This window comes from Elgaria multicarinata, chromosome 8 (assembly GCF_023053635.1).
Source record: "Elgaria multicarinata webbii isolate HBS135686 ecotype San Diego chromosome 8, rElgMul1.1.pri, whole genome shotgun sequence".
Classification (NCBI taxonomy): domain Eukaryota; kingdom Metazoa; phylum Chordata; class Lepidosauria; order Squamata; family Anguidae; genus Elgaria; species Elgaria multicarinata.
Window position 1 is genome coordinate 7,232,209 of NC_086178.1, and position 58,606 is coordinate 7,290,814.

Sequence of the window (58,606 nt, forward strand, 5' to 3'; positions counted from 1 at the left end):
GGCAGGATAGGCTATTTCCTGGGCAGTTTACAAAAAATATCCCCAGGGAGAGCTGCACATGGAAATCATGGGGAGGGGGGGGGAAATCAGGATTTTAGCGTAGCGTGTCTCCTATCCCCTCTTTCTCCCCTAGTCACCACAAACTTAGCAGCAGCAAAGAAAGGAATCCTATAGAATCATAGAATTATAGAGTTGGAAGGGGCCTATAAGGCTAGGGTGACCATATGAAAAGGAGGACAGGGCTCCTGTATCTTTAACAGTTGCATAGAAAAGGAAATTTCAGCAGGTGTCATTTGTATATATGGGGCATCACAACAGTTAAAGGTGCAGGAGCTATGCTAGAGTGACCAGATTTAAAAGAGGGCAGGGCTCCTGCAGCTTTAACTGGTATGATGAAGAAGGAATTTCACCAGGTTCCCCCTATATACAAATGACACCTATTCCCTTTTCAATACAACTGTTAAAGTTACAGGAGCCCAGTCCTCCTTTTCATAGGGTCACCCTATATAAGGCCATCAAGTCCAACCCCCTGCTCAATACAGGAATCCACCTTAAAGCATCCCTGAGTTCATGCTGTTAATAAATTCGGTGGTGTTTAATGTGCTATATATATATATATATATATATATATATATATATATATATATTATATTGTAGATGGGAATAGTCTGGCTGAGACTGTTGTACAACAACCTTGCTGTGCAGCCCAGTGGTATTAGACCCCATTACAGTATGAGAGTCAGCTGAGGTTGAGAGTGAAGGGGGTCCCAGCGTTAGGGTTTTCACAAGGGCTTGGAGCCCTGGTATTTGTTTGATCAGTTGTTGTGTTCACTAGGACAGGATCAGAGGAAAAAAGGAAATCTCTACAGACGTTTTTATAAGTGTGTAAGAAATGTTTTAATTGTTTTATAGAGCAGGGGTCCCCAACCCCCGGGCCACGGACCGGTGCCGGTCTGTGGCCTGTTAGGAACCGGGCTGCGTTCTCACCAGCAGGCCCGGCGCTATAGAGCCAACGTAAGAGGGGCGCTGCGCTGGTAGGGAGATCCAGGTTCTAGTCCCCACTAGGCCATTGAAACCCACTGGGTGACTTTGGGACAGTCACAGACTCTCAGCCTAACCCACCTCTCAGAGTTGTTGTTGTGAGGATAAAGTGGAGAGGAGGAGGATTATGTATGCCACCCTGGGTTACTTGCAGGAAAAAAAGGTGGGATATGTTAGAAACACGATTTTGAAATGAAATTGCTTGGACAAAGTGGTGAAAGTTTAAACACTCTGTTTTATTGAGCAAACTTGCAAGTTTGGGTGTCTAGGCAGGTAGGCACACCCACCAGTTAGTGCATAGTCTTTTTATCCCTTAGCCCGGCCGAAGCAGTCCCTCCCCAGTCTCTCCATTGGTCAGAGACTAAAGGGGTTACAGCCTATCCCGGTACGCCTTGTAACTCCTCCCTTGTTTACTTGCTTTTTCATTTCATTTGATATTCCACCCACTATTATTTACTTATGTCCAAATTTAGATTTTATTCTTTCTGGGCACACCTTTCTTTATTCCTCTTCATCACGTCCCCCCCATAAGGTCATGAGTTCAAACAACAGATTTGTTTCTCTTCCCCTATCATAACCTCAAAAACATAAATTCTGACAGTTCACATAGTTATTTAACCTCAAAGTCATAAATTCTGAGGGGGCTCCAGTAAGTCTAACACACAATTCCGTTACTCATGTTATCTCTGTTATAATAATATGACCTTCCCTCTGCTAGGTCTTCTCCCCTTGCCCTTTGCCATCTTCACCATCCCAGCTGAAAATACCAACATTCCTTTTAGCTGACCCATTTCAGAAACTCTCACAAAATGTTTTAATAATGCATTATCTACTATATTTCCCTTATAACATCTATATAATCCATTGGTTATATCTCTTTACAATATACTCATAACTGAAAAAGCAACATATGCTATATCTAACAGATATAAGTGCAATAATAATGCCTTCAGCATTCTGGCTGGTTCTAGGTCACAGCTCCACCGAAATTGGAGCCACCAGCCTCCATGGGTTGTGGTGGGCTGTTCTTCTTGTGTGGATGCTCTGTCAGGACAGGGGTGAGGGGAAAGGAACGAAGGCAAGGGGGTGGCAGCTTCCCTTTTCAAAGGTAATAATAATAGAAATAAAGTTCACAATAAATGTAATGTGCTTGAATCATCCCAAAACCATCCCCTCAACGGGCACGCCCCCCGCCCCGGTCCATTAGGGTGACCATATTTTGGAAAACAAAAAGGAGGACAACATGGTCACCCCCAAGGGGGCGTGTCCAGCACCAAGGGGGCGTGTCCACCCGAACATAGCCTTGGTCACATGTCTGATTTTACAGCACACATTTAAGACAAATCTCTTCTTCATAACATCTTAATGTTAAAATCACTGAAATAAAGAACAAGTGAGAGATTCAATGTATCTGAAATTAACTTCACTCACTCCTACTTTTGTAGGTTTTGCTGTACTTTGAAGCTTTTGCTATACTCTTTGTGTTATTTTATTTATTTATTTATTTATTTATTTATTTATTTATTTTATTACATTTATATACCGCCCCACAGCCGAAGCTCTCTGGGTGGTTTACAACAATTAAAAATAGTAAACATTAAAAGTATACAAAAATTAAAAAAAACATAAAAACAGTATAAAAACAACAGTATAAAAAGTGTTACATTCTCCCCTTCCCTCAAATATTTTTTCTGACTGTATCTTCACTCATTGCAAGCTGCTGTTGTTGTTAACAGGGTTTGCTACTGACCCCAGATCTGTTTCAAATTTGGTATGGCTAAAGCTCTACCTAAAAGCTATCATGGTGCCAACTTTCAGCTCTTTATCTTTAAAAATGACAGTTTAAAAAATAATAATTTTAAAACCTCATTTTTAAAAAAATTCCTAAAAAATCAATGGATGAATGGATCTCTTTCAAATTTGGTGTGGCTAAAGCTCTACCTAAAAGCTATCATGGTGCCAACTTTCAGCTCTTTATCTTTAAAAATGACAGTTTTAAAAATAATAATTTTAAAACCTCATTTTTAAAAAAATTCCTAAAAAATCAATGGATGAACAGATCTCTTTCAAATTTGGTGTGGCTAAAGCTCTGCCTAAATCCTATCATGGTACAAAGTTTCATCACTTTATCTTTAAAAATGATGATTTTAAAAATAATAATTTTAAAACCTCAATTTTTAAAAAATTCCTAAAAAATCAATGGATGAACGGATCTGTTTCAAATTTGGTGTGGCTAAAGCTCTACCTAAGTCCTTTCATGGTGCAAAGTTTCATCTCTTTATCTTTAAAAATGACGATTTAAAAAATAATAATTTTAAAACCTTAATTTTTAAAAAATCCCTAAAAAATCAGTGGATGAACAGATCTGTTTCAAATTTGGTATGACTAAAGCCCTTCCTAAGAGCTACCATTGTGCCAAGTTTCATGTCTTTATCTTAAAAAATGACGGAGTTATAAGCATTTTTGTTAATTCCCATTAGAGCTGCTCTTTGCAAAAAATCCGGATTTCCCTCCCCCTCCCGGATTTGCCGGTTTGCATATCCGGATCATATGGTCACCCTACCGGGTCCATGGAAAAATTGTCTTCCACGAAACCGGTCCCTGGTGCCAGAAAGGTTGGGGACCGCTGTTATAGAGTTTAAATGCATGCATACGCCTTGCTTACAATGTTCCCTTTTAACTCCTTTATAAGGTTGTGAGCTTTATCACACCACGGTTATACTGTGCAATCACTGCGAATTGCGTGCAAAGGACTCAGACATTTTCCAGTTTATAATCTGCTTTGATTGTGAAGTACTCCTGTGCATCCTGCCTTAATTCTGCAATAAAGCCAAAAGATTCGCCGTATTTAGCCCCTATGTTTTGAGCGTATCTTCCGAGCCGCCGCTGGGGCGCAGGAGCAGGATTTTAAAGAAATGCTTACATCTGCGTGAGCTTTAAAGATAAAGACACCAAAATTGGCACAGTAATAGATATTAGGGAGAGCTTTAAGCATACCAAATTTGAATTGAATTGGGTCATCCGTTGATTTTTTAATGATTTTTTACATTTCCCCCCTTAAACTCACTTTCTGGTATGTAAAGGATCGCTGTAGCCTGGTAGCAAAAACAACAACAATCGCGAAAGCTAAACGCTACAGGGATAATCCAAGGAAAGCAGGTAAAGCTAAGAGGTGTTGTACAACAACCTTGCTGTGCTGCCCAGTGGTATTATACCCTTATTACAGTTTGAGAGTCAGCTGAGACTGAGAGTGAAGGGGGTCGCAGCGTTAGGGTTTTCACAAGAGCTTGGAGCCCTGGTATTTCTTTCATCAGTTGTTGTGTTCACTAGGACAGGATCAGAGGAAAAAAGGAAATCTCTACAGACATTTTTATAAGTGTGTAAGAAATATTTTAATCGTTTTATAGAGTTTAAATGTATGCATACGCCTTGATTGCAGTGTGCCCTAGTAACTCCTTTATCCAAGGTTGTGTATGAGTATTGTAACTGATTTACACTTTTTAAAGGTATGCACAGGCCATGCTTCCAATGTGCTCTTCTATTATTATTATTATTATTATTATTATTATTATTATTATTATTACTATTATTATTATTATTATTTATAATTTTTTTAAAAAAATTATTTAACATCAACTCATTACCCTACAATAATAACGATAAAAACAAAGAAAAAACCTACTTAATACAATAATCTAATAATAATAACAACGACAACAACAATAATAACGATAATAAAAATGATAATAATAAAAAGTGCAACCCACCCCCTGGGACCATTATTCTCCACTCCAAAATGGTAACACATCTTGTGACGGTTTACCCCCTTTCCCTTTTCCTAATACAAATTTAACAAATGGTTTCCAAATCTCCTCAAAATCATTCCGCTTTAATATTCCTTTCTTAACTTTCATACACCCCGTCAGCCTATCATTAATAGCAATATCCCAGACTTCTTTATACCATTCGTCTATTTTATATTCTCTTTGTTCTTTCCAATTCCTAGCAATTATCAGTCTAGCTGCTGTTAGCAAATGAATGATTAATTCTTTACTATTTTGCGTACATTGGACCCCTTCATATATTGATAATAATGCTGTCTTTGGGCCTATTTCTACCTTCCATTCCATTATTTCATTTATTTCTTTAACTACCATTTGCCAAAACTTCTGAATATTTTTATAATCCCACTACATATGAAAATACGTACCTATTTCCGGACACCCTCTCCAACAATTTACTGAATATTTCTTATCTATCTGGTGTAATCTTACCGGTGTTAAATACCACCTCCATACTAATTTGTAGTAATTTTCTTTTATTCTTGTCGACATACTCTTTAATATACGTTGACTCCATATCTTCTCCCACTCTTGACCACTTAACTGTCCTGCCATATCTTGGTCCCATATCATTTTAATATGTTCTTGTTGTTTTTCCATGCTCATTAGTATCTTATACACTGCACTCATTATACCCCTACCAACTAACTTTCCATTTTTATTTTCTCTTTGTAAAATCAACCTTTCCGTTTCTGTACACTCGCTACACTCTATATTTTCCTCTTCCCACTTTTTTGTCCATTGTTCTAATAGTCTCCATCCAAGCATTTCGCCTCTCTCTTACTAACTCTTTTATTTTGTCTTTATCCATTTCCTTCATCGAATCTTTTAATTTATTTATTCCCTTTTCCCTTAAATCTTTCTCCAATTCTTTCTTCAAATTCTCTGGGAAATTCCCCATCACCACTGGCGTTAGGGGTGATATCTTTGGCATTAATTTTTCTTTATATTTGGCCCAAATCTCTATTATATTTTTCATCGGGGGGTTCTCTATTCCCCCCATTTCTTTTTTTAAAAAACTATAAAAAAAATGTTCTCCAACCTATACTTCTTGTCTTGCGTCTCCCATGCTAACCATTCCAAATCCTTATTTCCTATCATCCCCTCTATCACATATCTTAATTAATTTGCAATGTAATACCACTTTATATTAGGGAGACCCAATCCTCCCACTTTTGGAGATTCATACTATATCTTCTTATTGATCCTTGCTTTCTTATCCCCATTACCATAATTATTAACTACCGTTTGCCAATATTTCACTTCTGCCTCCGACACTTTAATTGGTAACAGTCTAAACAAAAAATTAATCTTTGGTATGATCTTCATTTTTATAATTGCTATTCTTCCAAACCATGATAATCTTATTTTCCTAAGATCTTCCATCTTTTTCTTGATCTCCTGTTTCAGCCCTTCAAAAATTTTCTCTCCCAAATCCTTTAAATCCTCAGTTATATGTACTCCCAGATATTTAATAAACCTCTTCACTTTAATCTTTACATTTCTACCTATCCCCTCCTGTATCTGTTCCTTATTATAGTTAAATAACATCATTTCTGATTTAGGCCAATTAATCTGTAGCCCTGTCATTCCTCCAAACTCCTTCAGATGTTGTTTAACTCTTTCCATTCTCTCCAAAGGCTCCTCTATAGTTAATAAAGTATCATCCGCAAACAAATTTATTTTGGTTTTCTCTCTACTTCCTATCCCTTTGATACTTTCATCTTTTCTAATTATTATTGCCAATGTTTCTATTACTAATGCAAATAAAATCGGGGAAAGGGGACATCCTTGCCGTGTACCTCGGGTTAGGAAAATTCGTTCTGTCAACCCATCATTTACCTGTACCCATGCACTATTTTTTTGATATAACTTGTTTATCATACCTTTAAATCTCTCACCAAATCCCAACCTTTCTATTATCATTTTTAGCCCTGGCCATTCCACGCAATCAAAGGCTTTAAAAATATCTAAGGCTGTCAATCCCGCTTTAAATTTATTTCTCCCAATTATATCTATTGTATTAAGTACCCTTCCAATTAAATTAGACATCTGTCTTCCTGCTACAAACCCGCACTGGTCCCTTTCGATATAATTAGCTATAAACTTATTCATCCTTTTAGCCATAATTGCTGTCAATATTTTTGCGTCTTGATTCAATAACGAGATGGGCCTATACGACCCGGCATCTGTCTGGTCTTTCTCTGATTTTGGAATTAACACTATCAATTATTGTTCCCACGATGGTGGGATCGCTTCCCCTTCTTGTACCCTATTATATAACACTAACTTAGGTATCAACATTCTTTTAAATAATTTATAATATTCTGGTCCCAATCCATCTAATCCTGGTGACTTCCCCCCTTTTAGCCCATCAATAACCTCCTCTATTTCCTTGTCCGTCACTATTCGATCCATCTCCTTTCTATCTTCATCCTGCAGCTTTATTTTCCAGTGTTCCTTTATATATTCCTCAATTTTTTCCCGATATTTTTTCCGATGTATACAATTCCTGATAAAATATTTGAAAAATTTCTAACTTTTCTTTCATCAAATTACAATTCTTCCCCGCTTTATTGTAAATACTCCAATTAAGTTCCTACTCTTCTTTGATTGCACGGATCTGTGCAATGTGCTCTTCTAATTGCCAAAAATACATTTTATTTATGTGTTGTCTCACTGCTGTGTTCTCTCTCTCTCTCTCTCTCTTTCTCTCTCTCTCTTTCTCCAGCCCTTTGAAGAAGGCCTAGCAATAAAGAAAGAGGCCAAAATTTACAGCATCCTAACACCATCCTCTTCCTTTGTGTTGTGATCCTCAGCCAAAACTCCTCCATGCAAAAAACCCCTGAGGTTGCAGGAGTATGACCTGCAAGTACTTTAAGTACAGGTTGCCACACTCAATTACCCCAGAATGTGCAGGACACGGAAAAATGGGCTCAAGTTACAGGAAGCCAGATTCTGGCTGGACATTATTTATTTATTTTATTACATTTTTATACTGCCCAATAGCCGAAGCTCTCTGGGCGGTTCACAAAAATTAAAACCATAATAAAACAACCAACAGGTTAAAAGCACAAATTCAAAATACAGTATAAAAAGCACAACCAGGATAAAACCACGCAGCAAAATTGATATAAGATTAAAATACAGAGTTAGAACAGTAAAATTTAAATTTAAGTTAAAATTAAGTGTTAAAATACTGAGAGAATAAAAAGGTCTTCAGCTGGCGACGAAAGGAGTACAGTGTAGGCGCCAGGCAGACCTCTCTGGGGAGCTCATTCCACAACCGGGGTGCCACAGCGGAGAAGGCCCTTCTCCTAGTAGCCACCTGCTTCACTTCCTTTGGCAGGGGGGCGCTTGAGGTGGTCTTTTCCGAGAAGCGCCTCTCCAGAAGGTCTTAAAACCCATGGACATTTTTATGGGAGAAGGTAGTTTGGTCCCAAGACATATAGGGGAAGGATCCACACATGTATTAATACCGTTTAAGAAGAGTGCTTTTAACGGTGAATTGAAATGTTTCAAAAGCACCAAAACGCTAATGAACAGACATACCCTGCTTGGTGTGCCCCGCCACGCCGGCTGCAAAACAGAGGTGTTTGCTCTCTTTTCCCTCCCTCCCTCCCTCCCTCAGCAAGTCTTCAGTGGGTGCTTCCCATTTAAAGGGGCTGTGTGCAGGGGGCACTGGGCCTGAGTTTGTGGAACCAAGGGGGCGGTTACCTGAAAAGGTTTGGGAACCACTGATTTAGCATGTCGTGTGAACCATACCTAACTATGATGTCTATATAACCACGGTTGAAACACGCTCAATAACCATTTGCTGCAAAAGGGTTAGCGCAGCCTAACCATTAGGGGTGTGCACGGACCCCCCACTCCACTTCACTTTAAGATCCGCCATTTTCGGATCGGCCCGCTCCGCCCCACCCCCACTCCGCCTGTGCCCACTCCGCTCCGCTCGGAGCTCCGGATCCGGATCAGAGCTCCGGTCCCCCCCATAGGGGGGGGTTACCGGGCCCTGCCGCCATCGCCGCCCATGCGGCGATGGCAGCAGAGCCCGGTAAGGAGGAGGGGGGCCTTACCTGCCTCCGTCCGTGGTCCGTCGCCGTCTTCAATTGAGCCCGCGGTTCCACCAGGAAGTCTGGGCTGCAAGTGCGGCCCAGACTTCCTGCTGGAACCACGGGCTCAATTGGAGATGCTGACGGACCGCGGACGGAGGCAGGTAAGGGAGAGGAGGGCGGGGGGGTTACCGGGCCCTGCCGCCATCGCCGCCCATGCAGTGATGGCGGCAGAGCCCGGTAAGGGACCAAGGGGGAGGGGGGCCTTACCTGCCTCCGTCCGCGGTCCGTCACCAGAGGGCGGGGGGCGTTACCGAGCCCTGCTGCCGTCACCGCATGGGCGACAGCGACAGCGGCAGGGCCCGGTAAACCCCACTTACCTTTCCGGCGGAGCTCCGGATCAAGGTGAAGGATCCGCCTTCACCTCGATCCTCTTCGCCACGCTCCGCCGGCCCCCCAATCCTCTTCGCCTCCGCCTTAAGGGCAGGCGAAGCCCCCCGCTCTGCTACTGCTTCTCCGGTCCGATTAGAAGCGGAGCACATCCCTACTAACCATGGCTTAGCATGTTGTCTGAACAAGGCCCTATTCTAAGATCAATGGTTTAATGTGAACAAGATTCCAGGACAGAAGGCAATCAATTCTGAACAAGTATTAGATGTACTCAATCATCCTTTATTTACGAAAGCACTAGCAGGAGAATCTGTAAATGCTTAGAAAACATTGTAAGCAGGAATAATATCAATCAATCGCCCTATGTGATGAATTGACAGGATAACCAGGAGTTTGGGTTATTTAATTGATATGCGCCTTTATCAAACAATTGCTGATAGCTTCCCTTCTTGCAGGATGTGGCTGTGTGATATACACCAGCCTTCTCCAATCTTGTGTGCTCCAGACGGGTTGGACTACAATTCCCATCATTGGCCATGAAGGGAGTTGTAGTCCAGCAGAGCTGGAGGACACCAGGCTGGGGAAGGCTTACCTAAACTGTAACTGTTATTTTCAATTAATACACAGAAAGAAAGCCACTTTGTAGCCTTCCTATTCATGGAACTGTGGGTATTATTATTATTATTATTATTATTATCATCAACATCATCATTTCTAACCTGCCCCATAGCCGAACCTCTCTGGGCGGTGGTGGGGCGGATAGGCACAGTTGGGTTTCGGGAATTCTCAGCACCTTCAACAAATTACACTTCACGTTATTCTTTTGGGGAAACTGTGACAGTTTGGGCTCCATCACACCTATTTTTTTCCTCTGGTTTGTCTCTGCGTTTTTTTTACCTCCATTTCATAAGTGCGTCAAGGGCTCCATCACACATGGTCCCTTTCAAGTGGGTTTTCGCTTGTTTGCTCTTCCACTCCACCTCGCCCCTTCTCCTTCCTCCTGTCATGCCCCTACTTGAGGAGAAGAGGAGAAGCTAGAGGCTCCAGAAGCCTGGGGTGCCCCAGAAGCTGAAGCCCCAGACCCAAGACCACCATCAGACCCACAGGAGCCTGAGCCCTCAGGGGAGGTAGTTGCAGGACATCTCCTCCGGTTCATTGGTTGTGCTACTCTGATAGGTGTGGGCTCTTCTCCCCACCCACCCCTGCTCTGGATTTGTTATCTAGCGATTACTTTTAAGGTTTCATTTGGGCTTCGTTTCTGCAGGCAACAGGGGTGGAGGAGCACTAAAAAGTCCATTCAACTGACTAACAAGTCCCTACGATGACCGTGCTGGAGGAGGAGAACCACCACGCCCTCCCCTTTCATCATCAAGACTCAACACACCCCCAACAAAGGAAAAAGTGAGAGGGGGAAATAATCCAGACTTTCCCAGCACCAAAACAAAATGTATTGTTCAGAGGAGGGCAACCAGGATGATCAGGGGTCTGGAAACAAAGCCCTATGAAGAGAGACTGAAAGAAATGGGCCTGTTTAGCCTGGAGAAGAGAAGATGGAGGGGAGACATGATAGCACTCTTCAAATACTGGAAAGGTTGTTACACAGAGGAGGGCCAGGATCTCTTCTCGATCCTCCCAGAGTGCAGGACACGGAATAACGGGCTCAAGTTAAAGGAAGCCAGATTCCAGCTGGACATCAGGAAAAACGTCCTGACTGTTAGAGCAGTACGACAATGGAATCAGTTGCCTGGTGTGGTTGTGGGCTCTCCCACACTAGAGGCCTTCAAGAGGCACCTGGACCACCATCTGTCAGGGATGCTTTAGGGTGGATTCCTGCACTGAGCAGGGGGTTGGACTCGATGGCCTTGTAGGCCCCTTCCAACTCTGCTATTCTATGATTCTATGATTCTATGCAACAAGGGGGTGAAGCAGCGAGATGAGTGCAGGACAGGGACGACGCCATGTGAGTCCCGCTCTGCAAATCCACATACCAGGCACGGCGAGTCCGCAATAAATCGCTGGTGTGATGGAGCTCAAAGTATGGTATAAGGATATGAGTCTGTAGTGTGAGTGTGCCGAAAAACAACACAGTGCTAAGTTAAGTAAACAAACAAACAACAACGGAAGAGATGGCCCTGCCTGGGAGGGACATTCATTCCAGATTCTGAAGCTGCTGGGCGTAATGTGTTCTAGCGAGGAATAGCACAGATCTTGAACGGGTGGGGTTGCAGAACGAACCCCAGAATGGGCTCACAACTGATTTCCTTCACCCCTTCTGGCATCTGGAATCTGAATGCACGCAGGAGGCTGGTGAAGAGGAGGAAGAGGATGTTTCTGGCCAACTTCTCCCCTAAACATACCCGGACTCCTGCAAGATGAAGGTGAGGACTAGGATTATGCGACAGCACACATGGGGAAAAGCCAGAGGCAACTCGAGAAAAACTAGTTTGGGAGAGGGACGGCTCTTATTTATTTAAAACATTTGTATCCCTCCCTATATCACTAGAATCTCAGGGCAGTGTATTAGGGGCAGCAAAGATTTTACAATAAATGTTAAATATTAATATTGTGTCCCGATACTGATGGGGGACCCAAGTTAACCCCCCTTCCCTCCATTCCTTTGTGCATCACCTTCGGTGCCAGCCCCGGGGCCTGGCAAACTCTTCCCCAGCTCAGTTGGCCTATATGTTTTTAAAGACGTCTTTGTCAGGCACTTGAAAGGGAAAGGAAAGGAACCTCTCGTGCAAGCACTGAGTCATTACTGACTCTTGGAGGGACGCCAGCTTTCGCTGACATTTTCTTAGCAGGCCTTATAGCGGGGTGGTTTGCCGTTGCCTTCCCCGGCCGTGATTCCCTTTCCCCCAGCTAACTGGGTACTCATTTTACCGACCTCAGGAGGATGGAAGGCTGAGCCGACCCAAGCCGGCTGCCTGAAACCAGCTTCCGCTGGGATCGAACTCAGGCCGTGGGGAGAGTTTCAGCTGCAGAAACTGCTGCTTTACCACTCTGCGCCACACGAGGGTCAGATCCAAGTCACACCACTGCTTTAAAGCAGTATTGAAGTGTACTGATAACTGTTGGGATGCAATCCATGTTCCATATACCATTTTGGTAGTGTAATCTCCTGCTTTTTATGCCACATTTGTAATGGTAAATTATGGAACTCACTACCACAAGATGCAGTGATGGCCACCCATTTGGATGGCTTTAAAAGGGGGTTGGATAAATTCCCGGAGGCGAAGGCTATCCATGGCTACTAGCCCTGATGGCTCTGTCCTATCTCCAGTATTCAAGGCAGTAAGCCTGTGTGCACCAGTTGCTGGGGAACATGGGTGAGAGGGTGCTGTTGCACCATGTCCTGCTTTGTTGGTCCTTGAATGACAGCTGGTTGGCCACTATGTGAACAGAGTGCTGAACTAAATGGACCCTCGGTCTGATCCAGCAAGGTACTTCTTGTGTTCTTATTTATTTATTTATTTATTTATTGCACTTATATACCGCTCCCTTAGCCAGGGCTCTCTGGGCAGTTTACAGAAATTCTAAAATTGAGATAAAAACAAGTATACAAAATTTAAAATTCTAAAACACAGAACATACACACATAAAGCATTAAAAACTGTTAAAAAAACTAAACATGTGGGTGATTAAGATGCGCCGCCATATGCCTGGGCAAAGAGGAAAGTCTTAACCTGGTGCCGGAAAGATAGCAGCGTTGGTGCGAGGCGAGCCTCGTCAGGGAGATCATTCTTATGGTTTCACACAAGGTGTAGATCTGGCCCTAAATTGCTAGCAACTTGTGGCCCTAGCCAGCACAGCCAATGGGAGGGAAGGATGCTGAGAATTGTAGGCCAAGACATCTGGAGGGCCACAAGTTGCCCTGAGGACTAGAAGCATACTTTCTTTTTTTTTTAAAAAAAAAAAAGAACGTTTCTCAGAGAGCTGTATTCTATACTCAATACTGCATTCAGTGCTTTTTCTGTACTCCTGTAGAATCTGAGGCATGGACCTAGTCCTGAATAGGAAAGAAGTATTAAGCACTGTGTTACCTGCTGAGAAGGCCAAAAAGGCTTGTCTGTTGATGAAATTACCATCCTTGTCGAGGAAGTGCCCTGGGTTGAACTTGCGTGGCGTCTCCCACTCCTCAGGGTCATAATGGACAGAGAAGAGGTTTGGGAAAACGATGGTGCCCTACAAAGAAATGATATTATGTGAAGACTGCCAGACTGGGATCTTTATTACATCATCATCATCATTATTATTTCTACATCAACCAATCTCCGAAGCTCTCTGGGCGATTTGCAACAATTCATAACACAATAAAATACAGCATAAAAATTTAAATATCCAAAATGTAAAACAATTTAGACAGCTAAAAACAGTTTCAATAAAATACGAGAGCTGTTTAGATGACTGGCATAAACGCCTGGGAGTAAAGGGCACTTAGGAAAAGGAAAGGAACCTCTTGTGCAAGCCCTGAGTCATTACTGACTCTTGGAGGGATGCCAGCTTTCGTTGACGTTTTGTTGGCAGGCCTTATAGCGGGGTGGTTTGCCGTTGCCTTCCCCGGCCGTTATTACCTTTTCCCCAACTAACTGTGTACTCATTTTACCGACCTCGGGAGGATGGAAGGCTGAGTCGACCCAAGCCGGCTGCCTGAAACCAGCTTCCGCTGGGATCGAACTCAGGCCTTGGGGAGAGTTTCAGCTGCAGAAACTGCTGCTTTACTGCTCTGTGCCACACGAGGCTCATAAAGGCGCACTTAACCTGGTGCCAAAAGGATGACAATTTTGGCAGCAGGCAGGCCTGAGAGGTGAGTTCATTCCACTGCCAGGAGGCCACTGAGAAGGCCCTCTTCCTTTTTGCCACCTTTTGTGCCTCCCTTGAAGGTGGCAGACGGTGGAGGTGGGGAGGTATTGATTGTAGTGTCCGGATAGGTTTAGGTCCAGAGTAGGGTGACCATATTTTGGAAACCAAAAAGGAGGACAAAATGGCCGCCCTCAGGAGGCGTGGCCACCCCAACATGCCCACCCCCAAGGCGGAGCCAACTCAACATGTCCGGCCCCCAAGGGGGTGTGGCCTCGGTCACATTTATTTATTTATTACATTTTTATATGCATTATTATTATCATGTGCATTAATTAGTTCAATGCTCTCCCACAGACACCCACCCACCTGCCATTCCTCTCCTTTTAAAAATTAATTAGATTAGTGCAATGCTCTCCCAGACACCCACCCACCTGCCCTTCCCCTCCTTTTAAAAATTAATTAGATTAGTGCAATGTTCTCCCAGACACCCTCCCACCTGCCCTTCCCCGCCTTTAAAAAAATAATTAGATTAGTGCAATGCTCTCCCACAGACCCGCACCCACCTGCCCTTCCCCTCCTTTTAAAAATTAATTAGATTAGTGCAATGCTCTCCCACAGACCCACACCCACCTGCCCTTCCCCTCCTTTTAAAAATTAGATTAGTGCAATGCTCTCCCACAGACCCACACCCACCTGCCCTTCCCCTCCTTAAAAAATTAATTAGATTAGTGCAATGCTCTCCCACAGACCCACACCCACCTGCCCTTCCCCTCCTTAAAAAAATTAATTAGATTAGTGCAATGCTCTCCCACAGACCCGCACCCACCTGCCCTTCCCCTCCTTTTAAAAATTAATTAGATTAGTGCAGTGCTCTCCCACAGACCCGCACCCACCTGCCCTTCCCCTCCTTTTAAAAATTAATTAGATTAGTGCAATGCTCTCCCACAGACCCACACCCACACCCACACCCACCTGCCCTTCCTCTCCTTTAAAAAAATAATTAGATTAGTGCAGTGCTCTCCCACAGACCCACACCCACCTGCCCTTTCCCTCCTTTAAAAAATTAATTAGTTTAGTGCAATGTTCTCCCACAGACCCACACCCACCTGCCCTTCCTCTCCTTTAAAAAATAATTAGATTAGTGCAATGCTCTCCCACAGACCCAGACCCACACCCACCTGCCCTTCCTCTACTTTAAAAAATTAATTAGATTAGTGCAATGCTCTCCCACAGACCCACACCCACCTGCCCTTCCTCTCCTTTTAAAAAATAATTAGATTAGTGCAATGTTCTCCCACAGACCCACACCCACCTGCCCTTCCTCTCCTTTAAAAAAATAATTAGATTAGTGCAATGTTCTCCCACAGACTCACACCCAGCTGCCCTTCCTCTCCTTTAAAAAAATAATTAGATTAGTGCAATGTTCTCCCACAGACCCACACCCAGCTGCCCTTCCTCTCCTTTTAAAATGCTCTCCCAGACACCCACTCACCTGCCCTTCCCCGGCGTCTCCATGGAGGAGACGCTCCAATCGATTGAAGGCCCCAGCGCCGCGTGTTTCCCAAACGCGGATACACCCGGCTTTAAGACCCGCCCATCTCGGGTCTCTCCGATGACGTCATCGGAGAGACCCGAGGTGGGCGGGTCTTAAAGCTGCGTGTTTCCACGTTTGGGGAATACGCGGTGCTGGGGCCTTCTATCGATTGGAGCGTCCCGCTCCAATCGATAGAAGGCCCCAGCGCCGCGTGTTTCCCAAACGCGGAAACACGTGGCTTTAAGACCCGCCCACCTCGGGTCTCTCCAGGTGGGCGGGTCTTAAAGCCGGGTGTTTCCGCGTTTGGGAAACACGCGGCACTGGGGCCTTCTATCGATTGGAGCGTCTCCTCCATGGAGACGCCGGCGTCTCTATGGAGGGGACGCTCCAATCGATAGAAGGCCCCAGCGCAGCGTGTTAAGGCTCCCCCGGCTTCTGTTGGGGCCTCTCCTTGGTCGCCATGGTGATGACGACCAAGGAGAGGCCCCGATAGAAACTGGGGGAGCCTTTTTTCCCGGGCAAAAGGGGGGGGGAGGTCATTTCCGGCTGGACGGTGTTCCCCCCCCAATTTCCTGTCATGTCCGGCCAAATCCGGACGATTGGTCACCGTAGTCCAGAGAGATAAGCAAGTGATGCCAGCGTCCTCCTTGGCTTATCCTACAGCTGTAATAGGATGACTGATAGATGGTTTGGCATGCAGCAGAACCTACAGGCTTCGCATGCACCTTGCTTGTAGAACTTCCTGGTGCAAATGGGGTCTAACAAGAAGGATCGGTAAATAGAGATCACAGGGCCATATTGAGACCCTGAGAGTAATTGTTCTGTTTCCTGCTTAAAAGGTAGTTGAGATGGGGCATAGGAATCTGCCTTATATCATGGCTTAGTGTGTTGTCTGAACGGGCCCACTGACTGGAAGAGGCGCTTCAGGCAGGAGTTTTTCCATCCCTACCTGGAGATGTCAGGGATTGAACCTGGGGCCTTCTACATGCAGAGCAGGTGAGGTGCTCTGCCATCGAGCGACGGCCCTGCATGTGGACGGACCGATAGAAAGGAGTGCTGCCAGGCAAATTTAGGGCCCCAGGCCTATGGGACGCAAATCTGCACAAAATGTGCCTAGGCTAACATATACCCTATTTCTTCGATTCCAAGACGCACCTTTTTTCCCCATATAAACATCTCTAAAAATGGAGTGCATCTTAGAATCGCGGGTGTGTCTTAGGTATTTTTTTTTCTGTTGGTGGTACTGAAATTAGTGTGTGTCTTACAATCGATGGCGTCTTACAATCGAAGAAATACAGTATCTATGGATGCAAATTTAGAAATAATGACTAGCAACGATTTAAATTTCACAGACAGGAAAGCCACCCAATTAATTTCTCATCGAAGCCACCTCAAATAAAACACATTGTTCAATTAATTGCACCCCACCCCAGGTCATCCGAAATCAACAGTTCCTCTTCAATTATAATCAATTTGCCATCTGTTGCAATCCCTCCATGTATCCCTCCCCCCCAACCCAATTCTCTCACTTTGCCTTCTGGATGGAAATAGCCCCACCCCATGCAAATAACCTTAGGAGAAAAGCTTCCGTTGGCATCAGCTGACATATATTCTCTGTTGTATAGAGTTGGACAATTTTGTACCACATTTATATAATAAAGTAAAAAAGAAAGAAAGAAAGAAAGAAAGAAAGAAAGAAAGAGCCACCAACTTGCAGTCATGTTGGACTTTTAACCCACCCACCCCCGAAACTGTGCTTTTCCGCGGTATCGTTTTAACAGGATTTTTTGGGTTGCACGTTGTCTGTCAGTGGTGGCCTTGATCCGGGCTAAGTCAATGGGCGTTGCTGGGGGTAGATCCAAGCCCAGGGTAAGCGTGGGAACATAGGGCGGGGGGCAGACTTGATGGGCCAAATGACCGCCGGCGCTGCGATTTTCCTGCCTGGATAGCCTTGCGCTTCCTCCTGCCTTGAAAATTTGTCATTCCTGCCCTGCAGCAGCAATGCTGCGGGGTTTTGAGGGAATCAGCTACAAAGCGCCATCGTATAGACACCGCCCCAGTTGCCGGTCATGGCCCAAGGTGACAAAGAGCAGCCCCCCCACCAGAAGTAGATCTCTGCACCCAACTTTCATCACTTGCATGATAATGAACCTGGCTGGAAGCTCTCGTGAAATGCACCTTGGTAATAGGCAAGCCTTGTAAGGTCGTATCCCGGGAGCACATATGTATAACTCCCAGTGAGTTTATGCTGCTGCATCTCATGGTTTCGTGGAGCACCGCACTGGTGAAAGGCAGGATTTTCCGGTCCTCGTAGCGGATGATATGGGATGAGCCCAGGACGGTGTCCAGCTCCTCTTGCACTCGCTCTGCCAGAGAAAAGAACCAGAACTTGGACACTCAAGAGATTCTTTAATGCAAAGCTTGTGTGCTACCTCTTTACTGTTGACATCAGGATTAGTGAAGTTGCTGCAATCTATAAATACCTGGTTCAAAATGACATATTTTTCTAGCTAATACACTTTAGGCCCGCTTTTTCCACGGGAAAAAGGAGCCGGGACCCGCGCACGGGGCACAGAGCTCCTCAAGAGCTCTGCACCCATCGGGGGTGGGGTGAGCGGGGAATTTTTTGACAACAACAACAACACGAACTTTTGCCCATGAGCACTTGTGCGCATCTTTTGTTTCTTTTTAAAAAACAAAATGGCGGGCGCGACATCCTCTCCTTCCGAGGCCGCCGCACGCCGCGTGTAGACAGAGGGGGAATCTCGCGATAAAAACATGGCGAGATCTTCACCCCTCCGTCACGCAATAACAGGTAGGCTTTAGCTAAGGCCACATTGTGTGGGTTAGAATTCTGTGAGGTGGAGAGAAGTAGAAGATTTTAAAACAATGTAGTGGAACCTTGTAATAAAGAAGTGACTGAAACCAATACGCTTCGAACCTTGTAACCATACGCATTTGAACTGAGGAAACCATTAAGCTTATACACTCATTTACTTGAGTTGATAAATTATAATTATAGTTACTAAACAACTGGTGTGGTCTGCGGAGGAGTGTGAGGAGAAAACAACAAATGGTGGCAGCGGAATGGGAAACTGAGGGCTAGGTTGCCGAGCTGTGGAGCTGTGGAGCCTGAAGAAGAGGCAAGACAGGAGCAGCAGCAGTAGACCTAAACCCTCAAATACGTCATTAGCACAGGAGGGATTGAAGTGGTCCTGGGTGCGAGTGGCGTGGATAGTAGGGTGACCAACTGTCAGGATTTCCCCGGATTTGTCCTGGTTTTTGTTCTTTCCATGGTGTCGGGGGATTTTCTATAATTTTGAATAATGTCCTGGAATGACACACCTTCCTCTTTAAGGCTGCCATTAGCATGGCAGGAGGGAATGACATGCTTTCTTGAGGCACATCATTCACCCACCCCGAGCTCCAATTGAGGTCTTAAAGGGGAAAGTGGGTCATTCGTGGACATTATAGAAAAGGCCCCAATTGGAGTGGATGGTGGTGGTGCAGAATGAAATCCTTTCCCTTCCTCCACTCCAATCGGGTTCTTTAAGGTGGCGGGGGAATAACGTACTTTCTGCAGGACTCAGAAAGCTGCTTCCCCCCCCCACACACTAGGTGTCCTCTTTTTTGGTTTCCCAAATATGGTTACCCTAGTGGATAGTCCTGTCAGGTAGCTTGTGGGTGTCTCAGGTGAAGTTGAGATGACACAGGTGGCAGGGCGTCACTGCGCCTGTTTTCTGGGTCTTGTGGAATATCCCATTCTGGCAGTGCGGCCTCCCCCATCTGAGATTGTGCCACGACTTTCACAGTCCATAATCCGCCCACCCCTACTGGGGAGAATGGTGAGTCAGGGAGCTTAGTGAGAACCTGCAGCAGTTCTAGGGATTCGCTTGAGGCCCTTCGAAACTTCCACTGGGCCTCAGTGGCTGCCTGATCCTACGCTGTGCTGGTGTAGGCTATACTTTGACTTACGATGCCCGGATTTATTGCAGCAATTTTATAACATTAATTAGGGTGACCATATGAAAAGGAAGACAGGGCTCCTGAATCTTTAACAGTTGCATAGAAAGGGGAATTTCAGCAGGGCAGGATCTACACTGCTGCTTATAACGATTTATAATGGTTATGACAACTGTTCAGGCCCAGGACAGTTTTCATACCGTTTTAAAAGTGTTATATCCTGCTTGGTGTAGATTGGCCCCAGGTGTCATTTGTATATAGGGGAAACCTGGTGAAATTCCCTCTTCATCACCACAGTTAAAGCTGCAGGAGCTATACCAGAGGGACCAGTTTTAAAAGAGGGCAGGGCACCTGCAGCTTTAACTGTTGTAATGAAGAGGAATTTCACCAGGTTCTCCATATATACAAATGACCCCTGCTGAAATTCCCTTTTCAATATAACTGTTAAAGTTACAGGAGCCCAGTCCTCCTTTCCATATGGTCACCCTACATTAATGGAAAGCTATTAACCCAGGAGGGTAGAGAAAGAAACCCCCAAATCGCATGAGGGTGCAGCCTTCAAACCTTGTATCTCCGGATACACCACCATGTAGAGGAGTGCCCAGCACAAGGCAATGGTGGGCGTGTCTGAGCCTGCGATGAAAAGTTCTGCGATCGCTTCGACCATGTTGGCTTCTGTAAATCCTGAGATGGAGCCCTCTTTGCTCTGCAGTGAGAAAGTAGAGTGAGAAACTGTCTGGCTTTTACATGTGGTGCTTCATTTTCATAAGGAAGAAACATATGAAAAGTGTCACTGCAGAATACACAGGGATATATTGTATACCTCGCCCATCCACAACTGGAGCACTGCTTCAAAGGGCCTTAGGCAAGCCACTAGGCCTACCTTATAAAGTTGTTGTAAGACAGGCCTGCATAACGTGTGATAGTACCAGACCTCTGTGGACTCCAGATTTGTTTTTTTGCCTTGGATGGTTTAAATTCGGGGGCCAGTCAAGGACTTGGCAGACCATAGGACATCAGGAAAAACTTCCTGACTTTTAGAGTAGTATGGTAATGGACATCAGGAAAAACTTCCTGACAGAGCAGTACGACAATGGAACCCATGACCTCGGGAGGTCACGGTCTCTCCCACACTAGAGGTATCCAAGAGGCAGCTGAACAGCCTTCTGTCAGTTATGTTTTAAGGTGGATTCCTGCAATGAGCGGGGGGGTAGACTCGATGGCCTTGTAGGACCCTTCCAACCCTACTATTCTATGATTCTAGGACATAGCTGGTACACTGCATTCTGCTTGGTGAGTCACAAGTTGTTCAGGCCTGGCCTTGATCGTGCTTTTGACTCTCCGCCAACACAATCCCTTGATATGTTCCTCTAGAAGTTGGAGTTGGAATGACATTGATGATAACCCCAATAGTCCCCTTAAAACATCCATGACCCAAAGCGTTGTTGCCTGTGACCAATTCTTGGTTAGCAAAACACACTACTAATTCAAGGCAGTACCATTTCCTTAGTGCTTTGTTTCTTCAACTCAGCAAGGTAGGAATCAATGAAGTCCCGAGGCGCTTCGGGCGACCCGCTCCTTTTATGGCACTCGACTTCCTCCTTCACAAGGCTTCTTATGTCGTGGATGTGAATGAATGCCTCCAGCGATTTGTTCATAACAGGTTGCAGGAATTTCATCAGCCTAGGAAAGGCTTCATAGACCTGCATAGAAGCACAAAGACCCAAGGATATTAAAATTTATGGAGGGTTTTTTTTGGAGAGGGGGGAGCCAAATGTTCATGGATTTGGCTCCCCCCATGCTTGAAAGCATGGAGTGCCCTTGGCTGAACCCAAAGATCCCAGACTGTTATCCCATCCTAACACATGGGTGTTCTCAAATGTGATCTCCTTGTTACGCATGCAAACCTACACATGTTCTCACTAGCACAAGATGTAGTGATAGCCACCAATTTGGATGGCTTTAAAAGGGGGTTGGATAAATTCCTGGAGGCAAAGGCTATCCATGGCTACTAGCCCTGATGGTTGGGTGCTATCTCCAGTATTCGAGGCAGTAAGCCTGTGTGCACCAGTTGCTGGGGAACATGGCTGGACATCAGGAAAAACTTCCTGACTGTTAGAGCAGTGCGACAGTGGAATCAGCTACCTAGGGAGGTTGTGGGCTCTCCCACACTAGAGGCATTCAAGAGGCAGCTGGACAACCATCTGTCAGGGATGCTTTAGGGTGGATTCCTGCATTGAGCAGGGGGTTGGACTCGATGGCCTTGTAGGCCCCTTCCAACTCTGCTATTCTATGATTCTATGATTCTATGGGTGGGAAGGTGCTGTTGCACCATGTCCTGCTTATTCATCCCTGGCCGATGGCTGGTTGGCCCCTGTGTGAACAGAGTGCTGGACTAGATGGACCCTTGGTCTGATCCAGCATCAGGGCTCTTCTTATGTTCTTATTAGCATGATACTCATTATTTATTTATTTATTTATTTATTTATTTATTTTATCACATTTATATCCCGCCCCACAGCCGAAGCTCTCTGGGCGGTTTACAACAATTAAAAATGGTAAACATTAAAAGTATCCAAAATTTAAAAACCAACAATTCTGGGGTCCATTAAAAACAAACTTAACGTTGTTAAATGCTGTTAAAATGCCTGGGAGAAGAGAAAAGTCTTGACCAGGCGCCGAAAAGATAACAATGTTGGCGCCAGGCGAGCCTCATCGGGGAGATCATTCCACAGTCGGGGGGCCACCACCGAAAAGGCCCTCTCCCTTGTTGCCAGCTCCCTCTCACAATTGAGCTGTACTGGTGTAGTAACACATATGGGGTGCAGGGCTTCAACATTGCTGATTCACAGTCCTATAGTCACACAATTGTGCAACGTTGTATTAGCGCAATTGTCATAATTTGTATGCGATTTTAACGTTTTAATCCGGATTTTATGGTTTTAGTTGTAAACTGACCAGGGAGCTTAGGCTGTTGGGCAGTATAAATATGTAATTAATAAATAAAATAATTGAGATGTATTTATTTATTACAGCTATATCCCGCCGTTTTTCCTGCGAGGAACACAAGGCGGCATAGGTTATCCTCTGCCTCTCCATTTTTATCTTCACAATAACAACCCTGTGAGGTAGGCTGGGCTGAGAGTCTGTGACTGCCCAAAGTCACCCAGTGGACTTTCATGGCTGAGTGGGGACTAGAACCTGGATCTCCTGACTCCCAGTCCAACAATTTAGCTACAAACAAATAAATACTTACTTGTAGCCAAAGGCTGCCAGTAAAGGCTTCTGTGGCCTTGGAGCCCTTGATCAGACGGTGGAAAGCATCATCATCCTCAGAATAACGACGCCCCAAAAGCATAGGAGAAATCACATTGTTAACAGATAGCAGAATGGGACTGTAGGGATCAACAGGCTTTCCTATGAAGTAAACATAGCTCTTTATTACTTATTTCAAACATTTATATTCTTTCCATTATAAAGGTTCTCAGGATGGCAAACAAAGCAAACACGCAATTTAAAACACAAGATATTTTTTAAAAACTTTTAAAAAACAACGAAGCAGAGCTAGGGTGGCCAGGTGTCCTACTTTGTATAGGTTAGTCCTCTATTTGAAAGTCTGTCAGAAGACAGTCCTCTATTTTAAGGGATGGCCACTCCAATTTTGTATACTTTTTTAAGCTGCGCCCCTTCCTAGAGCCGGAAGACCTAAAGACGTGAGCTGGTAACTTCGAGGCTCGACTTCTGCAATGCGCTCTACCTTTGTGCCTAGTCCGGAAAATTCATCTAGTTCAAAATGTGGCAGCCAGGCTGGTCACCGCTACACTTAGGGGTGACCACATTACACCAGTCTTAAAATTTCTTCATTGGCTGCCAATTAGTTTCCGGGTGAAGTATAAAGTGTTGGTTATCACCTTTAAAGGCCTACATGGTTTGGGTCCAGGCTACCTGCGGGGTCGCCTTCCGTACAATTCGCCGTGCACACTCAGGTCCTCTGGGAAGAATCTATTTCAGTCAGCAAAAACTAGATTGACAAGTGTTACCCAGAGGAAGTTTTCCAGTTTATAATCTGCTTTGACATGATGTGGGAAGTAAAGCCACAAGATTACATGAAGTTTATCCCTAACTTGATCAAGGGAGACCTGGCTGAAATTTATAACAGTTTTCCTGTGGGGGAAGCTTTAGATTTTGCCTCATTTAAAACAGCAGTTTATAAAAGATTTCGCTATGGGCCTGAATATTTCTGGAAGACATTTAGGAGCCTTAATGCTGGGTGACCATATGACCGGATTTGCCCGGATTTGTCCAGGTTTTTGATGGCAAATACGGGTGGGGGAGGGGAAATCCGGATTTTTTTTCCAAAGAGCAGCTCTTATGGGAATTAACAAAAATGCATATAACTCTGTCATTTTTTAAGATAGACATGAAACGTGGCACAATGGTAGCTCTTAGGAAGGGCTTTAGTCATACCGAATTTGAAACAGATCCATTCATCCATTGATTTTTTAGGAATTTTTTTAAAATTAAGGTTTTAAAATTATTATTTTTAAAATCGTCATTTTTAAAGATAAAGAGATGAAACTTTGCAACATGAAAGGATTTAGGTAGAGCTTTAGCCACACCAAATTTGAAACAGATCCGTTCATCCATTGATTTTTTAAGAATTTTTTAAACATTGAGGTTTTAAAATTATTATTTTTAAAATCGTCATTTTTAAAGATAAAGAGATGAAACTTTGCAACATGAAAGGATTTAGGTAGAGCTTTAGCCACACCAAATTTGAAACAGATCCGTTCATCCATTGATTTTTAAAGAATTTTTTAAACATTGAGGTTTTAAAATTATTATTTTTAAAATCGTCATTTTTAAAGTTAAAGAGATGAAACTTTGTACCATGATAGGATTTAGGTAGCGCTTTAGCCACACCAAATTTGAAACAGACCTGTTCATCCATTGATTTTTTAGGATTTTTTTAAAAAATGAGGTTTTAAAATTATTATTTTTTAAGCTGTCATTTTTAAAGATTAAGAGCTGAAAGTTGGCACCATGATAGCTTTTAGGTAGCACTTTAGCCATACCAAATTTGAAACAGATCTGGGGCCAGTAGCAAACCCTGTTAACAACAACACCAGCTTGCAATGAGTGAAGATACAGTCAGAAAAGATATTTGAGGGAAGGGGAGAATGTAACACACAGAGTATAGCAAAATTATTATTATTATTATTATTATTATTTATTTATATAGCACCATCAATGTACATGGTGCTGTACAGAGTAAAACAGTAAATAGCAAGACCCTGCCGCATAGGCTTACAATCTAATAAAATCATAGTAAAACAATAAGGAGGGGAAGAGAATGCAAACAGGTACAGGGTAGGGTAAGCAGGCACTGGGTAGGGAAAAACTAACAGTAGAAAGTAACAGTAGAAGTCTGCACAACATCAAGTTTTAAAAGCTTTAGGAAAAAGAAAAGTTTAGGAAAAGTTTAGGAAAAAGAAAAGCTTCAAAGTACAGCAAAACCTACAAAAGTAGGAGTGAATGAAGTTAATTTCAGATACATTGAATCTCTCACTTGTTCTTTATTTCAGTGATTTTAACATTAAGATGTTATGTAGAACAAATTCGTCTTAAATGTGTGCTGTAAAATCAGACATGTGACCAAGGCTATGTTCGGGTGGGCACGCCCCCTTGGTACTGGACACGCCCCCTTGGGAGGCGACCATGTTGTCCTCCTTTTTGGTTTCCAAAATATGGTCACCCTAGTGTCATCCAAATCTTTTGTGGAGTTGCGACACAAGTTAGATCATTTTGAGAAATGGATCACCTGCGCTGAGGTGAAAACCAAACAAGATTTAGTTGATCTGATGATTAAACATCAATTAATTTTTTCAAATCCCTCAGGATGCCATGACACAGTCTCTGAACAACAGACCCGGCTGCGGACACTCCCTGCTCAAGCCAAGCACCACCGCTTGAGGCAAGGGATAAAAACCACCTTCCTCCAAACTATGTGGAGAAAGGGGTTAAATGGAGAAGGATGTCAATATATAAAATAATACACTGAGTTATATGTGCTGAGGTGAATTATTGTCAGAGTGGGTGCTAAATGTGTAAACCTCCGATGATAAATGCCAAACAGACACGTGGGATTTTTGTGGTAGTTAAAAACAAAATAATTTAAATTTATTTTTAAAAGTTCACAAGCTTTGTTTCAAATAAAACATTTAAAAACCTTTTTGAAACCTTTCATCCAATCCTTTCACTCATTCACATACACGCTTTCCTTTCTCTCACACAATCACTCTTGAGCTTTCTTTATTATCTGTATTACATCAACTATGTGCACACAACACTCCAAGGACACCACTCTCTACCCTGAACCTCAAATTTCCCAGAACTTAAGTACTCGAAACAGAGAGAGCACTAAAGACTCTAAGACAGTGGTTCTCAACCTTCTTAATGCCGCGACCCTTTAAAACAGTTCCTCATGTTGTGGTGACCCCCAACCATAAAATTATTTTTGTTCTTCTCTACACGATCCATTGTCATGGGATGGTTTGCTAATGAAAATAATACATAACAATAGCTTTTATAATACAAAAGATGATACATGACATAGTTCAGTCAATACAGTTTCCTAAGACCATCGGAAATATGTGTTTTCCGATGGTCTTAGGCGACCCCTGTGAAAGGGTCATTCGACCCCCAAAGGGGACCCGACCCACAGGTTGAGAACCGCTGCTCTAAGAGGACCTCAAAAGTCCCCCTCAATCCCCTCCGTCCTTCCCTTATATATCCCTCCTTCCCCTCCCTAGACATTCTAACACCGCCCACTCAGGCCCACGTTCTAAACTCACCATAGACTTACAAACTGTAGACATACATTTGGGAACTGACTTGTGGAGTGTAACGCCACAGTGACCACATTACACCAGTCTTAAAATTTCTTCATTGGCTGACAATTAGTTTCCGGGCGAAGTATAAACTGTTAGTTATCACCTTTAAAGGCCTACATGGTTTGGGTCCAGGCTACCTGGAGCAGAAGAGGGCTCCATGCAATACAGTAATTGAACTCTTTCCTTGTAGATTAATAAAGTTGTTCCTGTAAAGCACCAGTAAGGCTTGCATCTTCACATAGAAAACAACGCAAAGGCCACCAGCCCTGGTGGCTTTAAAGACAGACCTATCAACAGCTGTTAGCCAGGATGGCTGAGAGGAGTCTCCCACTCCAGTAACTCCAAGAACCAAGTCCTCAGGAAATGCAGAACGCCTTCAGCGTCACATGGCCACTGTTGGGAGCATCCACTTTAAAATCGCTTCACTGATTGCCAATTCGTTTCCGGGCGAAGTATAAAGTGTTGGTTACTACCTTTAAAGCCCTACATGGTTTGGGTCCGGGCTACCTGCGGGATCGCCTTCTCCCGTACAATCCGCCGCACACACTCAGGTTCTCTGGGAAGAATCTACTTCAGTCAGCAAAAACTAGATTGACAAGTGTTACCTAGAGGAAGTTTTCCAGTCTAGAATCTGCTTTGACTGTGAAGTACTCCCAGGCATCCTGCTTTAATCGTGCTTCAAAGGCAAAAGACCCGACCTACTTTGGTACTACTTTTGGAGCAAATCATTTGTTGTTTTCCGAGTGGCCACCGGGGGCGCAGTAGCAGGATTTGATATGTTTAAAGAAAATTAAACGAATGCTTACATCTGTGTAAATTTTAAAGATAAAGATTTCAAAATTGGCACAGGAATAGATATTAAGGAGAGCTTTAAGCATACCAAATTTGAATCGAATTGGATCATCTGTAGATTTTTTAATGATTTTTTTTTTACATTTCTCCCCTTAAACTCATTTCCTGGTATGCAAAGAATCTTAGGAGCACTGCCGCCTGGGGTGTGAGTTAGCGGACGACGAGGACGACAGCTAAATGCTATAGGGGATAATTCGAGGGAAACAGGTACATGGGTTGAAGCTATTAGGATCAAGAGCTGCCAATTTGGAAGATATCGCTCAGAGGTCATTCTGAGTCATCCCTTCTTCCCATCACTGTTTTCTTTGGCTTTGCTTGCAAACACATTATTGTTAAACCACAGATAAGCTTCCAACTATAATGGGAAGTGTTTGTTATTCCCTCTGCTGCTATAGATATGAAGATGGATAACAAAACCATCCAAAGTAGGCGAAAGCACAACGGAGCCTCAGTTGACGTCTCAGTACTTCTAACTTGTCAGGTTGTGTCGAATGGCCAATTGTCAATGCGATGCAAAGGGGAAAAAATTAGATGCCACAAAAGGTAGAGGTGCAGGGCTGCAATTACCTCCCTGAGCAAAGTTTACTGAGGTTGAACTCTTTTAACAAGTGCAGAAGCCTGTGTCGCTGACCGCAGTGACCTGCAGATTTCTGCTCCGCGTTTGACATAAAGCAAACATTACTGCATGAAAACACACAACCCTCCCCCCCCACACTTTGTGGGTGATATCGGTTTTGCATCGTAGGGATAAGGACCTAATAAGGAAGGGCAACAACTTCGTTGTTTTTCACTGCCAGCTATTTCTTTAAGACTTGTTATGTATCTAGTAATGTTAACAAGAGTTCGGACTAGCCGGAAGACAAGGCATGGCTCAGCTCCAGAGCAGAAGAGGGCTCCATGCAATACAGTAATTGAACTCTTTCCTTGTAGATTAATAAAGTTGTTCCTGTAAAGCACCAGTAAGGCTTGCATCTTCACATAGAAAACAACGCAAAGGCCACCAGCCCTGGTGGCTTTAAAGACAGACCTATCAACAGCTGTTAGCCAGGATGGCTGAGAGGAGTCTCCCACTCCAGTAACTCCAAGAACCAAGTCCTCAGGAAATGCAGAACGCCTTCAGCGTCACATGGCCACTGTTGGGAGCATCCACTTTAAAATCGCTTCACTGATTGCCAATTCGTTTCCGGGCGAAGTATAAAGTGTTGGTTACTACCTTTAAAGGCCTACATGGTTTGGGTCTGGGCTACCTGCGGGATCGCCTTCTCCCATACAATCCGCCCCGCACACTCAGGTCCTCTGGGAAGGGTTTACTCCAGCCAACCAAAACAAGGCTGACAACTGTTACCCAGAGGACCTTTTCTTCTGCTGCCCCCAGAATCTGCCGGAGGAGATTCATCAGCTTAATGCTCTTTCTGAGTTTAAGACAGCTGTAAAGACAAGTCTCTTCCGGCAGGCCTACCCAGATGAATTTTAAACCTAAGAATGTTAAGATGCTGTGATTGTTATTTTAATATTGTATTGGTTTTATATGCTCTTTAAACTAATTTTATGTATTATATTGTAATTAGTGTTGTTCCTGCCTCAATCCAGAGGGAGTGGCGGGCAATAAATATATTATTTATTTATTTATTTATTTATTTAGAGTATTTTTATCCCGCACCTCAGCCAAAAGGCTTACAATGTATCAATAAAGAAGACAGTCCCTACCCTCAGGCTTACATTCTAAAAAAAGACATGACACACAAGGAAAAGTGGATGGGGAGGGAAGAGGGAGAAAATAAAAAGAAATTAAGGAGACTGTTTAGGCTGGTGGGAAGGCCCTGCTCCGTCCTCTCATCTCCCAATGGAGGGGCAAACCAACAGCTCCTTCTTCCCCACAAGGTGGTCCCTGCCTGCTCCAGTCTCCCTCGCATCTTCTTCCCCACAGGGAATTATTATTATTATTATTATTATTATTATTATTATTATTATTATTATTGACGTGGATTTAATCCAGCTGGCCAGGCCTTGCCAACTGCCCGTGACACACATGTACCTTTCTCTTGCATGAAGGCCTGGACCAGACTGCCGGCCTCTTGCCGAATACGGTCCTCCAGAATGCTCTTGCCCAGGCCCAAGTTCCGAAACATCATCAGAGTCAACCGCCTCTGCTGCTTCCATTCATAGCCACTGGAAAAAAGGATACCTGGAATGGGAGAAATAATAAGAGGCTGCGATGGGGCTTCTCAAGCAACTGTTTTAAGGACGATCCACACAATGCGGGGAGAGTGGTGGTGGTGGTCGCAGGGGACTTTCCAGAACTATCCATTTCTTTAATTCCAGGTAGAAGGAAAGGAAAGGAACCTCTCGTGCAAGCACTTGAGTCATTGCTGTCTCCTAGAGGGACGCCTGCTTTTGCTGATGTTTTCTTGGCAGACTCTGTAGCAGGGTGGTTTGCCATTGCCTTCCCCAGTCACAACTACCTTTCCCCCAGCTAACTGGGTGCTCATTTTACCAACCTCAGAAGGATGGAAGGCTGAGTCGACCTGAGCCGGCTGCCCGAGAACTAGCTTCTGCTGGGATGGAACAGGCCATGGGGAGAGTTTCGGCTGCAGTAGTTGCCGCTTACCACTCTGCACCACACAAGGCTCTTTATTTCCAGGTAGCCTGTCATGAATCATTCCTTCCCATCATGGCGGGCAACGTTTTTGGCCTGGAGAGCCACATGAAGTGCTGGGGGTTGCAAAAACACACACACACACACACACACACACACACACACACACACACTTCCCTCCACCTCTCAGTGCACAGGAATGGGGAGATTAAACCTTCACAACCTACCCACCAAAATCGTCCGTATAGTATTTCCTCATGGCTAACAGCCACCTCTGCATTGGGATCATTGGGACAAGGTTAAATCCTCTGCTCTCCCCAGCGTTGTGGATGCGTCCTCCATCCCTTAGCTAATGGCTGATCAGCTGGGCAGTGGGGGGAAATGGCTGGAGCACCCCGGGGCTCTGCGGGCCACACACAGAGCAGCCCAAGGCTCATTCGGACTGCAGGTTGACCATACGTATTTCTTGTCACAGGGCTTCACGTGGGCATTTTTGTCGTTAGCTTGAGGAAGGTAATTGCCGTAGGACAACTTTGTCCTTTAGAGTGAAAAATATTTCACTTCCAGCTACCAGATATTGCAGTTTGAAGCTGTATCCATGTGGCAGCTTGCAAATCCCCCCAGGAGTCACACAGCCGACATGGAATAATGGGATTGATTATGAGTCAACTGGTCTGGCCGTTTTAATGACTGTACCTCTGTTGTGGAAAACTCTTCCCAGGGAAGAGTTACCTAGGGAGGTTGTGGGCTCTCCCACACTAGAGGCCTTCAAGAGGCAGCTGGACCACCATCTGTCAGGGATGGATTCCTGCATTGAGCAGGGGTTTGGACTCGATGGCCTTGTAGGCCCCTTCCAACTCTGCTATTCTATGATTCTATGATTCTATGAAGAATCACTAGGCTACCACTCTGGTTAATTTCGAACATGCTATATTGCAGGAAAGGGGAACCTTCAGCCGGCAAGCTAAATTTGGCCCTCCAGGCTGGCCCATCCGGTCCCCAAGGTCACAGGTGAAGCTCATCCAAAAGCTCCTCTCCTCCCTGTAGGCCAGCGAGAAGAATCCTGCTGTTACCTCTGATAGGGATGTTGAAGAAATCTGAAATGGATTCAGAAAAACTCGGGGTCGTCCCATGAAGCTGGTTGGTGGGAGATTCAGGACCGATAAAAGGAAGGACTTCTTCACACAGCACACTGTCAGATTATGGAAATCATTACCACAAGGGGTAATGATGGCCACCAATTTGGATGGCTTTAAATGGGGGGTTGGATGAATTCCTGGAGGAGAAGGCTATCCATGGCTACTATAGCTATGTGCATCCTCCAGTATCAGAGGCAGTAAGTCTATGTACAGCAGTTGCTGGGGAACATGGGTGGGAGGGTGCTGCTGTACCCTGTCCTGCTTGTGGGTCCCTGGTCGGCAGCTGGTTGGCCACTGTGTGAACAAAGTGCTGGACTAGATGGACCCTTGGTCTAATCCAGCATGGCTCTTCTTAAGTTGTTATGACTTTGGACTTCTCTGAATTCAACCTGCATGGATTCCACTGACTTTTGGACCATTTTTTTTCCACTTTCCAAAACTGTACGCCAAATAGTCATACAAAAATATGAAAGTGACTAGAAATTACGGTGATCATTCTTTTCTTTTTTAAAAAAACATTTTATTCATTTCTGATTCCTCTTCAGCCTCCATTGTGTACCACTCTTCTTTTGTGTGCTCTGCTCCTTGATTGTACGCTGAGCTAAGAAAAATTACACAAAACATTACATGCCAGGGCAGACTTTCTTGCCTACTTTTCCGATTGGGTGAGAAACAAGAATCAGATTCCGTCGATGAGCAGACGCTGGGACGAAAGACGCCAGAGAATCTGCGAAACTCACATGGAATCAGCCATGAGAGATAGCAGCGGGGATTCAGGGCCGATGCCAGACTATTTTGCGCCCTAGGCAAAGTGAGCTACTTTCACCACCACCACCCCCAAAAAAATGCCAACTTTGATTTTTAAGAACAGATGTTTCCTGGAAAAAAAATAAGAAGCACAAAACTTGAAACTGCTAAATTTATTTTAAAGTGCAAGAAATACGTCATGCCAGTTATAGCAAACAAATGGGAAAGGACCGTCTATGGGTCTAAAATGCATTATTTAATAGGAATATCACCTCCAAATCATCCCCCCCAAATCACACGCACGCACACACACACACACTCAGCATCACTCACTCCAAACAAACACACACATGAACACACACATTCACTCAAAGGCCCCATGCACCCCATTCACCCATACATTCTCTCTCTCTCTCTCTCTCTCTTCCGGGCGCGTTCCGGAAGTTTGAACGTGGACCCGCCCCACCCCCACCCCAGCGTCCCTGGCTTCGCTGCAGCTGGGCAGGCGCGGGGCGCCATCTCGCCCGCCCAGGCCCAGCTGAATCCTTGAGCCGGGCCGGCTCACAGCCAATGCGCGTGAGTGCTGCGCTGTGCCCAGCACCCCTCTTAGCTTGGCGCTCTAGGCAGCCGCCTGAGTGGCCTCTATGGTAGCACCGGCCCTGCGGGGATTCCCCCTGGACAATTGAGAGGACGTGTGACACACTAGGTGCGTTATGCTCCTTCCGTCTTCCCCAATGGAGAAAGGTGCAGGGCAAATGAAGCCACCTTGACCAAGGTGCTGGCCGTACAAGGGTTTCTCCCAGCAAGAGACGCAGCCAGGGATTGATGGCCGTACCTCATTCCAAGACTTAAATTCTGCCATTGTATTTTCCCCAACTACATTGATTTTAAAAAAGGGGGGGGAAGGTTCCCTCTCACACATCAATAATGAAAAATACCATGTGCTTTTTCCAGTATATCATCCATGAACTGTGGGATAGGCCGGTCTGCAAAGTCTTCAGAGTGGTCGATCAGGACCTCTTTCACGGCCTTGAACCCATTCAGCACAATCACAGGGGTGTGTCCTAGCCAGAGGGTGTAGATGTCCCCATACGTCGTGGCCATCTGGAAAACAAGCATGTCTATCATCAGGTGCCTTCACAAAACTCTGGCGTGTGTGTGAACTTCACTTTAATCATAGAAAAGCCAGATCTGGGCACTGTCCTGCACACGCCGTGCATCCCAGATTAGACTACTACAACCCACTCTAGGTGTGACTGCCTTTGGAAAGGTTCAGAAAATACAGCTGATACAAAACACAGCGCTTCGGGGTGAGTCTGAGGCTTGCTTTCCAATCCATATGAAAACGACCGATATTGATCCACCTGTATAGGTTACTGTGCCACGACACAGGCTCTTTACCACAGGCCTGTCCGCGGACACTCCCTGCTCAAGCGAAGCGCCACCGCTTTATGAGCCTGAGGCGAGGGACAAACGCCACCTTTCCACAAACTATGTGGAGAAAGAAGGGGTGAAACAGGAACGATTTCAGGAATAAAATAACGCGCTGTGAATTATATGTGCTGATGGTGAATTAATCTCATAACGGGTTGTTATATGTATACAACTGCAGATGATAAATGCCAAGGAGACACGTGGGATTTTTTTGTGGTAGTAAAACAAACTGAATAAAAATTATTTCAATGTTCACAAACGTTGTTTCATAATAAAACTTTTCAGACCTTTGTCAAAACCTGTCATCCAATCCTTTCTCTCTTCTCATACACGCTTTCCTTTCTCTCACACCTTCACTCTTGAACTTTCTTTATTATCAGGATTGTTTAATATACCTCAACTGACTATCTGCACGCTACACTCAAAAGACAACCCTCTTTACCCCGATCCTCTAATTCTCCCCTCGAACCAAAGTACTTTAAAAAAAAAACTTATCACCCCAATCATTCCCTTATATATCCTCCTCACCCCTCCTAAGATATTCAATCTCCCCCCACTCAGGTCCACATTCTAAACACAATAGACTTACAAATCCTAGACATACATTAGGGAACTTACTTGTTGGGTTTAACGCCACAGTTACCAATTCATTTCCAAGTAGAATTCAAAGAATTGATATCCCACCCACCCAAATGGTTGGGAATGAAGAGAGTTGAAGGACCTCCTTCTCCCACATCTGCCTGCCCAGCCACTACAAAGCATCATGAGATGCTTTGTCTAGCATCCCTTTGGGGTCAGAGGTCAGATGGGTTGGGCAGGGTGGAAAGAGCCATTTCAGAATGGGAGGCTTAATATCATAGAATCATAGAATAGCAGAGTTGGAAGGGGCCTACAAGGCCATCGAGTCCAACCCCCTGCTCAATGCAGGAATCCACCCTGAAGCATCCCTGACAGATGGTTGTCCAGCTGCCTCTTGAAGGCCTCTAGCGTGGGAGAGCCTGTCTTTATTAGCAGTCTCAGTACGTGCCAACACCTTTGTGCTGTGCAAGGCCTTTCGTTGAGCCTTCTCTTCCCATACATATGCTTCTATGATTTTAATTTCTGGATTCTAGCTCAGTTTATTGTTTAGTCTGTATTGTTTTACAGATAGCATATTGTTTTAACTCATTTAAGGTGCAATCCCTATTCGTATTTAAAAAGAAGAAAGTCCAAACTCCCAGCATTCTCCAGCCAGCCATTCCAGAGGGAGAGATGGGTAACAAATTATTATTATTATTATTATTATTATTATTATTATTATTATTCTGGCTGGGAGGTATAGTACTTCCCCCCATCCCGTCTAAACATGCATAGGGTTATGCCTTTAATGGATTTTGTGAGCCCCTTCATGGGTTTAAAGCTGGGTTATAATACATAGAAAACTTCTATCGCAGGGGTGGACAACGTGCCCCTCCAGATGTTTTAGCCTACAACTCCCATGATCCTTCACTATTGGCTATTTTGGCTACAGCTGATAGGAGTTGGAGGTCAAAGCATCTGGAGGCCCACAAGTTGCTTACCCCTGATCTAATGGGAGTGAATAGGCTGATAATACACATCTCACCAACAGTACCATTCCAACAGAGAATTTCCAAAATCCATCCATGAAAAGAACCATCTCCCCATTCGTGACATAGCCCTAGGACAGAAGCTCCAGGAGATGGAGAGTCTTTGGGAGCCCTCTATCCCTTGGAGACCTCCCTCTGTCTGTCATTTAAGGACATAAGAACAGCCATACTAGATCAAACCAAGGGTCCACTAAGTCTAGCATTCTGTTCACTCAGTGGCTGACCCGCTGCTCACAGAAAGCCCACAAGTGAGGACATAACAAAACCCTCTCACCCATGTTCCCCAGCAAAGGGTGGACATATGCATACTTCCTCTGATACTAGAGGTAGCATATAGCCATCAGGATTTGCCTTCTCCTCCAAGAGTTTGTCTAATCCCCTTTTAAAGCCATCCAAATTGGTGGCCATTGCTACATCTTTTTGTAGCGAATTCCATCATTTAACTGCATTGTGTGAAGAAGTCCTTCCTTTTATCTGTCCTGAATCTCCCACCAATCAGCTTTCTGGGATGACCCTATTGGGTTCTACTACTATGAAAGCTAATAGCAGGACCAGATGCATGTCAGATAAGGTTCTTGTGCTTTTAATAGGGTGTATGGGAGCAGATCTACACAGAGTCCTCTGGGCGCCCTGAGCTCTCCAACCCGGGTGGCTCTTTCGCCGGCAGCAGGAGGCCGGCGGGGAGGTGGGCGACGGCATCGTCATCAAGGACTCATCAGCGAAGCCGCCGAGCCCTGGAACTCTTCGCCCCGTCCCCGCGAGGGGCGATGCGGGGCTGCTGCCTCCTCCTCCTCCTCCTCCTCCTCCTCCGTCTCTTCTGTCCAGGTACATAGGCAGGATCTACACAAAGACTTTCTGGACGCCCTGGAGGCGCACGCAAGCACCTTCAGGGCGCCCCGAGGACTCTGTGTAGATCCGGCCTAGGAGATGGAACGGCAAAAAGATGAACCTAAAATCCCTCTTAACTAGCTGTGTTTACAAAAACACCTGCTTGTCCCGACTGTTAAAAGCACAGCAGACTTGTCTTCCATGGCACCTTTCTAATCTGCTCAGCCCTGCACGGAAACTGGGCAAACCTCCATTAATCAGTCATCTGTGAGAATCGAGATGTGGAAATGGACTTCTGGTTGGGGCAAAGGCAAAGAATCTGTTCAACAGGCTGTTAACCTGGGTATTGACACTGATCCTATTTTGTAAAATGCCCTAGAGTTCATTGAACTTTCTCCAATTGCAAAACAGAAGAAAAACAAATGAGTACTATTGATCATCTCTTAACGACTGTACAGTTCATGTTCAACACATATTTTTAAAATCCACACAGGCCTAGTTCATACTGAGGCCATCGAAGCATGTTAAGAGTATACTAATTCATACTGAGGTTAGAAAACTACTCAGCAAGATGGTTAAGCTAGCATAGGGTGACCATATGGAAAGGAGGACAGGGCTTTTTAGACAGTAATCTAAAAAAACAGGAATTTCAGCAGGTGTCATTTGTATGCATGCAGCACCTGGTGAGATTCCCACTTCATCACAACACTTAAAGCTGCAGGAGCCCTGCCCACATTTGTATCTGGTCACTCTAGTATAGCTCCTGCAGCTTTAAATGTTGTGATGAAGTGGGAATTTCACCAGGTGCTGCATGCATACAAACAACACCTGCTGAAATTCCCATTTCTATACAACTGTTAAATAGGGTGACCATATGACTGGATTTGCCCGGATTTGCCCAGGTTTTTGATGACAAATCCGGGAGGGGGAGGGGAAATCTGGATTTTCTCCAAAGAGCAGCTCTAATGGGAATTAACAAAAATGCTTATAACTCTATCATTTTTTAAGATAAAGACATGAAACTTGGCATGATGGTAGCTCTTAGAAATCTTGATAGGCTGGAGTGCTGGACTGAAAACAACAGGATGAAATTTAATAGGGATAAATGCCAAGTTCTACATTTAGGAAATAGAAACCAAAGGCACAGTTACAAGATGGGGGATACTTGGCTCAGCAATACTACAAACGAGAAAGATCTTGGAATTGTAGATTGCAAGCTGAATAGGAGCCAACAGTGCGATATGGCTGCAAGAAAGACCAATGCTATTTTGGGCTGCATTAATAGAAGTATAGCTTCCAAATCATGTGAGGTCCTGGTTCCTCTCTATTCGGCCCTGGTTAGGCCTCATCTAGAGTATTGCGTCCAGTTCTGGGCTCCACAATTCAAGAAGGACGCAGACAAGCTGGAGCGTTTTCAGAGGAGGGCAACCAGGAGGATCAGGGGTCTGGAAACAAAGCCCTATGAAGAGAGACTGAAAGAACTGGGCATGTTTAGCCTGGAGAAGAGAAGATTGAGGGGAGACATGAGAGCACTCTTCAGATACTTAAAAAGTTGTCACACAGAGGAGGGTCAGGATCTCTTCTCGATCCTCCCAGAGTGCAGGACACAGAATAACGGGCTCAAGTTAAAGGAAGCCAGATTCCAGCTGGACATCAGGAAAAACTTCCTTCCTCTCTCTCCTCTCTTCTCTCACACTATTGCCCCGCTCGTACTCTTCGCTCCTCTGATGCCATGTTTCTCGCCTGCCCAAGGGTCTCTACTTCCCTTGCTCGGCTTCGCCCATTTTCTTCTGCTGCCCCTTATGCCTGGAATGCTCTTCCAGAACCTGTGCCTGTTTAGCCTACCCAGTGCTTGTTTGCATTCTCTTCCCCTCCTTATTGCTTTACTATGATTTTATTAGATTGTAAGCCTATGCGGCAGGGTCTTGCGATTTTCTGTTTTACTCTGTACAGCACCATGTACATTGATGGTGCTATATAAATAAATAAATAATAATAATAATAATAATACAAGTTCAACCGCAGCTTTTAAAGCTCAGCTAAAAACTTTTCTTTTTCCTAAAGCTTTTAAAACTTGATTTTGTTCTGACTTTATACTGTTAGTTTTACCCTACCCAGTGCCTGTTTACCCTACCCTGTGCCTGTTTGCATTCTCTTCCCCTCCTTATTGTTTTATTATGATTTTATTAGAATGTAAGCCTAAGCGGCAGGGTCTTGCTATTTACTGTTTTACTCTGTACAGCACCATGTACATTGATGGTGCTATATAAATAATAATAATAATAATAATAATAATAATAATAATAATAATAACAACTGTTAGAGCAGTGCGACAATGGAATCAGTTACCTAGGGGGGTTGAAGGCTCTCCCACACTAGAGGCCTTCAAGAGGAAGCTAGACAACCATCTGTCAGGGATGCTTTAGGGTGGATTCCTGCATTGAGCAGGGGGTTGGACTAGATGGCCTTGTAGGCCCCTTCCAACTCTGCTATTCTATGAACTGCGAAAAACATTTTTTCCCCCCGGCAGCTTTGTGCAACTTTGTAAGTCTGTTGCAGCGCAACTACGCTGCTACAGTTCATTGAATTTATGCGATATTCAACATAACTCCCTAGACTTTACTGTCGCCATGGTGGCCATTACTGGCCTTGTTGACCCCGCTGCCCTGCCTGGCATTCTTGCACCTGCCATGCACTGGAATCTGCCCCTAACTACACCCACTCCCTTAATCTGAACTGAAGCCACCACTGATAGACAACAAACAACCCTGATGACATCGGAGCAATGTAAAAAGTTCCAGTAAAGTAAATCCGTGTATAATATGGATCTCATTTCAAAATACGGTATTTTTTCGATTCTAAGACGCACTTTTTTCCCCATATAAACATCTCTAAAAACGGGCTGCGTCTTACAATCATAGAATAGTGGAGTTGGAAGAGGCCTACAAGGCCATCAAGTCCAACCCCCTGTTCAATGCAGGAATCCACCCTAAAGCATAACATCTGCCTCTTGAATGCCTCTAGTGTGGGAGAGCCCACAACCTCCCTAGGTAACTGATTCCATTGTTGTACTGCTCTAACAATCAGGGCGTTTTTCCTGATGTCCAGCTGGAATCTGGCTTCCTGTAACTTGAGCCCATTATTCCGTGTCTTGCACTCTGGGGGGATCGAGAAGAGATCCTGGCCCTCCTCTGTGTGGCAACCTTTCAAGTCCTTGAAGAGTGCGGTTCAATCAGTCCCTCTGGCAGTTGGCTTCATGGAACCACCTGCAGAAGAAGTTGGGATAGTATAGTTGTGAGCCTGGGAGGATCGAGAAGAGATCCCGGCCCTCTTCTGTGTGACAACCTTTTAAGAATAATCGTGGGTGCGTTAATTATTTCTTAGAATCAAAGCTCTCTTTTTTTCTGTTGGTGGTACTGAAATTAGTGTGCGTTTTACAATCGATGGCATCTTACAATCGAAGAAATACGGTAAGTGTTCTTCGGCTTTTCCGACAGTCCAATCCAGAACAGACAAGCCATGCTGGGTATTAGCAAGGTCTTCTCCTTCCCCCTGCAGCCATGCAAGCATTTCTACTAGGGGTGTGCACGGACCCCCCGCTCCGCTTCACTTGCAGATCCGCCATTTTCCGGAGCGGGTCGCTCCGCTCCGCCCCCGCTCCGCCCACTTCCGCTCCGCTCCGCTCGGAGCTCCGGATCCGGATCCGGAGCTCCGTTTCCCCCCCCCATAGGGTTGCATTGAAAGCTAAAAAATTATACAACTTTTTTTCCGTTGAAGTTAGAAACCTCACGTTTGGCACCATGACACCTCATGGGCGTATACACACACACACGCCAAGTTTCAAGGCAATCCCATCATCCCCTGATTTTTGGCGAATTTTTGAAATCGGGCACCCCATTCACACCCCTTGGGATAGCTCCGTCAATTTGCATGTTAGAAACCTCAAACTCGGCACCAGGGCAGCTTATCCATGTGTCCACATGGACGCCCAGACTCAAGGCAGTCCCATCATCCCCTGATTTTTGGCGTGGCTCTACCCTCTAACGCACCACCCATAACCCTAATTCACACCCCTTTAGATAGCTCCGTCAATTTGCACGTTAGAAACCTCAAACTCAGCACCATGATAGCTTATCCACGTGTCCACATGGACACCAAGTTTCAAGGCAATCCCATCATCCCCTGATTTTTGGGGAATTTTTGAAAATCGGGCACCCCATTCACACCCCTTGGGATAGCTCCGTCAATTTGCATGTTAGAAACCTCAAACTCGGCACCAGGACAGCTTATCCATGTGTCCACAGGGACACCCACACTCAAGGCAATCCCATCATCCCCTGATTTTTGGCATGGCTTAACTCACCCCAAATTGTCCCATTCTACAACTACGTCAATTTGCATGTTAGAAACCTCAAAGTCAGCACCAGAATAGCTTATCCACTTGTCCACATGGATGCCAAGTTTCAAGGTAATCCCATCATCCCCTGATTTTTGGCGAATTTTTGAAAATCGGGCACCCCATTCACACCCCTTGGGATAGCTCCGTCAATTTGCATGTTAGAAACCTCAAACTCACCACCATGATAGCTTATCCATGTGTCTACAGGGACGCCCACACTCAAGGCAATCCCATCATCCCCTGATTTTTGGCGCGGCTTAAACTTTTTAACTCACCCCAAATCAAGTCCCATTCTACAACTACGTCAATTTGCACGTTAGAAACCTATCCTTTGGTCCCATGACAGCTTACCCATGTGTCCCCATGGACACCAAGTTTCAAGGCAATCCCATCATCCCCTGATGTTAGGGGAAGTTTTGAAATTCGGACACTCCAGTATGTCAGGGATTTAAAGTTGCAATTGCAGACAGCTCAATGGGACCAGTTCCAAGGCAATCCCAACATGCCACGAGATAACCCTAAATCTTCTTGCACATTTGAAAAAGGGATTATTGAACTTGATAAAGTCTAAGTGAGCGCAGGAAGGACTTCTCCCCTGAGTCAAAGCAAGACACATCCACCATCCCTGCAAGGCGGGAAGGGGAGAAGGGAGGGAAAGCAGGCAGGCAGGCAGGCAGGCAGCATGCATTGTAGTGCCGCAAGGATGGCTTGAGCACTAACGCATAGCAAACCAACCCGTAAGCGGGCGCAAGGAGCAAGTGAGGCAAAGATGGCTGGTTGTTTCTTTCTAAGCCAGCAGTTACGCATTGAGGGGCACAGAGGAGGACGACTGGGAGCAAGCGTGCCGGAGGGTGCTGGGCACGAACCGCAAAGCCCATCTCCCAGGCACCAGGTGGGCAGAGCAGGCGAGGAGTCAGTCCTGGCAGATGCCCCACCACAGCAGCACCCCGGGGGAGGCGGGCAGACAGGCAGGCAGGCATGGGTTGGCAGGCCCAGAAAAGCTGGTACCTTGCACAAGTAAGCCATAGATCTGCGGGGGAGTCAGTCCCAGCAGATCCAGCTACCTCAAAAGGACGGCTCCCAGGCAGGCGGGCAGGTGCCTCCACTGTAGTGGCTGTGCTCAACTCGGCGGGCGCACTACAAGACGAGTTGAAGTGAGAGCTCACTTCTCAGGAAACGTAGTGGCTGTGCTACGGGAGATCGGTCGACTGCTGGAGCTTAGCTTTTTCTCTGAGGGGAAGTCCATGAGTTGAAGTGACAGCTTGCTTCTCAAAGACAGGGTTACAGCGGAAGAGGGGTGTGACGAGACCGGGGAGAGAAGCTGGACCAGCTTCTGCTACTAATCCTCACCCACATCCTGGAGGACCACAGCATCCCACACAAAGTGGCTGTGGTGAAGTCAATGGCTGTCATGAGTCGAAGTGAGAGCTCACTTCTCAGGAAACTTAAACTGTCCGTACGCACTAAGTGGCTGTGCTATGGGAGATCGGTGGACTACTGGAGTACCTCCCTCAATTGGGGAAGTCAATGGCTGTCATGAGTCGAAGTGAGAGCTCACTTCTCAGGAAACTTAAACTGTCCCTATGCACTAAGTGGCTGTGCTATGGGAGATCGGTGGACTACTGGAGTACCTCCCTCAATTGGGGAAGTCAATGGCTGTCATGAGTCGAAGTGAGAGCTCACTTCTCAGGAAACTTAAACTGTCCGTACGCACTAAGTGGCTGTGCTATGGGAGTTCGGTGGACTGCTGGAGTACCAGCCGCAATTGGGGAAGTCCATGAGTTGAAGTGACAGCTTGCTTCTCAAAAAATCACCAGACTGGATCACGAATAGTGCATCTGATCCCTGAGCTCTCCAAAGGGCGACCCGTGGACTGCTGGAGTTAACCTCCCTCAATTGGGGAGTGACGGGCAGGCGGGCATGGGCAGGCAGGCAGGCAGGCAGGCGGGCAAAAAGGAGCTACTAGTTATTGAAGCAGTTACTTTGAGTATGGAAGATTTGTGTGCATGCTTGGAGGATTAATGTTGCTGCTGAGCCCTCCAAAGGGCGACCCTTGGACTGCTGGCCTTTACCTCCCTCAGTTGGGGAAGTGAATGCTGAGTTTAAGTGAAAGCTTGCTTCTCAAAGAGGGGTTACAGCAGAAGGGGAAGAGGAAGAGGATGAGACTGAGGAGAGAGAGAGAAGAGAGCATCCACTGTAGTGGCTTTGCTAGTGGCTGTGCTACGGGCGATCGGTGGACTGCTGGAGTACCTCCCACACATAGGGGAAGTGAATGAGTTTCAGTGAAAGGTTGCTTCTCAAAATCAGCACACAGATCAAGGACTCCATTTGATCCCCGAGCTATCTAAAGGGCGACCCGTGGACTGCTGGAGTTTAACCTCCCTCACCCTCAATTGGGGAAGTGAATGAGTTTCAGTGAAAGGTTGCTTCTCAAAATCAGCACACTGATCGAGTCACCCAGAGGACCACAGCCTCTACGTAGTGGCTGTGCTGAAGTCAATGACTTCCATGAGTTCAAGTGAAAGGTTGCTTCTCAAAGGCGAGGACTTGCCTGTTTCATTTTCGCAGCGAGACAGGCAGCTGCAGTAACACTCACAACCACACACACAAGGACAGCTTTTGCACAGAGGCTCATGAGTTCAAGTGACAGCTTACTTCTCAAAACCATACTTCTGGATCAGGGAGTACGTCTTCCACTCCCAGGGCACTCCAAAGGGCGACCCGTGGACTGCTGGAGAGAGGCAGCCTGGCTAGTGGTGGTGGTGCCAGGCATTGCCTTGCCCCCTGCTTGCACCTCACCTAAACACGTGCAGTCAATCATGGAGTCTTTTGGAACTGGGTGGAAAACTATCCGGATGAGTTGACTAAGCTGTACCGGACGCCACAGAAATGAAATGAACTCAAGTGCGGTGCTTTGCCCTCACAGTCAGTCACACACACGCACGGTGACAAACTCTGCCTAGTGCCTACAGAGACGAATCGAATGATTCAGAGTTGATGTTGTGAACTGTAACACAGCCACTAAATAATAATAATAATAATAATAAGAAGAAGAAGAAGAAGAAGAAGAAGAAGAAGAAGAAGAAAAATATAATAAAAATAATAATAAAAAGAAAAAACCAGCCTGCCTGAACTGTAGTGTGCCTGCCAACCCAAGGAGGGGTGGAATTAAAGGGAGCCTGCCTGTCACTCCCACGAGGGCTTGAGGGTGGGGTATCCCAGCAGGGGGAGATTGCCCTTCAGAAAGACCAGCTGCTCCACCAAGTCCGGCTCCAAGCGAGAGCGGTGAGGGGTCACTATGTCGCCCGCCATAGAGAACACCCTCTCGCTTGGAACACTGGTGGGTGGGCAGCTGAGTCGATCCATGGCCACCCGCGACAGGTCCGGCCAAATCTGAAAACGGGATGACCAGTAGGCCAGGGGATCCATGGAGGAGTCCTCGATGGGCTCTGACAGGTAACGCTGCACGGTGGTTGCAGCGTCATCCTGGCTGGTGGCTGGGGAGGGTCTCTGCCCAAACACGGTGTGCAGAGCCTCTTCCCAATACCCCTCGCCTGTGCTGCTGCTGGGAGGGATGCACGTGAGGCTGCTGCTGGTGCTGCTGGTGCTGCTGCGGGGAGGGGTGGCCTGCTCCTCTGCCTCACTCTGCCCCACCCTCTTGGCCCATGCCGCCCGCACTTCGCCCACCAGCGTTTCCACCCAGTGCTGCCTGCTATTTGGCCCACAAAGCCCATCCTTCACATGAGGGTCGCACATGGCTGCCAACATGTGGACCCTGTTGGTTTGGATGGGCTCCAGCCTCCGCGTCAGGCCGTCCCTCAGCCTAGTCACCGCTTCGCGGACCTCGGGCTCGAAGCGCCTGCCGGTGACGGGATCCCTGTACTCCAGAAAGTCGCCCATCTGTTTCTGGAGATGCCTGCATACAGGGATCACCTGGCTGAGGAGGGCAGAGCTTTTGCTCAGGGTCTCGGTGGCGTTCAGGAACGGCTTGAGGACCGCCACCAGCTGGGACATGGCGTCCCACTGCTGCTTGCCCATGTGGTGGACGCCCATGTCCCTGACCCTGAACAAGTCGTGGATGGCACGCTGTTGCTCCACCATCCTCTCCAGCATCAGGTAGGTGGAGTTCCAGCGTGTCACCACATCCTGCACTAGCCTGTGCTGCGGGAGATTCAACTCCTCCTGCTTCTCCCGCAGCAAGCGACTGCCCTTGACGCTGTGGTGGAAATGGCCTGCCACCTTTCTGCAGCTCTCCAGGAGGTTACGGATCCCGGACAGGGGACCGAGGTTGGGCTTGCTGCTGCCCATCCCAAGGCCATCCCTCACCACCAGGTTCAAGACGTGCGCGATGCAGCGGACGCCCTCGAATCCGCCGTCGCGCACCGCCTTCACCATGTTGGCTCCCCCGTCCGTGACCATGTAACCGCGGGTGACCTTCTGCCCAGCTAGCCACCCATCCACCATGCGGTTCATGGCCTCCGTAATCTCCCCTGCCTTGTGGGACTGGTCCATCACTTGCGTGTGGAGGAGGGCCCAGCAGTAGCCCTCCTTGCCAGTCCCTGTAGTGCTGGATCCTTCCTGCCCCACGGCTGCCCACCAGTGTGCCGTCAGGGACAGGTAAGCGTGCACTCCGCCCTCGCTGGACCAAATGTCTGAGGTGAAGTGCACCATCCGTGCCTCTGCCTGGCACAGACGACCCAGCACTAACTCCCTGCAGGAACGGTACAGGGAAGGCACCACCCGCCTGCTCAGGGTGGTGCGACACGGCAGCTTATAGTATGGCACCACAAGCGCCATCAGCCTCTTGAAGCCTGCATTGTCGACGAGGCTGAATGGCTGGTCGTCCAACGCCACCATCTCACCGATTGACGTGGTGATCTGGGAGGGCGTTGGAAAACGCCATCTTGTGGTTCCATACTTCCCCCACCCCATTTCCGGCAGGGTTGCCTGCCTAACCCTTGTGGGGATGGGAGATGGAGAGCTGAGACTGGAAGTGCCAGCAGCAGCAGCAGCAGCAGCAGCCGCCTTCGGCTTTCCCCTGGAACCAGTCGCCTTGCCCGCCTCTTTCCCCATCAAGACCGACTGGTGCTGCCTGTGAAGATGCATCTTCATGCTGCTGGTTCCATAATGCCCTGTCGATGAACCCCTGCTTAGGCTGAGTTTGCAGTGGCGACAGACAGCAAAGCGGGGATCCGCTCCCAACTCAAAGTGGTCCCACACGATGCTTGTCTTTCGTTTCCGTGGTGACACCACCAATTGCCCGCCTGAGCTCTCTGGTGTTGCCACAGAAACAGGGGTGTGGGATGAGACTGGGGAGAGAGCCTTGGCCTGCTGCTGCTCCTCCTCAGCCCCCACATCCTGGAGGCCCACCGCCTCCTCCTCCTCCCCCCCTCCACTGTGCTGAGGACCTCGTCTAGGTCCATCAGCGGGCTCGTGGGCTGAAAGGAGAATGAAGGAGTTGGGGATACTCCTCCTCCTCTAATGGCACTGCTGCCACGTGCCTCTTGCAAACGGGCACTTTTCCCATTCCCACCCTCAAAAAGAGAACGCCGGGCACAAGTTGCAGAAGAGAGTGGCTCTGCCTGCTGCTTGTCCTGCTTCTGTTTTGGAGCAGTCAGCCAAGGAGTTGCCCGTTTGATTTTCACAGGAGGAGAGGCAGCCTGCTTACTGCTGCCAGCCTGAGCCTTGCTGCTTTCAGCACGCCTGCTTCCTCTTTTCATGATGACTAATAAAATATTAATACTACTAATACTATGTATAAGGTACTACTAAGAATATGTATAAGAAGAATATAATATGTTTAAATGTAGGGAAATGGGACAAGAAGAATAAAATATTATACTACTACTAATATGAATGAGAATATACTAATATATATATACTACTAAGACTATCTAAAAGAATATAATAATATGTTTAAGAATATTACTAATAAATGTAGGGAAATGGGACAAGAAGTGTGTGTATGCTTTCCCCAAAATGCTCAATCTGTGGCTGCCTGTTGACCTTCACAAAAGCAGCACACTCCGTCCAAGTTACACAGAGAAGAAAAAGAGAATAAATTTTTTTTGGTATATTTTGGTATTTTTTGTTATAGAAGATAGAAGGAAACACAATCAGGATTTAAGAGAGGGGAGGGGGGAAAAGAACCAACCACTACTATAAGAAGAACAAAATATGAATACTACTAATAATATGTATGAGAATATATACTAATAGACTATGTAAAAGAATATAATAAAATATGTTTAAGAATATAAATGTAGGGAAATGGGACAAGAAGTGTGTGTATGCTTTCAAAAGAAAAAAAAAAGCACAAAAGCAGAACAGTCAGGCTTTAATACAGGGAAGGGGGGGGCAACCAACCAAACCAACCCAACCAACCCAAACACACACTCCAAAATTTAAAAATAAAGTTTATATTAAATCAAAGTAAGGGGATAACACAGGGCAAACTAAGCTATAAGTCAGAAAGAAGCAAACAAACACACACACACGCCAAACTAAACCTATCCTAATCTATCTCCAAAGTCCAAAGCAGGAGCACTAACTAACTAAGTGTTCCCTCCACGAACGCCAACCCACAAAGAGACACAAAACAGAAAGTTCTGAGGGTGGGTCTGCCTTAGTACCCCCTCCAACGCTGGGATTGGAGGAGGATGCTTTCTCAGGAGATCAATTCTCATCAGGATTGGGAGTTGAATGTGCCTGTCATCGCTTCCAAAAAAATAAAAAAATAAATAAAAAAAACCCCAAACCCCGATTTTTAACAAAATATTGCACGTGAACCACAGGACGCAGAAAGTTGAGAGTAGTCTCAAAATGACCCCCATCCACGACTCTCTGTGCACAAGAATTTTCAGAACGATAGCTTAAACCCCCCCCCCAGTTATCCCCGATTCTTTTCCGCAATGCAATCCTATGGGCGAAAAGCCGAAAACGCCGTTTGAGCTGCGCGGTTGACCCGATTTTCAAAAAAATATAGCACGCGACCCACACAACGCAGAGAGGTGAGAGTGGTCTCAAAATGACCCCCATCCACGACTCTCTGAGCACAAGAATTTCCAGAACAATAGCTTCAAAAACAACCTAGTTATGCGCGATTATTTGCCGCAATGCAATCCTATGGCGAAATGTTTTCAAGATGGCGATCGGAGCGCTCCGCCTGAACTTGGAGCTCCGAAAAATGGCCGCTTCTCTTCGCCTTGCTTCTAGGGGTCCGCGGTCCGCTCCTACTCCGCCTCTGGGTAAGGCGGAGCAGGCCAATCCGCTACTGCTTCTACGCTCCTAATCGGAGCGGATCACACCCCTAATTTCTACTACTGCTTCAGTGTTGTATTCAGGCACGGTGAAGCAATCTGTGCAATCGTTAAGGGAATCGTTAAGGGAAACCCAGCTGACACCCAAATTAAGAGAAGCCAAGCGTCACACCCATCTTTAGCACCTCGCCCGGGAGATGTGTGTCACCCTGTTTAAACAACCTTCTGCGTTACCCACAGCAGTGTGGAGCCTGAATCAGTTCAACAGACAGCACAGCTTCCAATCCAGCAGGCAGCTGTTTGGGGCAGTGTCGTGCAAGGGAGGCAACGTACCTTTAGCAAAGTTTCGTGGTGGAGTTGAAAACCGACCATTCCCAAGTTTCCAATGATAGGAAGTGGCACCGGTCCGGCAGGAAGTTTCTGTCGGGCCTGTTGCATATTCAGGAGATGCCGGAGGAAGAAAAAGACTAAGAGCCCCACACAAATTAGAATTACAGGGAACATCATCCTCCCAAAAGCCTTCTGCCTGAGCTCCGTTTCCTGTGGCTCATCTGCTTCTTTCCGTTTGGCTTTAAATGAGAGGCATCCCTTGAATGTGCAATCTTGTCCCACCCCTTTTGAGGGATTTTCAAATATTAACTAGCTGTGTGCTGAATATAAGCCTTGGTCTTGTACTTCCTGGGGAATCCTGTGAAGAACATGCAAAGCTAAAAGGGCAGGGTGAGAGGGAATGGAAAAATTCTAACTGAGCTAAAATAACAGCAACAAGAATAAAACCGGTTTAAAAGAGTCATGAGATCTCACAACACGAACAAGCTGTTGGTTCAGAGCAACTCAAAACAGAAACAAATGCACGTCCTGGCTAAACTGCCTATACTTCCTGCAGGGCTTCCTGCATTGGGCATAGGAATGCACCCCTTGTGATCCTGGGGCCCAGGAAAAGCAAGAGTTTCAGATCACTAACTCATTCTTATCCTTACGGTGGGAAGACTGGCTCACCAACCCCAGAGCAACATACTCTCTGCCCTCCCCTCCCCTCTCCCTCTGGGAAGATTCTCACACTTCAGCTGATACCCATGTTCTCATGACTGATGGCCTGTTAATTGTGGCCTGGGAGTTCTGGCTGCTTCAAACAAGTTTGATAACAGAGCCAGGTGGCAGTTTTACTGAGTAATACTCCCTTCAAGAACCATTGGGCAGAGACCCTAGCAACAAGACTCTGCACCTTCCCCAGCGATTTGACTCTTTGGGTGACCAGATGCACCAGGAAAACCCGGAGACCTCTGGAAAAACGGCAGTCTCCAGGGTAACTGAGATTGGGCCCCAATTCACTGGGGAAAAGGCTGGGAGACGCATTGCCAAAGTCTGGAACGCGTCTTCAGGGCCGGTGCTACCATAGAGGCCACTCAGGCGGCCGCCTAGAGCGCCAAGCTAAGAGGGGCGCCGGGCGCCGCGCAGCACTCATGCGCATTGTTGGCTGTGAGCCAGGCCCGCCCAGCCCAAGGATTCAGCTGGGCCTGGGCGGGCGAAGTGGCGCCCCACGCCCGCCCAGCCGAAGCGAAGCCAGGGACACTGGGGTGGGGTGGGGGCTCCACGTTCGGACTTCCGCCTGGAAGCCGCCCTCCCAGAGCTGGGAGGCCGCCACCAGAAGAAGAAGAAAAAGCACATGGCGAGCTCGACCCTGGCCAAAGCCAGCCTCTGCCTTACTCCTGAGGAAAGGGCACCAGGTCGCCTTGCCTCTCTCCTCAAGCAGGCTGCGATGTCCAGGCAGGCGGGCAAGTGGGACTCCCTGTCCCTTCCCCCAGGAAAGCTAGGGACGTGTGGACTCCTCGCAAGGCAAACTCTCCTGCTTCCTGATCCTGCGCACGTGGATCAACGGGATTTGCATCCGAGAAAGCGTTGCACCAGAAGGCACCAGTGTAGCCCGATCTGCCTCTGCCTCCTAACTCGGAAGCCTTATTCCCCCAAGTAAATGTGCAGGGGCATCGGGACGTCAGGCTGCATAGTGGGGTGCGTTCGCACAGAAATAAGTCCCGGGGAATTCCAGACGGCTCGGTCCCAAATCGAAGTGAGCCAGTCCCAGCTCTCCACTCGGCGCACATGTTCGGACTTCAGCGCAATTTGGGTGTGTGTGTGCAAGTAGCTCACCTTGCCTAGGGCGCAAAATAGTCTGGCACCAGCCCTACGCGTCTTCCAGCTCGCAGGAGAAGGCCTGCATCGGCATTGGGAGGAGGAGCTGGAAGATGCATTCCAGACTTCCGGGAACATGTCTCCCAGCCCCTGCCCCCAACGCTGAACTAGGCAGCTCAGTTTTTGCTGCCTGGCCCAGCTGCCCAGGACGGAGAGCGAAAACGGAGCCCTGCCCTTTGCCTCTCGTCGGCCTGATGCTTGTCAGTGTCAGGGTGATGGAAGGCAAGGGGCGGGGCTCAGTTTGCTCCCTGTCCCGGGTGGCTGGGCCTGGGTGTCTGGGGGCCGCCAGCACAGATCAGAAGAAACAGAAGAAGAAGAAAGTAGCAGGTAAGATTAAGGTGTGTGTGTGGGGGGGGTGTGTGTGTGTGTGTGTGTGTGCTGGTAGTGTGTGTATTGCTGTCTGAATGGGGTGCATGGGGTGTCTGACTATGAATGAATGTGCATGTTTGCAGTGTGTGGTGGGGGAGGGCTGCAGTTTTCTGTGTGTGAGTTGGGGGGGATGATTTAGAGGTGATATTCCTATTAAATAATGCATTTTGACCCATAGACCTTCCTCTCCAATTTGTTTGCTATAATTGGCATGATGTATGTTTTGTAACAATTAGGGGTGTGCACGGACCCCCCGATCCGCTTCTCTTCCAGATTCTCAACTTCCAGATCGGGTCCGCTCCGCTCCACCTATAGTCCGCTCCGGTTCGCTGCGAATCTCCGGATCCGGATCGGAGCTCCGCTTTCCCCCCCCATAGGCTTGCATTGAAATCCAGAAAACCCTACAACTTTTTTTCTGTTAAAGTTAGAAACCTCAAATTCGGCACCATGACACCTCATGCACATATACACACGCATACCAAGACTCAAGCCAATCCAAGCCTCCCCTGATTTCTGGGGATTTTTTGAAAATCGGACACCCCATTTTCAGACATGGACTGTTCTCCGACATTTTGACAGATAAAAACTTGGAAGCAGGCACATCCGCATTCATGGCAAGTTTCAAGTGGATTCCATCATCCCCTGATTTTGGAGGGGGCTTAAACCTCCAACGCAGCACCCCTAACCCCAATTCAAACACCCCTTTCTATATCTCCGTCAATTTTCACGTTAGAATCCTCAAGTTAGGCACCATGACACCTCATGCACGTATACACACAAATGCCAAGACTCAAGCCAATCCAAGCCTCCCCTGATTTTTGGGGAATTTTTGAAAATCGGACACCCCAGTATCTCAGGGATTTAAAGCTGCAGACAGCTCAATGGGGCCATTTCAAAGGAAATCCCAACATGCCATGAATTGGGGAGTAGATAAACCTAAATATGAATCTTCTTCCACACTTGAAAAAATGATTTGGAACTTCAAAAAGTCTAAGTGAGCTCAGGAAGGATTTATCCCCTGAGTCAAAGCAAGACACACACAAACCATCCCTGTGAGGCGGGCAGGGGAGGAGGGAGGGAAGGCAGGCAGGCAGCAGACATTTCTGGGGGCACAAGGAAGTGCGGCAAGGATGGCTTGTTTCTTTCTAAGCCAGCAGTAACGCATTGCAAACCAACCCTGCGAGGCGGGCGCAAGGAGTGAGCAAAGGATGGCTTGTTTCTTTCTAAGCCAGCAGTAACACATTGCAAACCAACCCTGCGAGGCGGGTGCAAGGAGTGAGCAAAGGATGGCTTGTTTCTTTGTAAGCCAGCAGTAACGCATTGCAAACCATTCCTGCGAGGTGGTCACAGAGGAGGAGGACAGGCGGGCAGAGAGCCAGGCAGAGATATGCCATAGATCTAGTATGGGGGAGTCAGTCCCAGCAGATGCCCCACCACAGCAGCACCCCGGGGGGAAGGCAGGCAGGCAGCAGACATTTCTGGGGGCACAAGGAAGTGAGCCAAGGATAGTTTCAAAGCATCCCTTTGAGGCGGGAGCAGCACAGAGAGATGCCTTTTCTTTTGCATCCCATAACTAGGAGGCTAGGAGGATAAGAGTAAAGCTTTGTGATCCTTGCTTCAGAGTTGATTGACTGCACTGTGATCACAGCCATTATTAAACAACAACAACAACAATAGTAACGTTAATAATAGCAGTACTAATTAATATTAATAGCAATAATAATAATAACAACAACAATAAGGAGTTGAACCACAATGAAAGCCTGCCTGACTTCACTGAAGAGGAAAAGCCAGGAGAGCTTGGGCTATGGGGTGTAAATATAAAATGAAATAAATAAATAAATAAATAAATAAACAAACAAACAAAGGAGGGGTGGAATTAAAAGCAGCAGTGTTGCTGAATAAACAATAAGAATAATTTTTTAAAAAGGCTATGTCTGTCTTTTACCAGTAAGAGGAAAGTGGACGTGCCCAGGGGAAGGGGGATATGCCAATTTTTGACTGGCCCTAAGTAAGTACCAGTCTTAAGAAGCTACCTGTCACTTCAGCTCATGACAGGCATTAGTCTCCACTGGTTACTCTTTGGAGGGCTCTGATGACCCTCCAGGGCGGGAGAGTGCGTGTGCACTGGGCACGTCCACATGCCCTAGGGGACCTCATCCCCTTGCACCACATCTATTCAGTTGTTCACCAAGGTTAGGGTGGGTAGCAGTGCTGTGTTTCCTATCTGTTATTTATTTGCTTAGTATATGATTTCAGGTTGTGTTTGTGCATTTGGTGGGGCTACTGTTTTAAAAAACACTGGGAAAAGTCCGTTCAGACTAAGAAAGAGAAGTTTCCCAGTATCCCAAGTTACTAAGTATCCCGTTTTGCCTATCCCCTCTTCCAACTTTGGGATCATGTGATCATGAGTGGGAGTTGAATCTGCCTCTCAGCACTTCAAAAAGGTACCTCTCCCACTTTTTTTACCCGATTTTTTAAAAAAATATAGCAAGCGAACTGCACCACGCAGAGTGCTGAGAGTAGGCTCAAAATGACTCCCAGCCACAACTCTCTAAGCACAAGAAATTTCAGAAAGATAGCTTTAAAAACAACACAGTTATGCCTTAATCTTTTCCACAATGCAATCCTATGGGCGAAATGATCCAAAATGGCGGGCGGATCGCTCCGCGAAAAGAGAAGCGCTTCTCCTGTGGTCGCTTCTCTTCACCATGCTTCTAAGGGTCCCCGGTTCGCTTCTACTCCGCCTCTGGGCAAGGCAGAGCAGGCCAATTCGCTTCTGATTCTCCAATTCTAAGCGGAGCAGAGCACATCCCTAGTAACAATGGCTGATAATTGTTCATCCTTCTTTAAAATGTTTTTTATGCTCTTCTTGGTTTTAATTTTTGTGAACCACCCAGAGAACTTCGGCTATTGGGCGGTATAAAAATGTAATAAATAAATAAATAAATAAATAAATACATCTTTTTAAAAAATTACAGGGTAGCCATCATCATCATCATCATCATCATCATTTATCTCTCTTTTCTTGCTCGTGTTGGTTTTTCTAGATGAACATGATGGGCTTTTCCAAGTCATGCTGGAAAAGCCCATCATACTTTTACTGGTTCAGAAATTTCCTGACTATTGAACATGTTTCAAGTATGACTGCTTTCTGGATGTTGGTGTGCATGTAGTTTTTCTCTAAAATAATTTTAAAAAAATGAAGTGATGCTGGTGACTGATGTGGCTAACGGAATAATTGTAAACCATGACTTAGCATGTTGTGCGAACCATTCCTAACCATGGTGGCTACATAACCACAGTTTAAACACGCTCACTAACCATTTGGTTGGAAAAGGTTAGCGGCCTAGCCATGGCTTAATGGGTTGTCTGAACAGGCCAATATAATGACGCATCACCTAATATGCATATAGGCCCTTCTCTAGAGAAGTGTCTGGACAGGGTAAACCTGGGGCGTTACTAGACGAGGCTCTAGCGCACGTTACCTTCCGCAGTCACGTCGAGGCTTCCAGATGACGTTCACGAGGATCCGCCGTTATCCTGCGGTGAAGCCTCTTTCTCCCGACTTTAAAAAAGTGAGTTTTAGGGCGCCTTTTCCTGCCGTCCCGCGGTAATTCGGAGTACGTGTGGGAGGATGTGAGGTCACTGCGGTCCGCACTGGGCAGGAAAAGGCGTGCTAAGGGGGAGTGGTCAGCGGCTTCGGTCAAGCCGCCTCCGCCATTTGCGCGCAGTCCGCCAGCTGGGGCAGCGCGGCGGAGCGGCTTTTTTTTTTTACTCCCCCAGTGACAGTTTGCGCAGGAACGGAGGAACGGAAAAGTGGCTAGTGTGCTGCTGGGGTGTGTGGGGGATGGGTGGGGGATGTGCGCCTGTTCTAGTGGGTTTTTTTTTATTTCCCCAGTGACAGTTTGCGCAGGAACGGAGGAACGGAAAAGTGGCTGGTGACTCCTTGCGGTGGGCAGCTACCGTGGCCGCATAATGGCGGTGCTGTACGCTGCCTGTTAGTGTGGGTACCAGGCTGGCAGAGGGCAGAGCTGTTTGTGGGCTGCTGCCATGGCTACAGCCAGATGTGGGTTGGCTCCTTGGGATGGGGCACAGGGCACAGAGGCGGTCATCGCCGCCGACACCTCAGAGGCATGATGGGAGATGTAGGCACAGAGTGGCCATGCAGACGATTGACCTCGGGTCATATGACACCCGCCACGACCCCCATCAGGAAGTGAGTGCATCAATGTTGACCCTCAACAGCACCAGCAGCACTTCAGCTGGCACTGGCACTGCCGCCGCTGCCGCCGCCAGGGCCGGCGGCGGCATCGCTGACGGCTGCGCAAGTTTGCGGTCTTTCGGACGTGCGCAAACCGTGCAGCGAGCGAAAAAAAAAGCTGCGGCAATCAGGCCGGTGTGGCTGCGCAACCGTGCTCGCGGCGGCAGCAGCACAACCGGCGCAAACTTCCGCCACAAATCGAAGGCAGGTGTGGATCATGAGGCGTCACGGCTGAATGGGAAAATCCGCTTTCACCGCTCCTCAACGACGGAACACCCGGTAGGTCTAGCAACGGCCTTGGTTTCAGTTGTCCATGCTCTGGTAACCTCCAAGTTAGATTACTGCAATGCGCTCTACGTAGGGCTACCTTTGAAGATGGTTCGGAAGCTGTAGCTCGTGCAAAATGCAGCGGCCAGATTGATTTCGGGAACCAGAAGGTTCGGCCATATAACACCTGCTCTGGTCCGCTTGCACTGGCTTCATATGTGCTTCCAAGCCCAATTCAAGGTGCTGGTTTTGAGCAATAAAGCCTTACATGGCTTGGGACCAAAATACCTGACGGAACACCTCTCCCGACGTGAATATACTATGTTCAACATCTAAGGTCCTCCTCCGGGTGCCTGCTCTGAAAGAGGCTCGGAGTGTGGCAACGAGGGACAGGGCCTTTTCGGTGGTGGCCCCCAGACTATGGAATGATCTCCCTGACGAGGCTCACCTGGTGCCAATGTTCTGGCGCCAGGTTAAGACTTTCCTCTTTGCCCAGGCATATGGCAGGGCTCTGTTAACTTGGAACCCCCCAACCTAGAATCTTTTCCAAACATATGCCAAAGTTTTGTGCTAGTATTGTGCCGTTTTGTGCTGCAAACCCCGAGTTTTGTGCCGCCACCAACAGCTGTGTATTGATATTTCAAGCGGGGGGTTGTAGTTAACACACCAAAAAATGAACTTTGTCATAGAACCTCCAAACCGATGCCAAAGTTTTGTGCTAGTTTTGTGCCGCAAACCCCGAGTTTTGTGCCGCCCCAAGAAGCCGGGAAACGACATACCCTTAGGTGTGGTCTGGTGGATGAGAAAAATTTCACATTCTCAGACAATTTACAGCACATGAAAAACACCCATAAGAGCAAGAGATTACTGAACCTGGACTATCCTGAAGTTGACATTGCGAATATCAGTTTACTGAAAAGATAATATTTTGACTTCGTTGTCAATAGTAAAATATGTCAGTTTCTAGAAGTCTTATGTTTACTCGCTTTGGAGAATTAAAAGAAATTGCTTTATTCAATGTTAACATAAATATTTATTTTCTGACATGTAATAAAAATTTGTTGTATTGCAAGAATCTTAAGACACCAGAGACATCTTCTTAAACACTCCTTTATTCTCAGCCTAGACTGCAACTGAAACTCTAACAAACACACTCCAATCTTCCTGACTCCACCCCTTTACTTCCTCTTCCTCTCAGCTCCCCTCCATGCCTCTCCTACAACTCCCAACATGCAATTCACCTACCACAATACCACATATCCCCTTTTTTTAAACACAATAACTTTTCCCCACCCTAGTACATAACAGACTAGCACATCCCTGCAAACAACATAATACAACTTTGATGCATATTCATTAAAATGAAAAGAGGTTTAGCAAAAAAGAATGATTTTGAGGGAATATGGGAAAAGTTCTTAGTATTTGTGTTTTTTAAGGGAAGCAGGAAACCACCAACAGAAGAAACTATGAGTTTTTGGAAACAGAAATGAGATCCCAAGGTGGGGGGTGCACTTTTATGTTTAGCATGAATATGTTTAATAGATTAATTTGAATATATGATATAAATGCTATTTTATGTTTGTGTATTAGGTTTTTTTTTAATTTGTTAATTGATGTAAAAGTCAATAAAAAGAATTAAAAAAAATATTTATTTTCTATACAGTGATTTTAGGTGATTTTTTTCTCATTCACCAGGCCACACCTAAGGGTATGTCGTTTCCCAGCTTCTTGGGGCGGCAGAAAATGCGTGGTTTGCGGCACAAAACTAGCACAAAACTTTGGCACCGGTTTGGAGGTTCTATGACGAAGTTCATTTTTTGGTGCGTTAAGTACGAACCCCCGCTTGAAGTATCAATACACAGCTGTTGGTGGCGGCACAAAACTCGGGGTTTGCAGCACAAAACAGCACAAAACTAGCACAAAACTTTGACATATGTTTGGAAAAGATTCTAGGTTGGGGGGTTCCAAGTTAACAGAAGCCATGCGACGGCACATCTTAATCACCCACATGTTTAGTTTTTAACGGTTTTTAATGCTTTATGTGTGCATGTTCTGTGTTTTAAAATTTTAAATTTTGTATACTTTTTTTAATCTCAATTTTAGAATTTCTGTAAACCGTCCCGAGAGCTCTGGCTATGGGGGGCGGTATATAAGTGTAATAAATAAATAAATAAATAAATGGTATGGCAGCCAGGTTGGTCACCGGTACACCTAGGGGTGACCACATTACACCAGTCTTAAAATCTCTTCACTGGCTGCCAATTAGTTTCCGGAAGAAGTATAAAGTGTTGGTTATCACCTTTAAAGCCCTACATGGTTTGGGTCCAGGCTACCTGCGGGATCGCCTCCTCCCGTATGATCCACCCCACACACTTAGGTCCTCTGGGAAGAATCTATTTCAGCCAGTAAAAACTAGATTAACAACTGTTACCCAGAGGACCTTCTCTTCTGCTGCTCCCAGTTTGTGGAATGGCCTGCCGGGAGAGATTCGTCAACTTAACAATCTCGTGGATTTTAAGAAAGCTATAAAAATGGATCTCTTCTGGCAGGCCTACCCAGTGAATTTTAAGATGCCTTTTAATAATATGCTGTTTTTAATAATGTATTAGTTTTAAATGTCTTAATTATATGTATTTTATAGCATTTGCATTTATGTTGAACCCCTCGATCCAGAGGGAGAGGCGGGTAACAAATTATTATTATTGTTGTTGTTGTTGTTGTTATTATGCTATGTTTTTAATTCAGTTTTATGTTGTTATACTTATTGTTGTTCCTCACCTCGATCCAAACGGAGAAGCGGGTAAGAAATAAATTTATTATTGTTGTTATTATTTCCCTCAGATAAAGTCTACAAAGAGATGGACGATGTTTTGGGTTCCTCTCATTCAATCTGCTATCAAGACCGGAAGAGACTACCCCACACCAATGCTGTGATCCATGAGATCCTGCGTGTAGAATACGCCTTACCAATCGGGGTCCCAAGATGATGTGTGAAAGATGTGAACATGCATGGGTTCATCATTCCCAACGTAGAGAAATGTATTGCAGCTGCACTCCTGTATCCCAAGAATATCCAAGGCTGGCAATGAGGAGACGTCGACATGGGAATATCTTGTGTTCTGCAACATTCAAAGGGTCAGGAGGCCTGATTTACATCGCTTCTCCGTTTCACTCCTGCCTTCGACTTCAGACTGAACTGACATCACTTCTCCATCCTGCTCCTGCCTCTCTGTGACCCCGGACCGGCTGACCACGCTTCCTGGCTTCTGATCCAGTGTGTTATCTTGGACTCGGACTTGACAACCCTTACTAAGCTCCTGTTCCAGATGCTGCTGACCTGAACTCTAACACACCAAGACTCTGAAACCTGACCCTGCTTCTCGCTTATCTCCTGGTTGTACTGGCTGAGAGATTTATTAGCCGGGTAATTGGAATTGCCTAATAAAACACTTAAAAGCAGATAACGCTTGTGGCTGCCTTCCTAACATACGGTCGCCTTAGTGGACGATCTTCACGTGAGTATTGAAAGAGAGAGTGTGTCCCTGCTAGTACTTTTGGACCTCTCAGCAGCTTTTGATACCGTTGATTGTGGTATCCTTCTGGAACGCCTGAGGGGGTTGGGAATCGGGGGCACTGTGCTCCAATGGTTCCTGTCCTACCTCTTGGGTAGGTTCCAGATGGTGATGCTTGGGGATAGTGGCTCCTCAAAGATATATTTCTCTATACCTTCAACAACAGCATCAGCTAATTGTCAGGGCTGGAAAAATTACCCACAGAGGGTTAAGCCCTAGAACAGCCTTCCTCAACCTCGGGCGCTCCAGATGTGTTGGACTGCATCTCCCAGAATGCCCCAGCCAGCTGGCTGGGGCATTCTGGGAGTTGTAGTCCAACACATCTGGAGCACCCCAGGTTGAGGAAGGCTGCCCTAGAAGAAAGAAAAACTGGACTTTGGCACAGATTTACACACAGATGCTACATATCAGTGCTGGACTGTAAATTTTATTTTTTTATTATTTATTTTTATTTTATTTTATTTATTTATTATATTTTTATACTGCCCAATAGCTGAAGCTCCCTGGGCGGTTTACAAAAATTAAAACCATAATAAAACAACCAACAGGTTAAAAGCACAAATAC

At 46.2% G+C, this 58,606-nt stretch overlaps 1 protein-coding gene across 1 annotated transcript; it reads right to left on the reverse strand.

Moving 5' to 3' along the window:
• Window positions 1-9,586: 9,586 nt before the first annotated feature.
• On the reverse strand, window positions 9,587-47,934 carry LOC134402380 (cytochrome P450 2K1-like). The gene is made up of 9 exons (XM_063131798.1): window positions 47,713-47,934; window positions 32,791-32,956; window positions 29,406-29,555; window positions 22,882-23,042; window positions 21,125-21,328; window positions 20,190-20,331; window positions 17,841-18,028; window positions 13,369-13,510; window positions 9,587-11,690 (listed from the first exon to the last, which is right to left on the reverse strand). Exons 1-9 carry the CDS (start codon window positions 47,884-47,886, stop codon window positions 11,512-11,514), a joined length of 1,506 nt encoding a protein of 501 aa, XP_062987868.1. The 5' UTR covers window positions 47,887-47,934; the 3' UTR covers window positions 9,587-11,511.
• Window positions 47,935-58,606: the final 10,672 nt, after the last annotated feature.

What these genes read in the sequence shown, in the direction of transcription:
- LOC134402380 (XM_063131798.1), bottom strand. Translation starts at nt 47,886, where the DNA reads ATGATGTTCCCTGTAATTCTAATTTGTGTGGGGCTCTTAGTCTTTTTC. An exon ending in GGCCTTCATGCAAGAGAAAG is followed by an intron (nt 23,043 to 29,405) that starts GTACATGTGTGT and finishes TTTACTTCATAG; the next exon opens with GAAAGCCTGTTGATCCCTAC. An exon ending in CTTTTTGGCCTTCTCAGCAG is followed by an intron (nt 11,691 to 13,368) that starts GTAACACAGTGC and finishes TTCATCTTGCAG; the next exon opens with GAGTCCGGGTATGTTTAGGG.